The sequence below is a fragment of the Urtica dioica genome, chromosome 8 (assembly GCF_054948205.1).
Source record: "Urtica dioica subsp. dioica isolate 48M chromosome 8, U.dioica_male_clone48M_v1_H2, whole genome shotgun sequence".
Taxonomy (NCBI): domain Eukaryota; kingdom Viridiplantae; phylum Streptophyta; class Magnoliopsida; order Rosales; family Urticaceae; genus Urtica; species Urtica dioica.
The window spans coordinates 33,859,588-33,931,676 of NC_142763.1; the positions used below are offsets into that span (position 1 = coordinate 33,859,588).

At 37.9% G+C, this 72,089-nt stretch overlaps 4 protein-coding genes and 1 non-coding gene across 6 annotated transcripts; 3 read left to right on the plus strand and 2 right to left on the minus strand.

Moving 5' to 3' along the window:
* Positions 1-9,296: 9,296 nt before the first annotated feature.
* On the plus strand, positions 9,297-10,563 carry LOC149389402 (uncharacterized). The gene is made up of 3 exons (XM_089622616.1): positions 9,297-9,386; positions 9,469-9,849; positions 10,057-10,563. The coding sequence occupies exons 1-3, from the start codon at positions 9,297-9,299 to the stop codon at positions 10,561-10,563; spliced, it is 978 nt and encodes a 325-aa protein (XP_089478742.1).
* A 1,541-nt stretch (positions 10,564-12,104) lies between these two features.
* CGL1 (alpha-1,3-mannosyl-glycoprotein beta-1,2-N-acetylglucosaminyltransferase) lies at positions 12,105-17,980 on the minus strand. Of its 2 annotated transcripts, none has more exons than XM_089623571.1 (19): positions 17,748-17,980; positions 17,571-17,621; positions 16,964-17,051; positions 16,602-16,664; positions 16,272-16,306; positions 16,104-16,180; positions 15,958-16,003; positions 15,784-15,846; positions 15,355-15,421; positions 15,226-15,294; positions 15,035-15,104; positions 14,881-14,942; positions 14,310-14,400; positions 14,113-14,206; positions 13,874-13,936; positions 13,694-13,732; positions 13,429-13,599; positions 13,195-13,322; positions 12,105-12,552 (listed from the first exon to the last, which is right to left on the minus strand). In XM_089623571.1, exons 1-18 carry the CDS (start codon positions 17,814-17,816, stop codon positions 13,206-13,208), a joined length of 1,335 nt encoding a protein of 444 aa, XP_089479697.1. In that variant the 5' UTR covers positions 17,817-17,980; the 3' UTR covers positions 12,105-12,552; positions 13,195-13,205. The 2 variants fall into 2 exon arrangements, with proteins under 2 accessions (XP_089479697.1, XP_089479698.1); XM_089623572.1 differs by having other exon boundaries at positions 12,105-12,535; positions 17,748-17,979.
* Positions 17,981-27,013: 9,033 nt separating this feature from the next.
* LOC149389404 (amino acid transporter AVT3C-like) lies at positions 27,014-28,824 on the plus strand. The gene has a single exon (XM_089624052.1). It carries the CDS (start codon positions 27,336-27,338, stop codon positions 28,596-28,598), a length of 1,263 nt encoding a protein of 420 aa, XP_089480178.1. The 5' UTR covers positions 27,014-27,335; the 3' UTR covers positions 28,599-28,824.
* Positions 28,825-29,732: 908 nt separating this feature from the next.
* Positions 29,733-29,895, plus strand: LOC149389405 (U1 spliceosomal RNA). The gene has a single exon (XR_016301111.1). It is a non-coding gene; the product is annotated as a U1 spliceosomal RNA (small nuclear RNA).
* Positions 29,896-30,334: 439 nt separating this feature from the next.
* Positions 30,335-38,369, minus strand: LOC149389406 (uncharacterized). The gene is made up of 13 exons (XM_089621996.1): positions 37,979-38,369; positions 36,097-37,162; positions 35,463-35,669; positions 35,036-35,367; positions 34,642-34,716; positions 33,951-34,022; positions 33,762-33,860; positions 33,143-33,208; positions 32,953-33,067; positions 32,601-32,669; positions 31,978-32,374; positions 31,256-31,352; positions 30,335-31,112 (listed from the first exon to the last, which is right to left on the minus strand). The coding sequence occupies exons 1-13, from the start codon at positions 38,126-38,128 to the stop codon at positions 30,684-30,686; spliced, it is 3,174 nt and encodes a 1,057-aa protein (XP_089478122.1). The 5' UTR covers positions 38,129-38,369; the 3' UTR covers positions 30,335-30,683.
* Between the last annotated feature and the right edge of the window lie 33,720 nt (positions 38,370-72,089).

Genomic DNA, 72,089 nt, shown 5'->3' on the forward strand with positions numbered 1-72,089 from the left:
TTTTAGAGTATAATTTACTGTACATATATGACACTCTTAAAAAGAGAAAAATATAAAAGAGGTATAAAAACTTACCATTTTCAAAATGAAAGCAAATGATGTCATTTTAACAAAAAAAAAAGGCATTAATTGCTCTTATTTTTATTTTTAGAAGGGAAAATGGCGGCAAAAAGACTCAATATTTTCGGATTATTACACTTATGTACCCAATGTTTAAAATTGGTGGGTAAAGTACCCAAACCCAAGAAGTTACTACTCCGTTGGTACCTTGGACGTTAAAAATGAACGGAGTGTACGGAACTTGACGGTGGTAGTCGTCGTGGTCTCTGCACTTGACGGTGAAGTTCCCTCGGCTCTTGGAGTGTACGGAACATCCATGGGCGACCATTCCCGTGTGGATCGAGACCGCCATTTGAGCCAGCCACGTCCCCTGCCAATCCGTGTGGATCGAGGACCAGCCCCGCCGCGCGGCCGAGCCTCGGGACGCCGGGGGATGAGATTGGTTGTGGGGTGATCGGCTGCCTTGGAGCGTCGTACAATGGAGTTGCGGCGATGAATGTGTCCGTGGCTCTGTTCGCTCTTGTGGCCATCGAGAGCAGCAGCCAGAGGCTTGGCAGGATCTACGCCCTTCTCCTCCTCGCCGCCATCCTCATCGACCTCATCTGGTTCATCCTCTTCGCGCACCCAATCTGGTTCATCCTCATCGCCTGAGGTCGCCGGACTCCGGCGTCCTGAGGCTCGGCCGTGCGGCGGGGCTGGTCCTCCAGGGGACGTGGCTGGCTCATGGCGGTCTCGATCCACACGGGAATGGTCGCCCATGGATGTTCCGTACACTCCAAGAGCCGAGGGAACTTCACCGTCAAGTGCAGAGGCCACGGCGACTACCACCGTCAAGTTCCGTACACTCCGTTCATTTTTAACGTCCAAGGTACCAACGGAGTAGTAACTTCTTGGGTTTGGGTACTTTACCCAACAATTTTAAACGTTGAGTACATAAGTGTAATAACCCGAAAATATTAGGTATTTTTGCCGCCATTTCCCTTTTTTAGAATGATAGACATCTTTTTTCATATTTTTTCTCATAATAATGTCTCGCTTATATGTCCATCGACTAGTACTACGCCTTTTGGCATTATTCTCACATAAATGAGACAAACGAGTCTAAATCGCCAATTTTCTTACAAGAATATGCTTCTATGCATTTTTCATATTACTACCCTATATTTATATATAAACTGACACTAAAAAATATTGGTTTAGAATAAACTTGAAAAGCGGCATAAAATCTACGTTAATAAGAAACGTGACAAATGTGTCCAAATTTCTCTTACATGTGTGAAATAGCACGTTCTTCTGCATTTGATATCATAAGAAATAGGCTTGGACATACTTGCCCTTTTTAATAGGCAGTGTGATTTTATGCCGCATATTGATTTTGTTATCCAAACAATCCAAATTCAGGGTTAAATTATATACAATTTAAATTCGGTGATAAATTATATATAAATGTGGAGTATAAATAAGAGATACAGAAAAGGGCATAAAAGTCTATCATTACAAAAAGAGAGAAACTTCATACCATTTTACACTTATAAATAGAAACTAGAAATTGAAATATATATATATATATATATATATATATATATATATATTACTAATAACACATGTGATTTGGTTTCTGGTAAATGGGTTATATACACTTATCATGGATCTCTTAAGCTTGAATGAAAGCAAGTCCTTAAAAGTGTTTCTAATATTTTCTTGTAGTTTTCTTAGTTTATGCCAGGTGTTTAGTAAGATTTTATCCTTTGGAGCATAACGGAATAAAACCGGAGGAATTTCGTTGTGATTTGAAAACTTTTTGGATGAGTTAGAGCTAATCAATAAATATGGCGTCTTCTTCTGTATGATTATAAATTATAAAGTGACGATTTTGGATGAATTATTTTCACCATTGAATACAGGTTTCTCTTAACTGTGCAACGCATATTTATTTATATATTTATTTATTTTTGTTTGACTTATTGGAGAGCTTTAGAGCTTGTTCTTCATCTTCAACCAGTTTCTTCTCTTCTCCTTCCCTTAACTCTTTTATTATGTCTTTGTTTATTGCTTTAGCTTTCATGTTTTTAATTATGCACTAGATTTTTATGGGGCTACGATATAGGCCGGACCGATGTTTACGTGATGAATCTCTAGTTTTTATCTATTGCCCATTCTCATACATGTTTGCTTGATTATTAGCAGTGCATATTGTCATGTTCAGTGATTAGCTACCTTTGAATTGTTATCTAGGATTGTTTTCTTTTCGATAGAGAGTAAATTATTGTTTATGCTATAATCCTCATTGTCGACCTAGATTAGTAGAAAACTCGGCGAGAGTGCAATTGTTTGAATTCTCGTTCTTTATGCGTGTGATTGTTTTAATAGGATTAGAAGCCGATAAAATAATAATTCGTCAATTACATAGGTTTACTAGAGCACTCGGGAAAGGATAATGAATATTGTTGTTACGTGTGGTGCTGGCTTATTTTTTACTGCTAGTTTATTCGGCAAGATGTCTTGCAACATGCTCCAATATATGTTGACACATCTTGGCCGTTGTACGCAGAACTGTAATTTCGGCAAGTTTCATGTTTCGCGAAAATAGATAGAAGAAGACTTTCTGCATTTATTTTCTCTGCGTACCCCTATTCCCGACTTCCAGAGATGTAGACCACTGTAAAATAAAGTCTCTGACCTTAGTGGTCCTTTGACGTATTCATTCACAAAATTAGGGTTCTTAGACGTGCAAGACCGGCAGACTGGGAAACTAATTGTGTTGTGGTTGTGGTGTAATACTCTGAACGTTATTCATATTCTTATTAAGCGTGAAGAGTTTCTTTTGAGCTTGGTGATTTCGTGATTGAAGATTCATGAGCGTTGACATCGAAGATTACCAAACACTTGGGGAGTATTTGAGAGTGGAATTGAAGGGAGCTCATATTTAGGGGGAGCCTGATTAGGAATTCGCGGTTAGTAATAGAAAAGGGACCTTGGAGTGGGGATCGTTCATGTAAGTTCGTTGTTGTACTATTGACTACTTATTGATTAGTGAATTTCCTTTCCACTTGGCACACTGCCCTCCAGAGTAAGTAACGTTGCACCGAATTGTGTTTCCATTATTTGTGTCATTTATTTTTATATGCTCTGTTATTTTAATCTAGCCATTGCATCAAGTCAGAATGTCGCACACATTGAATCTACATTGTGTGCGACATCTTGTCTCTGACTAAACAGAATTTCAAATATGTTAGAAAAAATGAGATTGGTAACACAGGAACGAGGCAACAATAGATAATAGTCATCGTGGTCGGTTTATGCTGAAGTCGTGACCCTGGTTTTTTCGTTGTTTAAAATAGTTTTATTAATTATCTTCTTGTCTTTTATTTGATTTTAGTTTTATCAAAATACTTACTCATCATATTTTGGAATCAATTCTCGTCAAGCTAATTTAATCGTTAAAAATTTAAAATTACTAATCTCCGTGGGATCTATACTCATACTTGTGCACACTGTATTACTTGGGTGACACACGCGCTTGCGTTTGTGAGTTTATCGCAACAATTTCTACCCAAAAGTGTCAAAAATTTGTAAAAGACTTGTTTAAGCAAAATGACCTTAAGAATTACTTTGACCCTTAACCTTATTTGCCCTCGTGTGGAGTCAGAAGACAACTCTGCTGACGTCAGCCCAAGCTCTCCTTATTGGGCCTCGAATTTTAAAACCAGGCCTAACTCGCCTCAATTAGGCGTCATGCCCAAAGGCCTCACTTGCTTATTGAGCTCTCCTGGAATTGGAATGGATAATGTGCGGCCCAATTCTAAAGAAATCACCTTCGTCTCCGTGGCCCTACAACTCTCTTTCTCTGGCGTTATCTCCTCTCTTTCAACATCGAGGAAACAAAGAGCTGGTTCCAAGCCAAGTCAAGCAGGTTCACGAAAACATCAGTCTTCCCCCCGGAAGCGACGCCGCACCACCTCGCCCATTGTTCCCCAAATTTGGAATGAGGCTTCCACTATTTCTACAGTCGACTCACCTTCGGTTCCGGCCATTTCTCTCGCTACAGATTTGGCCGAGCCATCACAGAATATCATATCGGCGTCCCCCATGAACTGGGGCGATCGATCCAAATGATCGGCTTATTCAACGGTACAGTACCGACTTCGTCTTTTTATTGGAAACTAAATTTTTGAAACAACATATAGATAGTCTCATATTCAAGCTTGGTTTCGGTTCTTGCCTTAGAGTGGGGAGTGAGGGTAAAAGTGGTGGCATAGTCTGATTTTGGAAAGATGATATTAATTTACGTATTGGCTCTTATTCAAAACCACACATTGAAGCCTCGATCACCGTGGGAGATGGTACTACTTGGCGTATTATGGGCATCTACGGCAATCCTAAACCGACTCTTAGGAAATTCACTTGGGAACTCCTCTCCCGAGTCCATAAGCTTGCTTGCGGCCCGTGGGTGTGCGAGGGCGACTTTAATGACCTCTTATACAATTTCAAAAAGAAAGGCGGTGGTAGGAAATATGCCCAGGTCATATTGTTGGAATAGATTTAGGATTAAGAATAATTTATCGCTTCAAGTAAGCGGCAGAATATAAAAAGTTCTTTAAAACGTATAAAACGATTTTACTACCTAGACAAAGTGCATGAACATATAATGTAAAATAAAAGGGTCAAGCGGCTATATAGCCAAATAGAACTTAATTTTTTGCAAAATAGTCATAGTTTGTCAACTATATGCAAACTAGCCAAAGTAAGATTAATCTAGGCTAGATTAAATTTAATCCCAACGAACTATAAAGACATAATGTAATTTTTATGAAGGCTGGATAAAATTAATCGAGACAGGATTAAAAGTCGTAGTACTCTCAATTGGCTATTTTGCTATACCTAATGAAACTATGGCTATTTTGCAAAAGTCATAGTTTGAATTGGCTATTTCATACCATTTTTCCAAAATAAAACTATAATGAGTTTTCACTCGGTATCAACCTTGCTTGAAGCTTGAGCGTTGAGAAGCTTTTGGATTGGTTTAATCGCTCGTCTCCCCACTTAGCTTGTCTTCTTCGTGTCTTCTTGAATCCGAGTAATCACGATAGTTTCTACCACTAGATTCTTCGAGTTTGGAAAGGATTTAGTGTGTGGCATTATTAAACACAATGACTCAAGAACTAGTCTTAGATCCAAAGAGCTAATACAAAACACTAGGTCTAATGAGGACATAGGTGCCAAAACAAAAGAACAAGAAGAAGAGAGGGAGAAAGAGATGGGACAGCCAACTAGAGAGAGAAGGTCTCACCAAAATTTGTTTCAATATTGTGAATGTGGTGTGGTATTTATAAGAGAAAGATTGCCTTGAAGAGGCAATTTCCTCTTTTCGATTATGGTTGAATATCACATATTCATGAGCACAATATTTGTTTCCCATTCCTATCATAAATATACCAAGGCTGGAAATAGGGGTGAAACTGGATCGGTTCGGTTCGGTTTTTGACATTTTTAGTATCCGAATCCAAATTATCGGTTTTTAAAAACTCGGTCCAGTATCCGGTCCAATTTAGTCTAAAACCGAAATTCGGTTATCCGAATATTCGGTTATTTGGTTTCTTAAATCCAATATCCAGTCCAGTATCCAATTTTTAAAATTCGGTTATCCAATTTGTAAAATTTCAGATCCAGTTTAATATCCAGTTTTATAAAATAGATATCCAGTTTCTAAAATCCAAATCCGGTTTGTAAAAATTCAAAAAACGAGTACAAACGACTCTTATAAAGCTCCAAAATGACAATACATAACCTAAAACTGAGTAAAAAAATAAAATTCAAAAGGACACTCGCCTCCAACTACATGTACATGTAAATATCATAATATAAAATTAAAATTACAACCCTAATGATCATAATAAACCATACAACAATTGAATTTGTATGTTACCTTTATAGATCACATAATCAAGTGGTAGTAACAGTAAGAGTTGATATATGAGAAGTTTGTTCTTCTATGACAACTTGACCATCATATGTTAATAATAATGACATAAATTTAAAATAAATTTGTTGTAATAAACAAACAACAAATGAATATGTCAAATAAAATATCAAATTAATTATCTTACCCGAAACAACTTGCTTAGAATCATTTAGTGTTTCCACTTCATCCATGTATTCTCGCAATACAACAGGATCAAGTCTTTTTTTTTTTATAAAATATATTTATTTTTAATTGAAAAAATCGGTTAAATAACCGATATCCAGATTTTCCCAAAATCAAATCCGATATCCGGTCCAGTTTTGTAAACCGGATCGGTTATCCGAATCCAAATTTCGGTTAGCTGACGTGGCTCCAAATTTCGGTTTTGGTTCGGTTTGGATATCGGTTTTATACGATTTTCGGTTTGGTTTTGTACAGCCCTAGCTGGAAATTTGTTTCCTTTTTTCTTCTCATTGGCCGTCCAACATCAATAGCCATGTCTATTAATTTGTTTCCTCTTTTTCTTTTTGGCAAGTATCTTCATACATCAATGCACAAAATAATTTCCCTCTTTCTTTTGATGGAGGCCACGAAAATATCATCTAGAACATGCTTCTAGATGTTTCTTTATTTGTTCAAGACAATACAAGAAAAGCCCATGTAGAATTTTCACATAAAATTCCATAAAATGAAATTCAATCCTCAAGGCCCAAATCCTATTCATGGCCGTGTGGATTAATTTATATTATCATCATATGATAATGTCCAAAATCTTATTTTGACATTTATACCATCTTATGTCCTTATGGACAAAATTACCTTTTAGACAATTTTCGTAAAATTCGTCTAGTTCAATACTTGAACTTGTTTTGACTTAGCTAATCCTACTCTAATGATTTGTGGTAGTGACCTCATAGATCCAAATGAACAAAGCTTGAGCTGGCATGCTTGGACACAAAAGTTTCACAAACATTTTCCAAGTTCTAGCTTAATATCAACTGACTCCATAAAGAGTTGACACTGAAAATCTCTCGGTTCAAATGAATATGTTTTCTACTCAAAATTCTACTTAACTGTGATGGGTGGATCCATTGAATATTATCTATGTTTACCCTTCATGAATATCATCAACTAGATGAGATTTATAAAATTACCATTTTACTCTTCTAGTTGTTATTTCCTCAACTATTTTGTCACTTGTGAATAAGTTAGAAACAATGTATTGAAAAAGAGCTAACAAGTCGCATTGATTCATCCAAAAGAGTCATGACTCAATTTGGACACTGGCCAGTTCATTTATTCACATTCCAAGGAACAAAGCATGAGGTAATATACATTGCATTTCATCAATCTTGTACATGAATTCCATATCTATGAGATCTTCACAAAGTTGTTCATGACATCTTAATAACTTAGTATTTCATCAATAGGTCTTGTCTATATCACTTAGTGAATCTAGAACTCCGACTTTCTCAAATGAGAGTATGTAAGCTATGAAGTGACATGTCTCATTTCAGGATTGAGGTAAGCATGATGCAATTCATACATAGTGACTTTGAGACAGAAGAAGTTAAATAGTTTGTTCTTACATTGTCTCTATGAAGAACTATAGAGTCTCCAACTCTCTATGTTTCATAATCAGACATCATAGATTCTCCTAACAACCATACTGAGATCAATAGCCCTTTGATCCTTAGATTGTAAATATATTGTTTTAAGCAAACCATGAAAAGTTTGTTCATGCAAATCTGCATTTGACTCTTCATTTGTTGTTAGGTTTGTTTAAGGAGTACTAAAGACTAAGGTTTATCATAAAGTTTCAAACAAACATGGAAGAATGAATGAAAGTTTCAACTCTTTATTAATTATGCAGCAGTTACAACCAAGAGTCTTTGTGAGACTTTATTACATCAAATGCATATAAGTAATAACTACTACTCTTCTTGTGGGCATCAAAGCCAACACATATGGCTACGTTCTGTGACGCCCTCGACGAGTGTCATCTAGAGGATTTGGGTTATATCGGAGACCCCTTCACTTGGCGGCATGAAAACCCCGGAAGAGATACTACTCTTGAGCGCCTCGACCGTTGTGTGGCCATCGAGGAATTACGAACCTTGTTTCCTCGAGCCTCTGTCACTCACCTCGACCTTTGGGCTTCCGATCACCGACCTTTCCTTTTCTCCACGGAAGGCCCCTCTACCCGAAACCCCCGTATTTCCCGCCGCTTTGTGTTTGAAAAAGCGTGGTGTGATGAAGAAGCGTGCAAAGCTATTGTCACTCAACATTGGCAATCCTCGCTAGACTCATCACTTTCTCAATGCGCCACCGCCTTATCCACGTAGGGGAGGAAGCGATTCCAGGAGATCTTCTCCAGAATTGAAAAACACAAGCAATCTCTTAACCACTTGAACGCCTCCTCCACTCATTTCGACTCCATGACTATCCGACGAGAAGAGAGAGCTCTTAATGCTCTCCTTGCAAAGGAGGAGGTGTATTGGCGGCAACGAAGTAGGGTGGCTTGGCTCCGAGAAGGTGACCGTAACACAAAGTTCTTCCACCGGAAAGCCTCGCATAGACGCAAAAAGAACAAAATTGAAGGATTCTACGACGAGGCTAATCGGTGGACCGAAGACCCTATCAGTGTGGAAGGTATTATCTCAGCTACTTTGTCAATATTTTCTCGTCGACTAACCCTTCCTCGAGAAATATTGCTTGTGTTACTCATTCCATAGACATTAGCATTTCAGAGGAGACGAATCGTTGGTTGACTTCGGAGTTCACAAGAGAAGAAGTCCGAGCGGCCTTCTTCAACATCGATCCCAATAAGGCGCCCGGGAAAGACGGGTTCTCCGGTCTTTTCTTCCACAAGTTTTGGGATATCGTGGGAGAGAGCGTCACCGACATTTGCCTAGAAGTCCTCAACCACAAGAAGGATATCGGCTCCCTCAACGAGACTCTCATCGCTTTGATTCCAAAGACCAAGCACCCAATGAAAATGCAAGACTTTAGACCCATAAGTCTTTGCAATGTGGTCTATACGGCCATCTCCAAGTGCATCATTTCCCGCCTAAAATGCACTATGGAGGGAGTCATTTCCGAGAATCAAAGCGCTTTCGTGGAAGGCCGTCAAATTTTCTACAACGTCATCACTGGTGTTGAAGGCACTCACACTATAAAGCGAGGAAGGTTTGGCAACATGAAGTGTGGGAGCCTTAAACTCGATATGTCTAAGGCCTTTGATCGCGTGGAGTGAGATTTCCTTGAAGCGGTCATGCGGTGGCTCGGTTACGCTATGGATTGGGTGGAATTAGATATGAGATGCGTGCGTTCTGTTCACTTCTCCTTTATCCTCAATGGAGAAGTGAAATGCAACGTCACACCTCAATGATGACTTCGACAAGGAGACCTCATCTCCCAGTTCCTCTTCCTTCTTTGCTCTGAAGGTCTCTCCGCCTTGTTTCGCTGCGCCGAATCGATGGGGACTATTCAAGGCCTCCGCTTTGGGTACCACGGCCTCCAAGTCTCTAATCTTTTTTTTTGCGGACGATAACTTGATCCTTTTCCGAGCCACAGAAGGAGAAGGGCGGGAAGTCAGGGCTTGTCTCGATGCCTATGCTCGTGCCTCCGATCAACTCATCAACTACGAGAAGTCCGAGATTAACTTCGGGAAGTCGGTGAAAACAAACCGTGGTAACATGATGGGTAGAGCTATTGGAGTCAACATCACCGAGGGCCATGACAAATATCTTGGTCTCCCACTCTCCTATGGGCGGAGTAAGGTGGAAGTTTTTAGCTTCATTCGAGAGCAAGGAACAAGGTCAAAGGTTGGAAATGCAATTTATTCTCCGCGGCCGGGAAAGAAATTATCATCAAGGCTATAGACAAGCCATTCCAAGCTACGTGATCCATTGTTTCAAGCTCCCGAAGCGCCTCATCAACGATCTTCACAAGCTCTCGGCAAACTTTTGATGGGGCACTGACAAAGAAAAGAAACGGACCATTGGGGTCGGTGGGATAAAATTTGTGCGCAGAAATATCACAGAGGCATCGGCTTTCGAAACTTGGAATGGACCAACAAATCCCTTCTCGCCAAGACAGGGTGGAGAACCCTCAGAAACCCCTCCTCGCTTGCCTCCCGGGTGTCAAAAGAGAGCTACTTCCCCAACTCCACGTTCCTTGAAGCCTCGAACACCCACGACTCCGGGCTTTGGAGAAGGCTGATTTGGGGTAAAGAAATTATCGATCAAGGCTCTCGGTGGAGGATCAGAAATGGTCTCGATGTGGCCGTGTACCGAGACTGCTGGCTTCCCAGAGCAAGGAACTTCTGGATCCGTCGGAGCAGTACTTCCCCGACCGATACAAATGGAATGTCCCACTTCTCTGACCCCTCTTCTGCGACGACAACGTCGAAGCAATTCTCCACATTTCGGGCATCATCGACTCTGCCCCAGACGCTCCTTGCTGGCACCATACTAAAGACGGCGAATACACCGCCAAAAGCGGGTACTGGTTGTTGCGGATTCTCAACAAACAGTTGAAGCTTCCTCGAATCTCTCTACTAGGCGATGGTGGAACGCACTCTGGCAGTTTCGAGTTCCTCCTAAGGTACGCTCCTTCCTTTGGAAAACGTGTAGGAACTGGATCCCCACAGGCCGGAACCTCGCTGCCCGAGGAATGAAGATCGATCCGAGATGTTTTTGTTGCGCGTGCGAGATCGAGACCTCCTTTCACGCCTTATGGGCTTGCCCGGCGAGCAAGCGACTGTGGAAATCTACGGGATGGTGGCCCTCGATCAAGACTAGCTACCGTGGAGACATGATAGAGTTCCAGGTTCGAATCAAAGATCTCCTTAGCAGCAACGACTTTGATATGTTCGTTATGTTGGCCTGGTCGTCTTGGAATCGCCAAAATGCCGCAGCTCACGACAAAAGGGTTAGCACACTGGAAGACTCCATCAACAATGCCCTCAGTCTCCTAGAAGAGCACCGTGAATGCGCCAACGCTGGCCCTCCCCGACAGACTCCTCGTCACCCTCAGCCTACTCGATGGCCCTCGCCAGGTCCTAATATTACGGCGCTATCTATCGACGCCGCCTTCTTCTCCGACAGAAGTCATTGTGGTCTCAGCGGAATCTTCCGCTCCTCCGACGGGACTGTTCGCGGCTCGTTCATCGCTCCGAGCAACGCTGCTTTCAGCCCTACTCTAGCGGAAGCTCTAGCCATCAAATCCGGCGTCTTAGCAACCCACTCCTCAGACCGACTGCGAGACCCTCCCGAAGCTTCTCCATTCTAGCCCCCTGCCGATGACCAAGGTCGGCCGAGTCCTCGACGACATTATTGCAGTGGCTTCCATTTTTAGCTCGTTTTCTGTTATTCATATTCCCAGAACCTGTAACTTGGCAGCCCACCTTTTAGCCAAATATGCTTTAGACTTTAATGCCCATTCTATGTAGATTGACTCTGTTCTTTCCTTTCTGTGGGAAACAATTTTAGTTGATATCCCCTCTATGAATTAGTCACAGTGACTTTCTTTAAAAAAAATAAAAATTACTGTGTCTGACCGTATAGCGTCGAAGCCAGGCGCATAAAAAAAAGGTGCTTGATTGCGGCCGTATGCGACAATAGAGTGTATAGCCAATAGTTTTTTTTCAGTCATCTTGGTCTTTAGGAGTATTTTAATTTAACGAGCCATAATTTTCCAATCTTTTATACCGTTGGGTTAAAAACTGAATTTCATGTGTTATTAGTCTCTTTTTTTTCTCTCTATATCTAAATAAGAACCTCGGGTTGAGAAAGTTGATTTTTTACACAATAACATTTCTCAATATCATTTCATTTACTCCTTACATTTTTTTTTTTTTTTTTTACATTTCATGTGTCTAAATAACTACTTCAAAGTTAATTTCATAGGGATCCCGATTTCATACACGAAGATCATAAGACGAGTAACATAAGGGAAAATTGATTAATGATGATTGATAATATATTTGTTCATGTATGACTTAGGCTGCTGATTAATATGGAAAGACGGTTTTTATATGAAATTTTGCAGGAAATCCGAAAAATTGGAATCACCACTCTTGATAACAACAAATCTACATCCCGCGCTTGACTAGTTTTTCATTCATTTAAAAGATAACAGCTGACATAAACTACACTATTTGGCGTATGGATACCAAAATGTCATGCAACAGATATTCAATATCTCTTGAAGACCTACTTAAACAATCCCTTTTAAGAACAACTTATTCGTGTTACAGCCATACTTCATAGAAAACAATTGAACTAGTTTTTTGTATACAAACTGTTCAAACATCAGTTTGTTCCGCTATAACTTAATTTTCTAAGAAAAATACAATTTGAAACAAGTACATAAATAGGTCACGCTAGCCAGCCAGATCTCATTAACTAGGTCCTCGGCGTTGGCTGTTTCAGAACTCAACCCACAAAAAGCAGTCAGTGTAGAAAGTTAGCCAAGGCATATGTAGGTAAGAGACAACAAACTCGTCATCTTTCGGTTCATGAATTCCGTCCCGCAACATGTGGCAAAAAATAAGAGAAACCAAGTTTTTAGCGTAACTAGTCCTTAAACTATTATGGAAGTGGTATTTTGAACTAAATTTATGGGTAAAATGATCATCAAACTATTAAGTTTAACATCCTATTCTTTTTCATTAATATATTAAAAACAATTATGAAATCCGACAGCTAAACAATTTGCAATATATTTACAAGCTTTAAGAGCTTGTTTATGTTTTGTTCATACTTTTAAAATAAATACAGATCTTACTCTAACAATCCAAATTTGTTCCACTTATTTAGCCATTTTAAGGTGAGATAATAATTTGTTTAGTTTCGCATATATAATTCACAAGTTCTTTAACCCGGAATATGAGTTCCAAATTCCGCAGATGATCAATTTCATTAAGAAAAAAGTTTAATATAGTTATGGAAATGACTAAAATGCTACCAACTGTTTTAGTACGATTTTTCTTATCAGATTAGTTTAGGGGCCAATATGACACACCCGTAACAGTTCAGACACTATTCGCACTAAAAGACAATATATTAGTAATCCTTACAGGTCTCGTAGCTAAAATTGGTGGACTTCAAACTGACTATCGAAAGAAACATTGGTTTCATCAAAATGTTCAATTTGTTATAACTAACCTCGTATTGTATTACGAATCTTTGATCCCAAGAGCTTCAAGAGATTCTGGGCCGACGAGGAATATGCGTTTCGACGATCTGTAACGGAAAGCAACTACTCCTTTATATGCTGTTCGTGGTACACCGTCCTGTGAGATTATGGGGAAAAAGACAGTAAGAAAACCGATACTTCATTTAGAAATTGACATTACACAATTGGTTCTGATCAAAGAAATAAGCAGAGTAATAAATTACCTTCCACTCCTGAAAAACACCAAATTGACTAGCAATACGCTCAAAGTCCGATTGATCTATATAATTTACTCGGACATCACCGTCAACATTGGAAGCCTTCAACGCAACGTCCCATCCTTGGACAAGTTTAGCCTTTTTAACCATTTCAGCAAAGTGCTTCACATAATTTTCCTACGTAGAGTTGAAGAAAAAAAAAAAGTATTATTACATCGACCAGTAATTATAATTCAAGCAACACAGTCTCATATGATGAATATCCAAGTACCTCCATCAGGTAGCTCAGGTCCCTTGATTTCCAGTCAATCTTTCAGAAGAGAAATTAACATTTAGTGTGAAACATGGTTTATATATATATATATAAATATATATATATATATATATAAATATATATATATATATATATATATATTATATTAGTAAGCACAAACCTGGTTTTAGTACTAACCTCAACATCATTTAGCTTGATTGGCCTGAGATATTGATCAAAGAATTGCCCCATACTTGATCCCTGCAGAAATTTCAAAGAAGATAAGTAGGTGCAAATGTTCAATCAGTTCATATCAACCTTAACTTCTTAATAAATAAATACATAACAAAAGGCAAAAAAAAAAAAATACATAACAAAAGAAAAACGTTTTGAGTTTATTAAATAATGAACAGTGAAAAAAAGAGCCATTCACATACATGCTCGCCAAAGTTATATGTTCTGCAGACTTCAGGACGAATAAATTGTCGACCTTTGTGATTTTCCTTCAACCTCAACCAGTCATCCCAGTAAGTAAAGTGTTGTCAAAGAAAACATTTTAAAAGATGTACGACTGACAAGTATTCATGAGATTATAACCTAGACACGCCATAGACTACTAAAATAACAAGGATATGCCTTTGGCCACTTAGGTGACAGCTCATCCCATGTAGATTTAGTCAGCATCCATCCCAGTCCGGGGAAGAAATCTGAGCGGTAAAGTGTGTCTGCAGATTATTTCAATACCGGAACAGACAACACCAAAATATAGATCAGTTTTCTTTGGTGAAGTGTGAGATTGTAAGCAAGCTGACTGACTATAGAAGTTGGACATAAACAAAATTTGATAATAAAAACGAGACAGAGAAAGTTGAACTGGATGTAACTGATGAATTCAAACCAAGATGGTGATGTGAAGACTGATATGTCATGGATCTAGTATAATTTATGCTATAAAAACTCTGGATGAAAGAGATTATCCTAGAAAGGTGACTTTAAGACAAATTTCTCATGGACCTAGTATGAGGCTAGTGTTCCGAACTATTGATGAGGGACTCGGAAACTTATTTTGACTGAGCTACTAGTCAGTCTACCTTGTTCATAATTACTCCATACTAGACTAGTACGGTATGTGAATGAAAGTGAAACTGGGTTTGATCTACAACCCAGATGGTAAAATAAACAGAAAATTCATAAAAGAAACTCACAAGGATCATGCACAAACTGTTTTTGCCCATTGTCGTTCCATGAGGAAACAGCCATGATAGACCTTCAAAGATAAGGATGAAAAGAAAACTTTTAAGACAAAATTATTGGTTAAAAAAAACTATACACAGAGTTTGATTTCATCATAAGACGTACTTATCTTTATCAAGGAGATCTGCGGCAGCCTCAAAGTAGCTAAAAAAATCAGGTGCTATTTCCATGTCATCTGTGTTTTGAAGAAGAAGAAAAAAAAAGTTATATTCCAACGCATTTCCTCCTAACTCTGGAGTCAAACATAAAGAAGAAACGAATACCAACTCAGAAACAACGAATAGAAAAACAATTACCTTCAAGTATAATAACTCGGTTAAAATTGTGCTTGTAGAACAGTTGATCCAATGCCCATTTATAATGACCTATAAATGGCGCAAATAAGCATCGAGTATGTACAACAATAGTAATAATAAAAATCTTACGGGAAATCTTGTAATATGCAATCAGTTCGCCTGGATGCTCAGGGTGTACTGGTTCATTATCCAAATGCTGCAATTTATCGAATTCAAGGTAACACGGATTAGATCTGGCAAGGCCAATCAGTATAAAAAAAATTTAACAATTTATTCATACATTAGCTTAACTATTCAACTTTGTATCAGTACGACTGTTCAACTTTCAAATCCTTCAGTTGATCCATCTTATTTAAAATGAAAGTTAGAGAGAAAATATTGTCTACTGCAGTAACCAAAAGCCCCATTAGTAATGGGATGAAAAAAAAATACCATTAACATAATAAAGAGAAGGAAAAAAATATAACTTGACAGACAACTTCTTTAGTATATCAACTCATATAAAAAGCATTCTTGTAATTCCTAAGAAACCATCATGTACACAAATTTATATATAACCTGCATATATGTGAGTTCATCATAGCTAAGAGCCTTGCTTTTGACTTTTGCATCAGATCCGTCCTGAGAGAAAAATAAATCAAAAAACTTTTTCAGCCATTTACCAATTGAGTGATATATGGGCGGAGAAACTACAATAGTAATACTGTTTACAAAAAATAAGGTAGGAATAACCTGAGAGACAAACAGTGGATACTTTGACGCAACAGACGTTTGATACCTAAAGAATTAGCGAGTTATGTAATTAGGTTAACCATCAATTTAAATGAGTACTATGCTTTCCTGTCAGACTATAAACACACTGCTAACATAAAATTTACTTTAAGATGGACTGAACGGTCCTCTCAAGATAATCAGCACGATTGCATGCCATAATCACGACTGCTGCTACTGGCACCTAACAGATTAAGCAAATAAACATTAACATGCTATAAGGTAAAAAAAATTCCAGATGATCGACACACAAGAAAATTTATCTTCATTTTCACCTGTTGTTTGTCAGTCAGTCTTTCAACGCCCTTCCCTACAAGAATCACATAAGAAAAATTACTAAGCACCATGAGACAATTGATAACAACTCTTTATTAATCACCCCAGTCTGACCAATTATGATTACAATTACCCCCAAGTCTGGCTGGTTTAACCTTTGAGATAAATATGTCTTATCTCCCTTATTATATATATATATATATATATATATATATATATATATATATATATATAACACTAAAAGAGGCAGATTATAGGACTCTGACAAGAGAAAGATAGATATACTAAGAGAGTAAAGCATAGCGAGAAAATTCACGAAGAGCACATACTTTCAAGATCTTGAACAAGGGCCCTCAACTGCGCACATTCATCTTCTTGGCGCTTTCTTGCTTCTGAAATTGAAATATTTCGGACAGAGACTGAGCACAGTTATATACTTTCCTGAATTTCTTTCCGCCTCTTAGAAAATAGAAAACAGAAAGAATTTTTTTAAATTGCTCCTATATGACCACCTATGCATTTAGCATACATATGCTCTGCTGAGAAAAATAAAAGGAAAAATGGAATCTGAGTTTTACGAATAAGGCCAGGTCTTAAACTACTTAAATGCCACAGGAAAGTATTCAACTGTTTCTATGGCAATAGATTTATCCTTTTAAAGAAAACACGGTATACACGGGAAGTTTTTCACCTTCTAGGGCCACAATGCGCCCTTGTTGCATGCTTATCTGATCGATCAGTGATCGTAACTGTCTACTACACTGGCTCTCGGACTCAATCTGTAAGGGGAAACACATACATGGGAGTTTTCATATGATGTTGCAAGAAACTAGCAACCTGTAACCATAGTATTTTATATAAAGGCAAAGCCAAGTTGGTTAAAAAAAGTAAATCAAAACATCACACGTAGAATTATACATCAGAAAATATTTGCAATCTGTACGGTCACAAGAACATTTTTAACTTGACAAGGGACTAACAGAGCAATTTAGAGGTAGAAACCTTTTTCTTTTTTTTTTTTTTTTTCTTTTTTTGCTCGTAAGATAAAAACCAATTACAACAACAAGGAAATGTGTCAAATGCAAGACCTATCATGCTATTCAATTCATTCCAATCAAGGTTTCTGAATTTTTTTTTTTACTTCCTTGTTTTTCATGTCAGCTTTCTTGGAGCTCCAAAACTGAAATTAGCTTGTTGAATTCCAGATCAAAGTGACAATTACCATCGTCACATGAGATGCACCAAAAAAAAAACCTAATCATTAGCGTTTTCCAAAACAGACACAGACTAGGACATACCGCGGCGGAAAGGCGATCGGAGTACTCCGACTGAGTCATGAAGATCCTCATCTTCAAAAGAGAAACAGAAAAGTCCAACCAATTTGATATAAATGTGAGTGTCGCAAATCTTTTGAAGCACTCGCTTTGATGTGGAATCAATGAATCGTTAACGGAGAAGATGAGACTGATCGGTACCTGAATGTAGAAGAAAGCCGCGGCGGCGAGTAACAGAAGGAATCGGAAATCGCAGAAAATCTTAGCCATGGTTTATATCGGAGGAAAATCAATCTTCTTCACCCGCGAGAAATGTTTTAAATAAAGTTTCTCTTGTATTCAAGTTCTACTGCTCGGCTACCGGGAATTTTTTTTCCTCGCCTTTGACATTTCACACCATTTTTTCTTTGAGAATTTCAGTAATTCGGCAGTAAATGGATTAATAAAAGCTTAGGCATCAGAATTTGTCCAAATAGACTATAATATTTTTAAGAAAAATTAAACGAACTAAGCCAAATATTAAAATTATAAAATAGTCAATATTTTAAAATTTTATTAAAAAATTAATTTGAATGACACGAAAATCATTTCTGACTTGGAAAGATAGAAAAATTATGGCATAACCCTTTGATCGTGATGTCTGAAACTCGAATTCCTGGCATCTCTGATGGAGGTGCACACTCCTGCACCAAAATCTCCAAATATAATCTCTGCCGACTGGCTCAAAAAAATCAAGACTTACCTCTAAAGGAGATCGCAGCTACGATCCTAGAGCATGACCCGTGAGACTTTCACATCATTGAGCTCGAGGAAAGCGCACCTCGTGAGACAAGGAAACGACAGTCACCATCAAGAACATTCTCGGCCCGGCAGGGCAGACTCGTAGTTTCACCCACTCAAGGGGCTCCAAGGAAGAACGTCACTACGCTCACACAAACGAGGATGAAGGTGATCACACTCACTCTCACACGAACGAGAGCGACGACATTGTCGACCCCAAAATAAGGATCTCATTCACGATATCCCCGTCATTAGGTGATGCGCCGACAAGCGCGTTGTTCGGCATGAGTCCCAAAGCCCCGCAACTTCATCACAAACATCTCGCTCCCGCTCAGGAACACATATGAACTAGGCCCGAACCGCGGCCCGTGGACGCACGGGCGCCACAATTTTGCAACAGTGAAAACAAAAACCGTAAACTATCTCCTTGCCACACATACGACTTGAGGCAGCACCTTGACACTTGTCGAAGAAGCTCGGGAAACCAGATTCCCCCTGAAAACAGGGCAGAGCGGACGGCAATCGGACTCGGGCAAAACGACGTTGCTCCGTCCCATACAACCCACATTGACCAAGCCTCCAATGAGAGATGGAAGAGTGCCCCACTCGCCCTGGCCGGTGCCTCTGCAATACACGCAGACGTGGCTAGCATAGTTCACGACTTCATGAACGAGGTCTGCAACCTCGTGGCCGTTCAAAACATGACTCAAGAGGTCTGGGGAATAATAGAATAGACAACTTCCCCATATATGGTTGACATCTTTGCGGAGGAGTTCCCAGCCGACTTCCGTCTGTCGAATCTCGCGCTACAAAGGAAAAGGAGACCCCATTCACCACATACAACAGTATTTCATGTGAATGGTCGTGAATAGGCATTTACTGACAATCTCTCAACTCTGGAAGAAAAATACATGTCCCTAAATGACTTCATTCATAGCTAAAAGTCTCATGACAACCGTCGTAGGGAGGAAGACGAATCTATTGTGCACGACTCACGAAGAAAAAGATCGAGGCCTGATGATAGCTCGTGCCCTCATGCGGAATCAAAGCGTCAGCTAGCGGATAAGTTTTGCCACTACACGAACTTCGCACCGTTGAACACACGGCCTGAAACGATTCTCACTCTAAGGTGTGAAAAGTTTCGCGAGCCTGCACCCTTGAGACTTGGCACACATCGTGATATGACAAAGTATTGTGCGTTCCATAAGGACCATAGTTACTTGATATCCGACTGCAAACACCTAAGGAGGCAAATCGAAGACCTCATCCAAGCAAGTGAGCTAAAATAGTTTGTCCTCAAAATAATCAAAAATTTCGACGCCCTCGCAGGCCGATTGGCCACTGCGGCTCGCCAAGAAAATAACGGCAACCACGCGCCGCCCCTCAATATCGTCACTTAAATCTCTAGGGATATATTCTATTTTTTTGCTTTCAATAAATCCATGGCCTGGGAAGATATAGTTATGATTCCCTCGTGGAAGTTACGTTAAGATCTGAACGAATAAATAAAAATTAGTTCACTTTTTTAAGAATAAAGGTCTACAATATTTTGCTCGGTAGCTTGTACGGCTTGCGTCTTGGGCCAGAGTGCCTAAGCGGTTGTGGTTCTTGGCCCACAGTATCTAAGCGATTTCGTCTGTAGCTTGTACGTCTTGCATTACTCTGCTTTGAGATGACACTTTTTGGCCCAGAGTGCCTAAGCGATTGTGCTTCTTAGCCCGAAGTGCCAAAGCGATCTCATCCGGTAGCTTGTATGCCTTGCACTGCTCTGCTTCGCGATGACGCTTCTTGGCCTAAAGTGCCTAAGCGGCTGCTTCTTGGCCCACAGTGCCTAAGCGATCCCATCCAGTTTCTTGTACGCCGTACACTACTCTGTCTCGCGATGACGCTTCTTGGCCCAAAGTGCCTAAGCGATTACACTTCTTGACCCACAATGCCTAAGCGATCCCGTCTGATAGCTTGTATGTCTTGCGCTACCCTGCCTCGCAATGACGCTTCTTGGCCCATAGTGCCTAAGAGATTGCGCTTCTTGGCCCAAAATGCCTAAGCGATCCCGTCCGGTAGCTTGTATGCTTTTCATTACTATGCCGCACGATGACGCTTCTTGACCCACAGTGCCTAAGAGATTGCACTTCTTTGCCCACAATGCCTAACTGATCATGTCTGGTACCTTATATGCTTTGTGCTACTCTGTCTCGTGATGACGCTCCTTGGCCCAGAATACCTAAGCGATTAAGCTTCTTGGCCCACAGTGTCTAAGCGATCCCATCTAGTAGCTTGTATGCCTTGCGCTACTCTGTCTCGCGATGACACTTCTTGGCCCAACGTGCCTAAGCGATTGCTTCTTGGCCCACAGTGCCTACACGATCACGTCCAATAGCTTGTACACATTTTGCTACTCTGTCGCGCAATGACGCTCCTTGGCGTAGAGTGCCTAAGCGATTGCCACTTCTTGATCCCCCGAGCCTAAGCGATCCCGTTCGGTAGCTCGTACACTTTGCGCTACTCTTCCCAACATGAAAATCTTTGTTTGGCGCTCACGGCCTTTATTCGATGTCGCGCATACAACCACGCGCATTGCGCCCCTGCTTGGCGAAACACATATGACCGAAAATACGCACGCACGGCCACTTGTAGCTCCCTGCGCGCGTGAGACTCCTCGTGTGCGCCTAGCCTCCCCCAAATCCAAATTTGTGGGATTTCTTCAGCCCTCCAACTCCTATAAATAGACCTCACACCTAGAGGGAAAAGTTAATCAATTCTAAACACTCTCTACTCGATTACAGAGTTCTGAAACGCTACTGAGGACCCTCTGCACATAGTTTCCTCTGATCGAGCACAAATCTTCTCAATATTCTCAAAGAATAACGGTGCCCATACATCACTCATAGCAAGCAGACTAATGTCGAGCGTCGGAGCGCGCGCCGCCTTTCTAGCTTATTTTCTTCTTGTTCTTATTCTCAGGTCTATGCGACGAACGAAGAACGTTCTTGAGCTAGTGGAGTAACACTTGTGACTTTTGAGTTCCGTACACTCGGCTCGGACGCAGTCACTTGGTCTGGTCTTGGATCGACTCGCCCGAAGTCTTCAATCATTGTTCAAATTTCAGCGACAACGGATAACATAACTTGAAAGTAAAAATAGAATTGAGAATTAAAAAAAAATTAAGTTTTATAAGATAATGGTATTTTGTTTCAAAAATAGATCAAAACTCAATTTATGTAGTTTTTTAAATACAAATTTTTTAAAAGAAATTTAAGGTGTTAATCGGTCTAATCACATTAATTTCTTTCATTTTCCTCCAGTTTATATTTTATATTTAATTTTATTTATTTATTTACCGCTAGATATTAAAATATGAATATTGTATCTTTTTTTTGTTTAAGGGAAGGGCATTAATTACCATCTGTAAATCCTTTCTCTATTGTTGTTGATAAACATTATCAATATATATATATATATATATATATATATATATATATATATATATATATGTAACCTTTTCTACGGGCAAGTTATCTATTAAATGGGACTAATGTAATTGATGTTTTCGGAGGAGAAGATACAAGTTAAGCGTACGAGCCCAAAATTTAGAGCAAAAGACGAGGAATACACCCGCCCTACAAGAGCACGGTAGGGATATTTAAGGAAGCATCAGCTAGATCGGACTAAGAGGAGCTCGAGCCAAGAAGCAATAAGAGATTAAGATCTCAAGCAAAACAAGAGAATGTCATACTTACAATTATGATAAAACGAGAGTTTGTTCCTGTATATAACTATTATACAACGAATGATTGACAAGATGAAAATTCTTGGGGAATGGTGAGTTGGTTGTACGAAGCATTGTTTTAAAGACCTTGTCTTAGATTGGTGGAAATGGTAAATAGTGACTATTAAGGCCAAGAACCAACATGTGATGAGTTTGTGTAATTAATTGATTTGCCAAACTTGTGTTGTAGAGTGCCACCGATTGACAATGATGATTGTATTCGAATAGTTGGATCAAAGAAACCCAATAATATGACCTAACAGTCTAAGACCACGTAAGATTAAGACTAATTCCAATATGTTTAGCATACTAATTTTGATATGTGCAAAACCCTCTACCAGCCTTTACACGTGCAACACAGCTCCTTCACACGCCCGCCCAATCGCACCAACTCTCCCATGCGCGTGACGAATACGTGTCAACAGCTTCTCGCCTGAATGGTCCTCCCACCTGCCTGCATGGCCCAACAACCCTTCTCCTCACATGTGGGCTTGGGTTCCCGCCCTTTTGAAGCTTCTTCTTGCCCAGAAGGCTCGGGTTCTCGCCCAGGCTCGTTTTCTCCTCGTCCAACTCTGTTTTGCTCACCCAAGAGCACAAAATACCATTTTTTTAGCTAATCTTGGATAGGACCCCCCTAAAACTCATATCACACTCAACCCAACCTCAAAACTCTATAAATACACCCTCTCCATCACCATTTCTCTCTAAGAAATTCTCACCCAAGGCAAACCTAAGCCAAATCTCTCCTTAGAACCGTGGATTGAGGGACGTTTCGAATTTAGACCCCAAAGTGCTCTCTCTTTCTTGGCTTCAAAAGGAGTTGATTCCTACCCCTTTACCACAATTCGAAGACTATCTGAGACTCTCAGATATCTGAGTTCTTACCCCGATTTTCTTTGAGCCTCTCGAGGTCTAGAAAAGTGACTTTGTGCCCTCCAAGACAAGACACGTGACCAAGTCCACCCACGCAACATACGTGTCCTTTAGTGTTATTGAAAAAATGTATCAACAATGTGTGCCGTAACAGTTACTTAAATGACACATTTTAAATAAGTTTATCATGCCATATACATACTATATATGATTTGGAGTTTCTTATTTATATAATCGAGACTAATTTTGAGCCTAATTTGTGTAATCAATGGTAAATGGTCAGGCACTAACAAATGAAAAAGTCGATGCTCTGCCGATTTTTAACTTGGAACAATTGATGACTGCATTATAGCCTCACACAAAAGTAAGCAGCAAAAAACTTAGCCTCGATATTAGACACTACTCTTGGATTTCTAAAATGAGAATTATCAGAGTTTCATGGTCTATCCTGCCCGATTGTCATTTAGAGGTGGTTGAAGATTACGAAACAAAAGCTTGACAAGATGGAATCTATGAAAGTACTAGATTAGCTTTGAGACGTATTATTTTGAAGACTTGGCCTTAGAGCGTAGAAAATAGTAAATGATGGCGATGGAGGCCAAAATCTAACATGGGAGGAGTTCGAGGAATTATTTCATTAGGCTTGTGTTATAGAGCGCAATCAATCGACAATGATGATTGGCTTCAAACAATTAAAGTAGGGGAAATAGTTGTGGTGGATTATCCCCATTAGGTAATCTTTGTTGATTAATTGAGAAAACACACTACAATATGATTTTCATTCCAGCCCTAAGCTCCTTAAAGTTTTGAGACAATTTAAAGTGCAATATCATGAATCATCTTGTTGCATCACCACTCATCAATTTCTCTTAGTTTGTAAATGTCGCAATCTAAGTTTAGTATGAACTTAACATGACCTATAAAGAGTAAAAAAGGTTAGCAATCTCCCATGAAAAGATGGACAAGAACGAAAAATTCTCAAGATTAGAGTTCTCGAGGTAGTAGTATGTATGAGGGTACCGAGTCTCTGGGACATGTCGGTACCAGTCGTATGCATATTGTATTTATGGGCAACCATGAGACCTAAAGAAAGACTATTACACGAGAGAGGTCACATAAATTGTCGCTTATTTAAGAGCATATTAAACTCACGGTGTGTTTCAGTTTCTTAGGGAATGAACTGAGCACCAACTCAAATATTCAGAGCGTTTATAACTTGTTTTCTAATGGATTATGTTGGATTGAAGCCCAACAGTTTTTGTCGAAGCCTAAGCCCATTAGACGAGGGAACAACTTGGAGGCGTCGTCTGTTGAGGTAAAACGACACTGGACTTGAGACATTAAGTCCTGGTGTATTTGACTTAGACACGACTGTCACCGCTGGATACTCGGCTAATCCAATGATCAGGATTGCTTCTGCAGAGACATATAAAAGGACTGAAGACTCGTCGTTTCAATTCATTCGATTCTCATTCTGTCATTTTGTACTCGTCGCTAGGGTTTGTTTGGCCTTGAGCGATTCTCTCATCTTGTTCTTCTCTGAGTGATATTGTGAGTCTGGTTCGATCATCTTGATCGTGAGTTCTTTGTGAGAACTGTGTAATTGATTCTGATATACTATGAGTGTGGTTGTGAACCTTGAGAGAAGAAAGTGATCTGTGAGGTGGTGTGATCGATTCGAAGATTAGTACACGAGCTTTTCCGGTTGGAGCTCAACGAGGATTAGGGTTCAAGCCATTGTTTTGGTTTGGATCTGAACCTCGGTAAAAATCTGTATGTCTCTTTACTTTTCTTTATAGCTTTCTGTTGTTTGTGTGTGTGTGTGATTCGCAAGTTCGATAAGTGTAGAATTGATCTTTAGGGCTAAAGTTTCTACAGATTAGAACATTAGTATTACATTTTATGACATAAAAAACTTGATAACCTCATGTTAGGACTTTAATGGTTGACAGTAGGATACTCATATTTCAACGTTGAGGTCATTTACAATTTGATACTAGAGATAGATACCCAGTCTTTCATATTACTACTCTTGAACTTGAATGTGCATACACATGCATCTCCTTTTACTTTATCCACTCGTGGTTTGACTACGTTATCTATGTTTTACTAATTACATTCATAAACTAACAATCTTTTCGAGTTAAGAAATGCTATGACATTATTGGCACCGCTACAAGTTCAAACCAGGGTATGTTGGCGATTAAGGCTGTCATGTCAAGGATGATCTAAAGGTTTTCATGTCAAGGATGATCTAAAAGCAAGAAACCACCGATTAACTTGTTGCGGACTACACTTCAAGAAAGACTAATAAAAAAAAAAGGCTCAAGATCAATATAAATGACCGACACCACCGAAGAAGACTTTGTCTCTTTTGATGTATATAGGCATTATATACTGTACTAAAGAAGAGTTCACCAAAGTTGAAATACCATTTTGCCCTTAATTGTGTTACATACCTCTCTTTGCTAGAGGTTCTTTTTGTCTATTCATAATTTCATATTATACACACACATGTGTACGTGTAAATCCATGCGGCTGTATATGTCAGCTTATAAACTCATCCAAGCAAATAAAAAATAAAGTAAAAAGTCATGGGCAAAAATTAAACACCTATTTTTCCCTTTTATTATTATTATTATTACAAGCAACTGACACTTTCTTAATTTCTTTGAAGCATTTTGTTTTTCTTTTAGTATGTTTACAGCCTTTCTTTCAATTATTTTTATGCCTAGCCGAATTTCATTTATGTCGCATAAGAATGCTACATAAAGATCGTATCAATTACTTAAGGTTCTATTGTATTGTATCTGAATACATATGTTTTATTTTTTTAATTTTTAAATGGTAAAATTATTTCTATTTTTGTAAGTCATAAAAAGAACTATTTTGTCCTCTATATAACATGGTAAGTTCATTAAAAAAATTATATTGTTATTATATATTTATGTATTTAAGCCAGTAGTAACGCAGTTTTATTAATATTTAACCATTTTTAGATGAACTTATAATATGCCAATGATTACAAAATGGCTCATTAATAATAATAATTAATGATCATATATCATAAACTAACATTTGTATCAAAATTATAGATGTTACTTTTCGTTTATAATATTCTTAAATCTTTTATATGCACGTATGTAAATTTATATATATTTCTTTTATATGTGTGCGCGCGTGTTCATAAAATTTACACATACATATATAAAATTTACTCACTAAAGAGATAAAATTTAATTCAACCAAATATATGTACATAATTTATATTAAATATGACAAATTAGACTTACCTTTTTATATCTACATGAAAAGTAAAATAAAATGATTAATTTATGTCTGTATGAAAAATTAAATAAAAATTCATTTTCTTTGCGGCAACGCGCGGGCCGCTTTCTCGTAACCTCTAAGAGTCTAAGTCCAAAGTTAATCAGTTCATTTTTAGGCCAATAAAATTGACATTAATGACGAAAAAATGAATTGAAAGATTAGTCCTTAAAAAAAATCGGCTTCCAATCATAAAAAAGGGAAAAGGCTACCGAAAAAAGTAGTAAATAAGATTTTCTTGGAGGAGGAACAAAATTCTTAGTAATTGTTTATGAAAAAAAATGTAGAATAAGTTTATCTTTTATTGGCTTTTAACTACATTTTGTTAATAATTTTACTCAGCATGTAATAATTTACGATTCTACTAATTTCAAAACACCTTTTTCAAATACAATTCGAAATATTCAATTTGGACACTCTATACAATTATTAGGCGTTTCTTGCGTTTTCTAGTAGGCAATTGATAATGGGACATTTATCTATTTCTTCCATACACTTGTGACAACTACCGTTGGTTGGTCTTCATTACACACACTTTAATTGACCACGACACACACCAAAAAAAAAAATATAATAATACTAAAAAAAAAAAAAAAAAAAGACGTCTCTAGAGTCTAGACTACAAGACAAGAGGACTTCTCAATTCACAACCCACTCTTTGTCATTTTTCACTAAAAAATAAAATGAAAATATCATAAAATATCAATAAAGTAAAAAGAACCATAAAATATCAATCAAAATACAAATAATGAAAACCCAATTTCCCCAATCTTCAAAATCACAACGACAAATAGAGTTCATTCATTAATCATTATTATCCTTCCAAATACACAAAACCTTTTCTTCACTTCAGAAATTCAATCCATCGTTTCCCAATTTGATTTTTTATTCCGCTCGTTCGTTCATGCACAAAAAGTTTAAATCTTTCTATAAATCCTCCCGATTCTGAATCTCCTCCAAAAAAATCCCTAGAAATCCTCCTTTTGTGATTCCGAATTTTTTCCCAGAATTTCTCTCTCTCTCTCTCTCTTTGATTGGCCATGGGGTTTGAGAACGAGGCGAGCTCGTCGTCGCGGTCTCTCAAAGCGCCGTCGCCGCCGGCGCGAGAGGACACGCCTCTGATCGGAGACGCCACGAAGAAGCCGCTCTCGTCCAACGCCAAATCATTCGCGAACGTGATGATCGCCATCGTCGGCGCCGGAGTTCTCGGCCTCCCGTACACTTTCCGGCGGACGGGTTGGGCGACGAGCCTCGCGATGATCTTCTCCGTCGCGGCGCTGACTTACCACTGCATGATGCTCCTCGTCCGCACTCGCCGGAAACTGGATTCCCTCTCCTCCGCCTACGAGTCCAGCACCCTCGCCTCCTTCGGCGACCTAGGGTTCGCCGTCTGCGGAAACGCCGGGAAGTTCGTGGTGGACCTCCTCATAATCCTCGCCCAGGCCGGCTTCTGCGTGGGCTACCTGATCTTCATCGGAAACACCATGGCCGAGATGATGAGCTCCTCCAAGAGCCTCTACATCCTGGCGTGCCTCCCAATCCAGCTCGCCCTGAACTCGATCAAAACCCTAACCACGCTCGCTCCTCTCAGCATCTTCGCCGACGTAGTCGACCTCGGCGCCATGGGAGTGGTGATGGGCCAGGAGTGCCTCATCGTCTCCGATCACACGCCTGTCGTGAAGGCCTTTAGCGGATTCTCCGAGTTCTTCTACGGCCTCGGCGTGGCCGTGTACGCCTTCGAGGGGATCGGAATGGTTCTGCCTCTGGAGTCGGAGATCAAGGACAAGAGCAAGTTCGGAACCATCTTAGCCATGACCATGGCGTTCATCGCCGTAATGTACGGCGGCTTCGGGCTCCTGGGCTACTTCGCCTTCGGGGAAGAGACTCAAGACATTATAACTGCGAATTTGGGCCCCGGATTGGTGAGCACTCTGGTGAAGCTGGGTCTGTGCGTGAACCTGTTCTTCACTCTGCCTCTGATGATGAATCCGGTGTACGAGATCGCCGAGAGGCGGCTCTGGCGCGGGAGATTCTGCCTCTGGATGAGGTGGCTTCTGGTTGTGGCCGTGAGCGTCGTGGCTCTGACAGTGCCGAATTTCGGGGACTTCTTGTCTCTCGTCGGAAGCGGGGTTTGCTGTGCCCTTGGCTTCGTTTTGCCTTCTCTCTTTCACTTTCTCGTGTTCAGGGACGAGATGGGGAAGATGGCTATGATCTCCGACGTCGCAATCTTCGTGGTCGGGATATTCCTCGGAGTCTCCGGGACTTGGTACGCTCTGCAAGAGATGTTCGCCGTCAAAAGCTAGAGAGAGGACTTCGGACTGTGAAGCTCTTCTTTTTCGTCATTTGTTTGTTATTATTGTGTTTGCCCACACCGGAACCAGAACAACATTTATTATTAATGCCTTTTTTTTTTTGTTCTTTCTTTCTGAGCGGATTATGAACGTATACGATTTGTTAAATGCTTATGAAGTGTTATAGTAATAAATTTTATGTATCAAATCAATGTGTATAAGCTTTTATTTCTTTGTTTCTGTGTCTGTGTTTGTTGTGTTAGTGTCAAGAGAGAAAAGATTGTTGACAGACCATTTGGCTGGGGAGCCAGAAAACTGCAAGGCTTTCCTCTCGCCACACGTTCTTTCTTCAATGAGAATTGAATACTAATAATAATAATAATAAATGAACAAAATTAGACTCCGCCTTCTCTTCCTCTCTCTTCTCTGTGGCTGGTTCCGGCGGTGAAGAGGACCGTCGTTGCATTGAGTGTCCTCGTCTTTCGTAGTAGCTAAAATTATCGCCTTTTATATTCTCGATGCAAGGTTGTTAGAGAGACACCATGTCGATATCAAATTATGTTTTGGTGATTTATTTTTGTGGTTAGGAAATGGATTAGCCGTTTTCCACTACCATGTTTAGAGAGTCTTGTTAGAATTTTATTTGTTCAGCTTGAAGAATCATCTTCCTTGATGGCGATAGACAGTGGTTCCTCGTGTCAACAAGATCTTGCATATTTTGAAAGGGTTTGGATAAGTGCTCGAATACTAATGTGAGTTATGCATTATGTCATACTTTAATAGAATGCTCTGTTCAATTAAATAAATAAATAAATAAAAGAAGAGAAAACAGAATGGATGTTTGTAGATTAAGCCCGGATAAGAAAAAAAAGTATTTTCTATCTATAAGCCATTAGTGAGAAAAAGAGTCATTCTGTTAGTTTATACTTTATAGTGCTATCACTGCTATGACACATTGGTGTTTTGTGCGTAACATGTATTATAAATGGTATTTTTCAAACTATTTTTCTCCTCTTCTTTTTTTTTTGGGCAAGAAATGTTAGTGAATCCTTGTTCGATCGAAAGAGAGAAGTCCCACATGGGTAAAGAAGAGGAGATGAGTAGAGAAAAGAGGGTATAAAAAGGAACGAAGGAGGACGGTGAAAGATACTTACCTGGACGGGGTCAATGGGCGATCAAGAAGGCTCATGGTCTAGGCTTGTGACCTCCATTGCACACTAAGGAGGTGTGCTCGCCTATGGTCTCCCCACGTGGGAGAGCCAACGTCATTATTTCTTCCTATGGGGGCCTGCGTTCGCGCGGCCCCTGCCCAACCCTCAAGTTTAATCTTTTTATTCAGTTTATTTGATATTAATATTTTAATGACACTCTTGGTAAAATATATTTGGTAACTAACATACATATTTGCATGAAAAATAATTTTCAACAAGTTACTATTGTTTTGAACGAAGATCACAAAAATAAAAGAAATCAAGCTATGGTATTACGTTTTTTTTTTTTTAATGAAAATGACTAATATACTAATCAATAATATAATATTTGGCTCTTATTATTAACACGAGGAAAAATAGCTCCACTTATTAACGAAAAAAACAAATCACTTTCTTGCGTTTAATTTTAGTACTCATTCCTGCCTAGTTATCCTTTCCAAAAAAAAAAAAAAAATTCCTGCCTAACTGTGTGCAACGAAGTAGAATGAAAGTATGGAGCAAACATCAGTACAGGATGAAATGACATATACATTCATATAGCAAACTAGCGACCGAGTGTTTTTATTCACCGAAAAAAGGAAAGATGCACAACTCAAATAGAAATATATTCATCGAATGTGTGGAGGAAAAGAATGCTCAGAATTCAATATGGAATTCCTTCTCAACAAAGCTGGCTAACAAAAAAGAATTGAAAAAAAAAAATTACACAAAAAAAAAAAAAAAACAAAACAAAATTACATCGCAAATCATATTATAACAAAAAATTAATAAAAAAGTTTTCATATCACGCAAAAACCGCAAATGAAAATAAAAGAGTAAATGACGGCACTGGCATCATCTATATATACGATTATAGTCCCGCTAGCAAAATACAAATTGGAGAAAACTAAAACGCGTTCCAACTATCGGAGCTCTTCCTCGGAGTTTGGGCGTCAAAGGAGATCTTGAATGGGCCCGAAGAGCCGAAGGGGTCGGGTTCGTCGAGGGGCGGGAACCCGCTGTGGCTCTGGTCAAAGTCTCTGCTGCTGCTACGCATCGAGTCGAACCTCGCAAACGAGTTTTCGTTCGGCGGAAATCCGCTGTCGTAAGTGCGGAAAGAATCGAACCTCGAGAAGTTGTCGAAAGACGGGCCGGAGCCACCCGTCGGCGAGTTCCCGGTGTTGTAGAGCGGCGTGCTGGGGACAGAATCGTCAAAGTTGAACGTTCGGTTGTTCTGAGGGAGCGAGCTCGTCTGGGTCGACCCAGTTCTGATTGGGTTCAGACCCAAGTCCCCAGACCCGAAAAAGAAGTCGTTATTTCTCTCATGATCTGTATCCTGGAAAATATAACGAGAGAAAAAAAAAACATTAAGCCAGCAGTATTTAGAATACAATAGAAGATGACATTGGTGGCCAAGTCCAATGTTCTCCCCCAAAACATTGTAAAAGAGATCAACTCTGATTAGCAAGTAATAATTACCTTAATGCTACTAGAAGCATTAAAACCCCAAACCGAGTCTATGTCATCATTCATGTCATAAGCACCCCATGCTGGATCATCAAAGCCCTTGTCATCGCTGGATAACAAGGAACCCACAACAACATGATCAAACCACATGAATTAGCACCGGTCAGTTTTCACAATGAAAAAAAAGCAAATAATAAAAATAAAGAAACTAGAACTAAAAGATAAAACACTCGAACACAGGGCATTGATGAAGAAACTACCTAATTTGTTAAGATAATGGCTGCTAGGTCACTGGAATTGCCAGTTGAGATCTCAATCAAACAATGTGAGATATACGGAAAGATGTGATTGGTCACAAACACACCGATGACAAGAAATTAGCAAAAAGACCGTCCCATTAAGATTTCAGATAGGTCATGTGATCTTTATCATGATTTAGATGTCTTATTAATGAAAGATGTTAGCTTAATGATTAATGAATAGGTCAATTGAAAACAAAAAAGACTTGGAATTATGAATTATGAGCAGAATTTTTATATGGTTAAAACTTTTTATGACGCCATCAAGTGCATTTCGTCATAAAAGAGGAAACACAATGGTTAATGGAAAAACCTATTAATTGAGAAGTTAAGCACAAAGGCTGCATAACGTATTGTATTTGCAATAACTATAAAAGCATCGACCATGATAATTTGTTTCTAAAGGAAACAAAAAGCATGCATTGTCATGTGTACCTTTGAGATTCCCTATCATGAGGTGAAGAGTCTGAACCAAATGCCTTGTCGAAATTTGAATAAGAAAAGTCTCCAGATGGAGATCCGATGTAGCTGCTTGCACCCATTGGACTGTTTGTGCCCATCGGGCTGGTGGGACCCATCGGGCTGGTGGGGCCCATTGGACTGGTCGGATTACTTTTGCCGAAATCTTCACTCTTAGTGTGAGATCCATTTTCAACAACCCGCTCATCCACAATGTCTGGCTTATGCAACTTAACATCCCCATTAGATGAAGAGGTTGCTTTAGGAGATTCCACAAAGGAGGCCTCTTTTTTCTGAGGCAATACACATTTCTCCTTCGGGGGTGCTATGATGTTTTGAACATCAAGAGTGAGCTCTTTGACAAAAGTGAATCCTGAAAAGCAAAGTTTTGCCTAACCATCATTAGTTGTGTAACTACTTGAAGATAACAGCGGAAATAACAGTCCGGGCGTCATATCACAGGGATAAGTCTCTGGAGAAAAATTATATTGCGATGATTATAAAACGGGCATTAGGATTGGCAGAAATCAGTATAGACAGACAACACAAAATTACTGAAATGTCCAACTGAAATGATCATATTCCATCCATAAACGTACCTTCATCTTCAAACTTGTCCCAATCCTCATCCCAGTCAGCAGCTCCATCTTGAATGCCAGGTTGCCAGCCTTTTAAGGTAGGACACAAATGAAAGTGTGTAAGCCAAGAAAGGAATACAAAACAAAAAAGATATTAAAAAAATTCAAATCATTAAGAAACTTGTAATAGATGACCAAATGGTATTGAGCCATGGGTTTAAACAATCGACATAACCCTCATGATCAAAAGACTTTTTTTTTCTAGAAGCTCATAAATGTTCATGAAACTCAATGGTGTAAGTCTGAAAAGTACACACATCAAGTTATTTAGAATATATTTATATTTTGATAAATCATTTACAATATATCTCACCAAATGGAAGTTCCGTCAATGTTAAGGGTTTTCCACGTAATCCATATTTCTTGCAGCGCTCATTAAGAGCTTTCACGAGTTCATCAAGATCCGATTGAACCTTATCAGCACGCTCCTGAAACAAAAAGATCCAGAAATAAGATAGAATTAGGAGAAGAACTTCATCCACTGAGGTTGAGCGTGAATTTACCTGAAGATCTGTACTGCCACCTTGTTCCAGCTTGACAATGGCTCGGTACAACTCCATTTTTTTCTCCTATATTTTCATTTCTCATTATCATTTGGTAGAATGATACTCCATGAACCCATAACTATGTGTACTTATATAAGAAAAACTAAGAGGAACAAGAAAAAACTGTTGGCATGTATTTTAAAAAAAAAAAAAAAACATATATATTAATAAAGGCACTGTTAGAGAGTGTGTGTGTATATATATATATATATACACACACACACACACATATCAAAGGATGGATGATGATAGTATATCAAGAGCAAGAAGAAAACAATTGGCATCAGAACAGCACGAGGTAATCAAATGAAATGAAGGCTGAGAGGAACAAGAAAAAACTGTAGGCATGTATGATATTTAAAAATAATGACTTCAAAGTGAGCTAAAATGGGTCTTTTTTAAAAAAAAGTGTCATAAAATGGGTGGACCAAATGTTGGGCATTGACATATTGAATGAAGACATGAAGGAACAAGCTGTGGACATATATTATCTCCCCAGTCTCTGAAACGTGACAAAAATCAGGGACGTGCAATATATCACTCAGTATCGCTAATTTGCTCCACTTATCATTGATACCTGCATATCACGGAATGTAGCCTCCTCAATAGTTAGCTTGGAAGCAACGTCACCGGTTTGTTTGTATTTCTCTTCGTACTTTTTAGCTAGGGATTCAACCTGCAAAAATATGCAAGTTCATCAAGCACATCATAGATGTTGACTTAGAAAAAAGCATAAAAGCATGCAAATCCAACGCTTCATATATACCTCTCTCTTGTCAGCTGATGTTCTTTCCATGATCTCATTTAGACGATTGTCACATCTACTCTTGTAAAGAACCTTGAAACAGAGAAGGAACAACTAGTCAACACCTAAAAAAGGGCATCGGATCGGAAGCAATTATTGCTAACATGACACATCCATATGAAAGTATCCAAGTGGAGAAACCAAGACAACTTTATCCCAGATAAAATCTTAAGAGTATTTTTTAAAAGCATCAAAGGAGAAACCAGACGTTCTCCTCAAACATTTTCAAAAGTTTGCAACTCAGAAATTCTTTTGAAAACTTGCAATCAGAAAATTTTATGGGAGGCCTATGATAAGACTTTCGGCAGTAAAATAATGGAATTCAAAGGTTCTTAACAAGTTATTGAGTAACGAGTTATATATATATAGCAGCCATAAATTCTCCAATCTATGTAGTTATCACATTCATCGGCCAGAAAAAAAAAAAAAAAAAAAAAAAAAAAAAAAAAAAAAATGAGAATACACTCGGTTCATTTATAACCATCCACTACATGGCATCTCAGCTGACATAATGGCATTCAAATGTAGTGATATGAGCTTGTTCAAACATAGGCAAATCCAGTTGCTCGCGTGCACGCACACAACATACACACACATATGTATGTATGGATCTATGAAAAAGAAAATCTTCAAAAGAAGATTGGATACTCACAAGTTCTTGCATCTTTGCACCGAAATACTCAATTTTCTGTCTTGATTCCAGAATCTCTTTTTCCAGTTCTTCTACCTTCAGAAACAAATAGAGCCAGTGAGTGATATCCATATGATTATAATACTAATTATCTTATAAAGAATAGGTCCAAAGTGAAGATGTAATCACAAATGTGAACATAAGAACATTGAACATCATTCATATACTCGCCCAGCGTACACAATTCTCTCTTTTTATTAAAAGGAGATTAACAACTTACTGATGAAAAAAAATAAAAAGAACTAGAAACTGTAGGGGGCCTATTATTTTCTCTTCCATTATGGCTATGATATAATCGTGAATTCAGACACATAATAAACACTGCACAAAAAAGTAATTGGAGGAACAGTACTACCTTCTTCTCAGCTTCTGTTGCTTCTTTGAACTTTAAATGGAGAGCGTTTTGCTCCTCTGTGCTGAGTTGGTCTATGAGGTGCTTCTCCAACTCTGGAACCCTTGATTTTGGCTGACTGGCCTTTGACTCTTCATCAGCATGGGGAAAATCAACTGGTCTGGGAAGAGGGGGTCGTGGTCCCATTGCAGGCACTGCCTGCCGAGCACCGGGACCAGGGATAGCTTGCTGTTGCTGAAAACCCCCTACATGTTGTTGTTGATGATGTTGTTGTTGTTGATGTTGATTTTGTTGTTGTTGATGATGATGTTGATGTTGTTGTTGTTGTTGTGGAACTTCAGAGAAAATGGGCGCAAGTCAATAAAAAATTGATCTACGCGGACATGGACAGTCTATTCAATAATGTAATATCAGTCAGTTAAGTCATTACCAGATGGTCTCCAAGCTGCATTGCCAGCATTAGTAGTTGGTTGAGCAAAGCTGGAAACATCAAATATGACATTGCTTGGAAGAGTTGTTGGAATAGGACGTCCTTCTCTATATCTCTCCATAAAATATAGAGCAATACAGAACTCTCTAAGGGATAGCATGCTATCATTATCTTGGTCGGATAAATCCCATACTTGTACTAGTACATCTGGTAGACATAAAAAGGCGTAACGGTTAGAATAGTGTGATAATAAAAGAATAATTTTTTATTGAAGCTCTGGAAAACACATAAACCTTAACAGCAGACAGTACAACAGAAATTACAGTTGCTAACGTAAATTAGACTATTGTACAATTAGACCCAGCAACAATGTCAATTGGAAGGCAATATCTAATCATGAAACACAACTTAGATTTAAAATCAAATTATACATTTTTATCGTTGACTTTAATAACACAATTTGAAACTAGAAAAGAGTATCTGTTTTATCGGGGAGATAACATGTACACTTTTACTTTTATAATTACAGAAATGAAAACACAAACACATGAAATGCTACTAAGAAATTTTACTGAATCATAATGTGTCGGCGTAAAGATCATTTAGCTAACTCCACAGTGAAATGAACTTCTACCTCTAGGCAATCGCCAGCTGAGGAACAGATTGCGAGCTTGTTCACCAGTGATCTTCCCATCTTTATCAGTGTCAACTTTAACAAATACTTCCGCATACTTCTGAGCATCAGTTTGGGTCATCTTAGGCCATGAAACTTGGGACTGACCAGTTCCAGGTGCAACTCCAGGTATGGATGGTGGGGCTGGAGCCGGAGCCGGAGCTGGTCTTACGACTGACTGGGCTAGCTGAAACTGACCACCAGGAATCGGAGTCATCGCAGGCCTCGGCACTGAGCTAGGAATGTTTGATCTGACAGAAAGCTGGGGCCCTGAAGAATTCGGAACAAAGGCTGGTGCAGCAGGTAAACCGCGTGCAGACACAGCGTTGGTAGAAGCATCTTGCTTTGGCTGCACTGGAGTTGCAGAAAACACATCAGCCCCAAAGAATGAGTCAGAAGCAAAACCATTCCCAGAAACATTTGTGGTGTTGGTGTCCTTGATTAAAGTTCCCAACGATTTTGACCCTGAATTCGGCTGTGATGTAGATGGAAGTGAAGGTGCTGATCCTGGTGTTGTAAGCCCAAAACCATCAAGGCCCATTGAAGAAGTAACTCCTTTACTTTGAACTTGCATGGATGTTCCCGTTGGAGCACCAACAGTACTTCCAGCGGTCCATTCATTTAACGTGTTTGGGGTTGGAGTCTGAGGGCGAGGCGCAATGTTTGGGGTTGGAGTCTGAGGGCGAGGCATAATGTTTGGGGTTGGAGGGCGAGTCCCAGCAGAAACAACTCCCCTAGGAAATCCTTGTGTGGCGACACTTTGCACCGGCTGAGACGCTGTAGTGGGTGTCGGTAGAGGAGGCCTTGGAGCTGCCGCTGGGGCAGAACCATGTATCGGTTGAGGAGCGGCTGCGACATTTATCTTTGGTGCTGGTATTTTCGCTGCAGCTGGGGTGTATAACGCTGCTTTTACAATGTCTGGGGTCAATTGACGATTGCTTTGGGCCACAGTAACAAGTTTTAGGGCATTATAGAACTCTGCTCGGCCGAGGAAATCAGCTTGTCTCGGGTTAGCAAATGACCATACCTGCCAAAACAACCACCAGTGTAAACCCCAAGGCAGCATATGGAGATTTCAGAAGAATATATACATGTGCTACGAAATGAACATGTACACACGAAGTAGTCAGCGCCTGTAAGTAATAATATAATTTGAATAATATTTGTTCATAAAATCAAAGCCATTGTAATTGATTTCATAACGCTCCCGCTCTAGGGTACATAGAAGACAGTGATATTGCAATCCTGATATGCCCTATATTTGATGGGGGGAAAAAGAAAAAACATGGACGAAGAACACTTACACAAACAAAATTCATCAACTGCTCGAATCTCAGATATTAGACTGTGTCAAAGTCAAACTTACACCGCCCAACTATGTATTACCCTTAAAAACAAAAAGTAGACCCCTAACTTCTCTAGCTTAGTTTAATTTTTTCAATCTAATGAATTAAACTATAGTCAAGCCTGTATTCAGAACTAGACTACTATTTAGAACCAATAAGAGATCATTATTCAATTAGGAATCCTTCGTACAAAATTTCTAATTCACACACGTAAAACTATGTAACAGTCGAGTACAAGAACTGCCCAAATCTTCATTTCGAATCTTACTGATCTGATTAACCTATAAATTTAACTATTAAACTGCTGTAAACGTAAATGATTCTCTGAATTCGGGATGATTAAGTTATGTTTGAGCTGTAATCAATCACTTGAGCCACAAATAGACAAGTAATCCACATAGCACGTGTTAAAAAAAAAACTCATAATCCACATCAAATCACAAGATACTACCACAATTACGAACAATTATATACACATATGACAAACGATGTAGAACCTGTGCGAGGACGGGTTTCGGCAAACCAGAGCCTAGGAAAAAAGTGACTGCCTCGGCGCCGCTGATTCGGCCATCGCGGTCCAAATCGGCTCGTTGGAAGTACAAATCGAACAGATCCACATTCCCCGCATGACTCTGCGAAGACGCCATAGATGTATGGACTTACAGACGGCGATTTTTGGCAGCGCGATTCGCCGATAGATCAGACCATGAATTCAGCCGTGGGGACTAAATCGCCGACGTGGAGCGACGGTGATAAGAAGCCCTAGCTTGTCGGAGACGATAAATCCGAAGGTTTCGAAACTTGTCGCTCTGCTCACTCTCTCGCTCGCTCTGCGATTGAGAGAAATGAACAACGAAGAAGCAAAATCACTGGTGATGGGAGCGAAAGAGAAAAAGAGAGATGATCGATGTTTTTCATTTTTCCATTTTCTGTTTTATTTTAGGACAAAAAAAAATAAGAAGAAAAAATAATTGAAATGTCGTACCGATTGATCGTAATTACGAATGCACTGGGCCAGTATTTACCGGCTTGTGCCCGGCCCGTTAGCCTAGATAAAAAAAAAACGACAATAATAACTTGTCGTACACAAATCAGTACGAACACTACTTGTGCTTTATGGTCCAATCTCTTTTTTTTTTTTTAGTTTTTCAAAATTAAAAAAAAAATGTTCATTGAACAGTATTTTTGTGAGTAGATGAAATTCCTCTACTTTATATATATAACATATATGCATATATATAATCATGAAGGATTTAGTTAAGGGTCAAGACAACAACAATCCCCCCTAAAAATTACACTTTTTTCTATTTTTTTAATTTTTTTTATCTTGAAAATTTATAAAATAACTCTTCATTATTTTATTTTATTTTTGGTATACTAGCTACTCTAATTATTGTCCCTGATAATCACTACCTAAAAATTGATCCTCTAAGTTGGTTTCGAGATTAAAAAAAAAAAAAAAAAAAAAAAAAAAAAGTGTACTTTATTTTCTATATCAAATGAAAGAGAATGAAAAAAAAATAGACAAAAACAAATAATTGAGTATAATTTAAAACTTTAAACTTATAAATGGCTGAGAAATAGAAAGAGAGTGGAATAGAGATAAAAAAAAATAATAATTGGGTATAGTTTAAATGGATTGGTTTGCCTCATCTAAAAAAGGTTTAGAAAAAATGACGTCGGCTTAGGCATTTGAATAATAAATTTGTTATTCTCTCTTTTATTACCAACTAGTTTTTGGGCATGGCCTTATAGATATTTTGTTTCATATATAAAATTTAGGTAGTTGTATGCAAGGAAAAAAAATGTCGTTTTCGTTACCGTTTCGAGCCTCCTGATTTACGGAAAATCGTCATGCCGATGGAAAATCGAACGGAAAAATTGTGAAAAATGGCAAGTGAAATGCCGTTTTCAAATGCCGTTTTCCATGGAAAACCGACGTGCCGACGGAAAACCGAACGGAAATAATGTGGCGAAACAAACACATAAATATATATATTTTTACATGTAGTTCAAATTTAAAACACTTCAAATCATACATATCTAGCATAAATGTTCCATTTGTTCGTGAAATAAATATGTTTTACAAACATATAGTTACAATATAAAATAAAATGTATCAATAGAATCCCGATGGACGTCCCGGTTGGATAAAACTCGGTTGGCTTTCTTGAAGCTCGCAATACTGAGACCAAGTGAAATTCCCCTGGTACGATTTTCGGAAGTTTTGAACATGCCTGTCGTAGTCGACTTGATCGTACCACACAGCTTCACTTATCAGTGGACATCCTTGTGCACATGCTATAATGTCCTCGGCACCGAACCGATCTACGCGTATACCGTACATACGACGTCCACGTCCTTGCGGATTCACCTGTGGTTGTGGCACTTCTATCGGATTAGGATAACGGTAAGAAGGACAAGTATACGAACCGTCACTTTGTGTGTCTGACGTGGTGAATGACATTGTGTCGAACTGAGACATCAAGTGATCGACGTCGTATTCACTGCCAGATGACATGTACGCTCCATATCCTTGTTGGAAGTCACCGCCGTAATCACTACCAGAAGACATGTAATGCGGGGGCGCTCTCTGTGTTCCTCCACCGTAATACGATCCGGTCTCAAAGTCAAAGTACTCTCCGGGTCTGTTAAACATGTAATATATTACTTTCCATATTTATCGTACGTACATTGTTTGTGAACTCCGGCATGAATAAATGCGAATACACTAACCGGTGAGATCTTTGACGTTGTGACCCGTGATCAGAATCTTCTGTGGCTTGATAACCTTGCTCCATAGTCCACGGCTCGTAATGTTGGCTACCACCACCACCACCACTACAACCACCAACGTCTTGACTAGCTGGATAACCGTCAAAGTCACCACCATCTCCACCATCGTCACCGTTGTTAGGACCACGTCCATCGTCTGATGATCCATGCGAAGTATGACCGACGTCTTCGCTCAAGACGGTGTCGACATCAACACCTTCCGCCCGGGCCTGTGAAGCGACGTGTGGGTCGGGGTTCCGGTCTTCATCGTCGAGGTGAACTGGGTGGATCCATTGTAGGAGTTCATCATCGTCGACGTTGTCGCCCATTATCTCCATTGATCTTTGGATCATATCCAACGGATCCTTCCTGTCGACGGCGTCGCATTGGATATCTCGTAATTGCAGCTTCATGTTGTAGCTACAAAAGACGAGAGGACAGCCCCGTGATTGTAGATGAACTTCGTGATTTCTCTATAATTCTTAACAACCTCGGCGACAGTCGCTCGTTTTCTCACGTCCTCGAGCATCAAGTCTATACAATGTGCGGCGCACGGAGTCCAGTACAGATTATATCGATGAGCGAGTTTCAATCCGGCTTTCTTGTAAGCCAAACCATTATCAGTGATAATCTGAACAGCATTGTGTTCTCCGACTTCTTTCACAATGGGCGACAGAATCTTATAGATGTACAATAGTTCTTGATCTCATCTGACGCATCAACTGACTTAAAAAAAAGTCTTACCCGCCGAGTACACCATAACATTTATGATGCTTAAACGCGTAGGTCCCGTCCATCCATCCGACATTATGGTGCAACCATATTCCTTCCACACTTCCTGTTGCTGATCGATGTACTTCTTGACGGATGCAACCTCTGCTTTCAAATACGTGTTATAAATCTCATACGGAGTCGGAAGCGGAATACCTGGACCTGTGAAGTTTGAAATGAAAGTACAGTTGGACACCACAATACTTGTCAAATTAAAACCGGTAGTTCAAAATTCAAATACACGAGACATACCAACTGTCACAGCTTCATTGATCATGTGTCGAAAATGCGGCGACTCCACTTTGGCGACCGGTATGTTCTCGTACATGCCTTCACGTTTTTCTTCGAATCGTTTCCACTTAAGTGTAACTTCATCCGTGTGATTCTCCCCTGGTAACGTGCCCACAATAATTGCACGTGAAGTGGTTCGGGTTTGTTGCACTCTTTTCTTTGATTGATTCACTTGAAGTTCTAATTGGTTTCGGAGTCCTAAAAGCCAACTTCATTCGCTCTATATTGAACAAGAAAGACAGGACTGAAAGTGGGGTGCAATGCTTACGAACTCCTTCCTCGCTCATCTTCGATATACCTGCATATTCAACATTTCAATCAAATTTCAACTTGTCAAAAAATTCTAATCAAACTACTTTCAATTCAATATGTCAACAAATTTATTTCACCATGACATTAAATTCAATTCTAACTAATTTCAAGATGACAAAGAGTACGAAAAAGTAAGAGACACACGAATTGGTTACCCAGTTCGGTGTAACGTCACCTACGTCTGGGGACTCACAGCCAGTGGAAAGGATTTCACTATAATGTAGTCAATAGTACAAATGAGACTTATATGAATACAACAAATATCAACGCTCTAGTAAATATTACCACAAATGATTACCAAGAACAGGGACTCCCCATGAATTTGAGACCCCTCTCAATTCTACTCTTCAAGCACTCGTCTATGCTTGGTTGACTTCAATCTCAATATACATGAAAACTTCAATCACGTAAACACAAAGCCCAAATCTCACAAACATTTAGTCCTCTGGAATAGTGTTTGAAGAATAACACCGCTCTTAATAAAAAAAAAAAAAAACTAGTTTCCCAATCCGCCGATCGTACACGTCTAGGAACACTAATTCTTTTTGTTAAAGCGTCAAGACTGCTAAGGGGGGGAGCGCACAGCTTTTATAGCAGTCATACATCTCTGGAAGCAAATCTAGGGTTTCCTTACCCATACACGCGATAAGATCACCAAGGAAAGTCTTCTGTGAAGCAATCTGGCAAAACAGGAAACTTGCCAGAAAAACAGTCTGCACACAAGAAGAAGAATGTCTCGACAAAAGCTGAAGCATGAAGACCGACATCTTTCCTCAATAACTTGGTACTAAAAAAGAATACCAACTCGAACGTACCAACAAATTGCATGAGCATCCATCCCTTGTTTCGATTGTACTTTTGGGCCTAGCCAGCGAGTAATGCCTCTATAAATTTGTGACAGTTACACACACAAAAATTAATTACTTAAAAATAATTTGAGTAAAAAAAGACGCATTGTTAATATTTTCCTTGATAATAATTTACTTGGAGAGATAAATAAATACTATACTCTCTCCTGTATCCAAATCCATATCTTCACTTTTTTTTTCCATTTCTAAGAAAATGACTTTATTTACTTTCCTCCCCCTTCTTTTCTCTGTTCGATTATAGGTATTCCTTTTATTATGATGTTGTTCTAAAGCCAATCAGAATGTGTCGTTATTTCTCTGTCTACTTTATTTCTTTTAAAAACAAAATGGAAAAAATGTATGCAAAAACTTAATAAAAAACGTAGGCCACGTGGCATTAAAAAACGTAAAAAAAATCGCAAAACGATTCGTGATCCTTTCTTTTAGTATACGTTATAGATAGAAGGATATACAAATTTAATCTCTTTCGACCAAGATTGTTCTTCTTTTAACCTACAAATGATATCCAACAAATATTTTTTAATACATATATATATATATATATATATATATATATATAATATTTTGCTATAAAAAAGACTCCTACTTACCCTTCGATTCTAGTTCGTGGAAATTGAATGTGATAGTATTTTTTTAAAACCAATCATAAAAATAGTGTATTTAAAGTTTATACCATAAAAATAGTATTTTTACCACTTGTAAAAAAAATTATATTATTTTTTATTTTTAAAAATGTGATAAAATAAATTGTTTGTTGTTTCGAGTTCTATTTAACTTTGTTTACTATTTCATTTATAAGTAAAATAATTTCAAATAATTTTTTATAGTTTGAAAAAACACTATTTTTTTAAAGTTTTAAACAATCACTATTTTAAAAATGGGTCCATTAGGAAAATAGTCAATTTAAATATTTGACACTGTTAAATAGCCAACATTTGATAAATCTTATATAAATAGCCACTTTCATATAGCAAACGTTAGCTATTTAAATAAGATTTACGTTTAAAAGTCGATATTTACCTAAAATTTACTAACCGTTGGCTAAAACTTAAATATTGACACATTTAATACAAAATCGGTCACGAACTGCAACCCGTTCATGACCAATGTGTCACGAGATCAACTCAGTTCATAACTAATCTGGTATTTAATGCGTCAATATTTGGGTTTTTGTTTATTTTTTGGTAAGTGACAAATAATTGGTATTATTGTTGTTATTTTTCCCTAAATTTAAGCCCAAATAAAAATAAATGGGAAATCAATCCAAATAACAAATGGGCCTAGGCCGAAATCTGCGCCCGTCGAGTTTTTTTTTTTTTTTTTTTTAATGAAACGGAATTTCCATTAAAAATTGGGTAAAAAAACTCATCAATACAGGAGAATAACACCTTAGTACATGGAACATCAAGACCTAAGCCAAAGTGAATCTAACACTAAGTTCTGGTAATTGTACGTTGTGTGCATGCTTCTGACAACGGGAAGAACGACGAGCACAAATAGAGCACACTTGAGGCTCGTTCAAAAACACAAAGATGGTCGATGGAAAAATCCAACCAACCTCGGTCCGATGACCACGAAGAAGATGACTCTTCAACCTGCATAAATCAAAACCTAACAGATAATCCACTATGGGATAGGGGACGACGGCTAATCCGACTCCAAAAATAACCAAATAAAGCAAAGCGCAACAATAAAATGAGAGGTTCACGACAACACTGAAAATAAATAGTATTATTGTTGTCAATTTTTCCTAAATTTAAGCCCAAATAAAAATAAATGGGAAATCACTCCAAATAAAAAATGGGCCTAGGCTAAAATCTGGGCCCAGTCGAGTTTCTTGAGGTCTTAATTTTGTAATTCACCAATATGTGAATATTAGATTGAGAAAATCACATGTATAGTAATAATATTTATAAAGTATTGATTGTTATAACTATTTAAAAATAATATTTGTTAAAAGATAAACTGTTATTTGAGATTATTTTAACTATAAATAAAACAATAAACATGATATAAATTTAAATAGAGTTTAAATAATTAAACAAATTTTAATAAAAAAATCTATAATAATAAAATAAAATATTAGTTGCAAGTTGCAACTGGATTTTGAGATTAAAACCTTAGACACAATATATTCTTACTACGAATATTTTATTATCAAATACCATTTCAACATTTTTTTTTTTTGGTGTCAACAATTTTTTTTTTTATCAATACAATTTCCACATTAAAGTTTATCTAAATTTCCGCAAAGATATTTACCATGGGACCCACCTATTTGCTAAACTACAAAGTATCAAGTATCAACTAGATGACAGCTCACACGCACTGACTCATCTCCTTCCTAATAATTTTATGTCTTTTTCATTTGTAATTATGAAATGAATAATTGACCTTATATAGTAATACCAAAATTGACACCTCGGCGCCAACATGGCAACAACTTTTTGCACCACCACATAAATTTCCATCTGTGTAACATAACATTCCATTCCAATCTGGGCCCTTTTGCCAGTCACGAGGAAAGGGATGATATAGCAAATGTGATTAAGAATGGGAAATGCTCAAACTATGAGTAAAAAAAAGTGTTTTGACTTTTTTGGACTTTTTTTCAAAAAGGTCACAAATAAGATCTCTGACACTTTTTCCATTTATGTAATTACAATTATATCCTTATTTATTTATTTTAAATATCAATATCTTGTACACCTCTCTCATGTGACTCGTGGCCCACTCAAGTACACTTCTCTCTCTCTCTCTCTCTCTCTCTCTCTTCTTTGTCATTTCTCTCCTACGTACACTGTAGCTTATATTAGTTATATAATATATTTAAGCTGGTAGTTTATATTGTAGCTATTATAAATATTATATTTACATATACATATGACATATATTTTGTTATTACATAATAAAGTACACACATAAATAATTAATAAATTAGACACATTTTTTTATTGTTATGAAATTAGCTTGATTTATTTCCATGAAAATAATAAAGTACACACATGAATAATTAATAAAACAGACACATTTTTTTATTTTTATGACATTAGTTTGATTTAATTTCCATAAAAATCATAAAGTACACACAAAAGTAATTAATAAAATAGACAAGTTTTTTTTATTTTTATGAAATTAGTTTGACTTAATTTCCATGAAATTAATAAAGTATACACATAAATAATTAATAAAATAGATACATTTTTTTTTTAAATTAGTTTGATTTAATTTCCATGAAAATAATGAAGTACACAAACAAATAATTAATAAAATGGACAGATTTTTTTTTAAATTTTATGAAATTAGATTGATTTAATTTCCATGAAAATAATAAAGTACACACATATATAATTAGTAAAATAGACACATTTTTTTATTTTTATGAAATTAGTTTGATTTAATTTCCATGAAAATAATAAAATACACACATAAATAATTAATAAAAATAGGCACATTTTTTATTTTTATGAAATTCGTTTGATTTAATTTCCATGAAAATAATAAAGTACATATATAAATAATTAATAAAATAGACACATTTTTTTATTTTTATGAAATTAGTTTTTGATAAATAATAAAACGAAACAATAAGATTTCGTGACTTTCCTGTCACGAAACAAATGGATTCGTGACTTTCCTGTCTCGAAAAATGAGGATTTCGTGACTTTTCTGTCACGAAAAATAGGGATTTCGTGACGTAACTGTTACGAAAAAAAACTCTTCAAGTCACGAAACAGTACGTTTCTATGACATTTCAGTCATGAAATTAGATATTTTTATGGAATTTAATGATAAATCTCTTGTTTATTTCATTAAATACGTCGTAGGAGACAATTGTTATTATAAATATAAAAATAAAAAAAATTGAAAAAATACATGGTAAGTCAATCTCTACTTACCTGGAAGATCACGAGGAAAGAATGTGTTTTGTATTTTGAAGTGTTGTTGAAACACATTAATTTGTACAATTTCATCATTTCAAATTGAAAAAGAATGTTAAGTAGTCTAAACATATGAACATAGGTTAATGAAGTTTAACGTCATGTCGTCCGGTATGTCGTCAACCCCTCTAACTTATACTTAATGTGGGAATTTATTGATAACTCATGTATTAGCGCTGTTAATCTTCCAAAACAACTCATTTAAGAGTCTAGAAACAAGTTTATGAGGACCAAACGAGATCAAAAGAACGAAAGAGAGCATATTTCATGTAATTCACACGGATATCTAGGAATTCGTGATTTCTATGTCACTTCTATGGAGATTTCGTGATTTTTCTGTCACGAAAATTGGGATTTCGTGACTTTATTGTCACGAAAAATGGAGATTTCGTGACTTTTATGTCACAAAAAATGGGGCTTTCGTGATTTTTCTGTCACGAAAAATGGAGATTTTGTGACTTATCTGTCACGAAACAAAATTCTTCTAGTCACGAAACAGTACGTTTTCGTGACATACCAATCACGAAATGGATATTTGATGGAATTTAATGATAAATATCTTGTTTATTTCATTAAATACGTCGTAGGGGATCAATGATTATTATAAATATATAAAAAAAATTGTTTGAAAAAATACATGGTAAGTCAAGCTATACTTACCTAGGATCTTGAGGAACTAATGTGTCTTGTATTGTGAAGTGTTGTTGACATACATTCATTTGTCCCATTTTATCATTTCAATTTAATGAGAAAAAGTATCACGTAGTCTAAAACAAATGAACATAGGTGAATGAGATTTAATGTCATGTCGTCCGGCATGTCGTTTTCTCTTCTAACTTCTCCTTAATGTGGGAATTTATTGATAACTCATGTATTAAGTTGCTAGTCCTCCCAAATCTACTCATTTAACATTCTAGAAGCAAGTTTATGAGGACCACACAAGATCAAATGAGTGAAAGAGAGCATATTTTACGTAATTGGCTCGGACTTCGTGACTTATTTGCACGAAATTCTGGGAATTCGTGACATCTTTGTCACGAAATTCCGGGAATTCGTGACTTCTTTGTCACGAAATTCCGGGAATTCGTGATTTCTTTGTCACGAAATTCCGGGAATTCGTGACTTCTTTGTCACGAAATTCCGGGAATTCGTGACTTCTTTGTCACGAAATTCCGGAAATTCGTGACGTCTTTGTCACGAAAAAAATGGGAATTCGTGATTTCTATGTCACACAAAATTGGAATTTCGTGACTTCAATGTCACGAAATATTGGGATTTTGTGACTTATTTGTCACAAAAAAATGGAGATTTCGTGACTTATCTGTCACGAAACAAAGCTCTTTAAGTCACGAAACAATTCATTTTCGTGACATATCAGTCAAGAAATGGGATACGTTGATGGAATTTAATAATAAATCTCTCTTTTATTTTATTAAAAACGGCTTAGGTGACCAATGGTTGTTATAAATATAAAAAATAAATAAAAAATGAGAATATACATGGTAAGTCAAGCTCTACTTACCTAGAAGATCTTGAGGAACTAATGTGTCTTGTATTATGAAGTGTTGTTGACATATATTCATTTGTCCCATTTTATCATTTCAAATTAATTTGATAAAGTGTCACGTAGTCTAAAACAAATGAACATAGGTGAATGAGATTTAATGTCATGTCGTCCGGCATGTCGTTTTCCCCTCTAACTTCTCCTTAATGTGGAAATTTATTGATAACTCATGTATTAAGGTTGCTAGTCCTCCCAAATCTACTCATTTAACATTCTAGAACCAAGTTTGAGGATCAAACGAGAACAAAGGAGCGAAAAAGAGCATGTTTTTTGTAATTGGCTCGCACTTCGTGACTTATTTGTCACGAATTCCGGGAATTCGTGACGTCTTTATCACTTAAAAAATGGGAATTCGTGACTTATTTGTCACGAAAAATGAGGATTTCGTTACTTATTTGTCACGAAAAATTGGGATTTCGTGACTTTCCTGTCACGAAAAATGGGGATTTCGTTAATGAACTTTGGCTAATGAACTTTTTTCTTTTTTTTTTTTGTTAATTGCAGCCTATTCTAACCATCGATGTCTCGGAGGTAAATATAGATTAACATAATTAGATAAATTTAAACACTTTTATGTAAGAAATGAAAATTTGCCAATTCCTAACTTTTTGTTTTGCCTCTTTCAACAGCATGCTTACTATCTCGACTTCCAGGTCAGTTTTTGTTATTTTGACTTAGTAATGGAATTCGGTGTTTCCTTATAACTTGTTCTCTTATTCTAAAACCTGAGATATTTGGTTATTTTGCGCAGAATCGGCGAGTTGATTGCATAACTTTGTTTATGGAGAAGCTTGTGTCAAGGGACGCTGTGACAGCCAGGCTTGAAGCTGCCAAGGCAAGCTACTGAACAAGATGAAGCAAGACAACCAGGCGTGACGAGGGAATAATTTCATTTTGCTTTTTCAACGACAACAAAATAAAACTATGAAAGAAGAAGTGTGCTTTTTGTTTGGCTATTGTACTTGTGACTAAGAAAGAGATTGATCTACTCAGCAGGCACTATTAGTATCATCTTATTGGGGAGATTTTCAATGACAGGAAGGTCACGAAATCCCCATTTTTCGTGACAAGTAAGTCACGACATCCCAATATTTCGTGATATAAAAGTCACGAAATTCTAATTTTTCGTGACATAGAAGTCACGAATTTCCATTTCTTCGTGACAAAGACGTCACGAATTCCCAGTCAATTACGTGAAACGTGCTCTCTTTTACTCCTTTGAACTCGTTCGGTCCTCATAAACTTTCTTCAACACTGTTAAATGAGTTGATTTGGAGGACTAACAACGCTAATACATGAATTATCAATAAATTCTCATATTAAAGATAAGTTAGAGGAGAAAACGACATGTCGGATGACATGACGTTAAACCTCATTAACTTATGATCATATGTTTAGACTACTTGACATTCTTTTCCCATTTGAAATGATGAAATTGTACAAATTAATGTATGTCAACAACACTTCACAATGTACAAGATACATTATTTCCTCAAGATCTTATAGGTAAGTAGAGCTTGGCTTACAATGTATTCTTTTCAATTTTTTAATTTTTATATTTATAAGAACCATTGGTCCCGTATTTAATGAAATAAAAGAGAGATTTCTCTTTAAATTCCATAAAAGTATCCAATTTCGTGACTGAAATGTCACGACAACGTACTGTTTCGTGACTTGAAGAGTTTTTTTCGTGACAGCTACGTCATGAAATCCCAATGTTTCGTGACAGGAAAATCATGAAATCTCCATTTTTCGTGACAGAAAAGTCACGAAATCCCCATTTTTCGTGACAGGAAAGTCACTAATCCATTTGTTTAGTGACACGAAAGTCACAAAATTTTATTGTTTCGTGTTATTATTTATTAAAAACTAATTTCATAAAATAAAAAAAATGTGTCTATTTTATTAATTATTTATGTGTGTAATTTATTATTTTCATGGAAATTAACACAAAATTATTTAAAAAAATAAAAAAATTTGTCTATTTTATCAATTATTTATGTGTACTTTATTATTTATCAAAAACTAATTTCATAAAAATAAAAAAATGTATCTATTTTATTAATTATTTATGTGTGTACTTTATTATTTTCAAATTTTTATTTTTATATTTATAATAACCATTGGTCCTCTACGACGTATTTAATGAAATAAACAAGAGTTTTATCATTAAATTCCATCAAAGTGTCATATTTCGTGACTGATATGTCACGAAAACGTATTGTTTCGTGACTTGAAGAGTTTTGTTTCGTGACAGATAAGTCACATTATCCCCATTTTTCGTGACAAGAAAGTCACGAAATCCTAATTTTTCGTGACAGGAAAGTCACGAAATTCCAATGTTTTGTGACATAAAAGTCACAAAATCCCATTTTTTCGTGACAAAGACGTTACGAAATCTCTGAATTTCGTGACAGAGAAGTCACGAAATCCGAACCAATTACGTGAAAATTGCTCTCTTTCGATCATTTGATCTCGTTTGGCCCTCATATACTTGCTTCTAAACTGTTAAATGAGTGGATTTCGAGGGACTAACAATCCTAATACATGCTTTATCAATAAATTCCCACATTAAGGAGAAGTTAGAAGGGAAAACCTGCCAAACGACATGACGTTAAACCTCATTCACATATGTTCATATGTTTAGACTACTTGACATTCTTTTCTCATTTGAAATGATGAAATGGTATAAATTAATGTATGTCAACAACACTTCATAATACAAGACACATTCTTTCCTCAAGATCTTCTAGGTAACTAGAGCTTGTCTTACCGTGTATTTTTTAAATTTTTTTATTTTTATATTTATAACAACCATTGGTCCACTAAGACGTATTTAGTGAAATAAAAGAGAGATTTCTCATTAAATTCCATCAATGTATCCAATTTCGTGACTGAAATGTCACAAAAACGTACTGTTTCGTGACACATACGTCACAAAATTCCAAATTCTCGTGATATATAAGTTATGAAATCCTCATTTTTCGTGACATAGAAGTCACGAATTCCCATTTTTCATGACATATAAGTCACGCTATCCCCATTTTTTGTGACAGATAAGTCACGAAATCCCAATTTTTCGTGACATAGAAGTCACGAAATTCTAATTTTTCATGACATAAAGGTCACGAATTCCCATTTTTCGTGACAAATACGTCACGAATTCTCAATCTTGCTTCTAAACTGTTAAATGAGTGGATTTGGGAGGATTAACAATCATAATACATGCGTTATCAATAAAATCCACACATTAAAGAGAAGTTAGACGGGAAATCGACATAACGGATAACATGACGTTAAACATCATCACCTATGTTCATATGTTTAGACTATTAACATTCTTTTCCCATTTGAAATGATGAAATGGTACAAATTAATGTATGTCAACAACACTTTACAATACATGACACATTCTTTCATCATGATCTTCTAAGTAATTTCATAAAAATAAAAATAAAAATAAAAATGTGTCTAATTTATTAATTATTTTTGTGTGTACATTTTTATTTTCATGGAAGTTAAATCAAACTAATTTCAGAAAAATAAAAAAATGTGTCTAATTTATTAATTATTTATATGTGTACTTTAATATTTTCATGGAATTAAATCAAAATAATTTTATAAAAATAAAAAATGTGTCTTATTTATTAATTATTTATGTGTGTACTTTATTATTTTCATGGAAGTTAATCAAACTAATTTCATAAAAATAAAAAAATATGTCTATTTTATTAATTATTTATGTGTACTTTATTATAACATATAAGGACAAAGAATGGAGAGAGAGAGAGAGAGAGAGAGAGAGAGAGAGAGAGAGAGAGAGAGGTAGGTGAGAGTGGGGTCCATGAGACATTGACATTTACAAAAAATAAATAAATAAGGATATAATGATAATTATATAAATGAAAAAAGTGTCAGGGGTCCTATTTGTGACCTTTTAAAAAAAGTCCAAAAAAATCATTTGCATTTTTTTTACTCCTAGTTTTGGAAAACTCCCATTTAGAATAAGATTTAACGTGATACAAAAAAAAAGTGGAAAAATATAGGGATTAATCTAAAATTATGACTATTTAGAAGGTTTTTTTGACCGAAATTCAATAAATATTTTTTATTCTAAAACTATGACTAAATTTGTCAATAAATATTTATTGACAAAATTATCAATAAATGATCATACCTTTAGAATAAAATATATTTATTGAATTTTGGTAAAAATTTTCTAAATAGTCATAATTTTGAAATAATCCCAACAATATAACGACATGAATGATTTGTAAATAAACAAATAAAATTACAAGTACATTGTGTTAGATTAAAGATATTTTTTTTAAAAGTGAAATAATTATCCTTAGGTTTACGCTTTCTGAAGTTATTTATATATTATATATTGTCAAATTATTTTAAGCAACATGATAAAAGTAGTTTCTAATTGTAAATATTTATCAATCGGGACAATTGTTTTATATGAAACTTTTATGCTATGTTTCTGTAGCAAGCTAGTGAAAATAGATATCTAAACATATAATTAAATTTAAAATAATAAGATATATAACATCTGCGTCGCAATTATGACACTTATAACATATCCTGCGCTTGGAATATATATCATATAATTTTTATAGATAGTGTCACTTCTAAAAATATATATATATATATATATATATATATATATATATATATATATATATATATAAAATAATAAGATATATAACATCTGCGTTGCAATTATGACACTTATAACATATCCTGCGCTTGGAATATATATCATATAATTTTGATAGATAGTGTCACTTCTAAATATATATATATATATATATATATATATATATATTCCGTAATGAAAAGCTAAAATAAACACTATTATTTGAAGGATCAATCGGCTATATAGTAAAATAAAACTTAAGTTTTTGTAAAATAGTCATAGTTTGCCAATTATAAGCAAACTAGTTTAAGTAAAATTAATCTAGACTGGATTAAATTTAATCTCAACGAACTATAAAGACAGAATGTAAGCTTTATGAAGGCTGGATTAAAATTAATCGAGGCAGGATTAAAAGTCGTAGTACTCTCAATTGGCTATTTTGCTATACCTAATGAAACTATGACTATTTTGCAAAAGTCATAGTTTGAATTAGCTACTTCATATTATTTTTCCTTATTTGAATTACTTCAAACTAAATCAAACAATGAATACAAAGTACTATTTTCCTTATTTGTGTGCCGTTGATATGTATAAAAGAATATCCACCCTTATCGTTTACATGTTTGGTCGTTTGTGTCTTATTTCCTACTTACCATGCCATTAGTACTGCTATTAACTGTTTTTAGTATCTTTTGATATTTTCAAAATATGGTGTTTATTTGTATGGTAAAATGTGAATGATATATGGATTTATCCAATGCCCCACCATAAAAAAGGAGAGTGATAACCTGAATATAGCTCGCCTCACTCTCATAAACAGCTAGTGTTAGCAAAAAAGTTGGTTATCATTAATTATGACAATTTATGTTGTTCAAACAAAAATTGAACAACTAGCCTTCTATTAGAAGTACAATAGGTTAAAAATAAACATAAATAGAAGTAACTGTAGTAATTAATACTATATTCCAATAACAAAAAAAAAAAGTAATTAATAGACCATATGAAGAAGTCCTATTACTTGTACTGAATCCCTAGTTAAATTAATCATATTATCTTCTAATATTCACATCCTTTTGAAAAAAAAAATGATTTTGCTGTTGAAAATGTACGTTGGTATATTATCAATAACTGTTTGTGTGCATATTGTCACATTTATAAACATTCATGAACCCAAAATGGTAATTTTCTCTCCCTATGCTCTTTTAACTGTCATGCTTGGTGATTTGCTAAACACTATCTAATGATAAGGTTAATTTATGTAAAAAAATAGTTATTATTAATCCAATTATATTAGATGTTTATAGTTAATAGGCTAAATAAGAAGTCCAAATAGAGTACTAAATAGAGTATGAGTCAAACACGTAGACACTTTTTTTATTAGATTCTTTAGGGTTTTAATAATATATATAAACCATATTTGAGTAAGAACTTGGCTATATATAGTTATGAATTCATTATTTAATTATTTGAGGGCATTCATCGTGCAGTTGTGAATTTTTCAAGTAATACAACAAATTTTCAATAGAATTTTAATGCGCAATCATAGGTCTGCAAATTATTAGCATTCATAGAGTAATTCTATAATCTGCAAGATTAAAATTTGAAGCAAAGAGTCCAAACACTTGACAACGAACTTCAATACCATAATTACCATTGTGTTCATTCAAACACTTACAAAAATTCACAATTCAATTAATTACTTTGATTATTTGCTTTCCAAAACATCGAAGTTAATTATTTTCCCAACTAGTTGTTAACATGATAAATACATGCCTGAGATATAGCGTGTAATGTTACACATCGCATCAAATGCATTGCTAAAAAACAGCTAATATCAATGATAATTCACTCGCTTATAATTAATATAAAACGACATTAAATAATACACTTTTTGTAAGTCAAAATCACATACAATTTTCTTTAAACATACGTATATTTCTCTAAAACTTCCAAAAATAAAATAAAGTATCCTAATGTTTGTGCGAAATGGGTCAACACCTAAAAAGCCAACTGGAAAGCCTCTGCTTGCTGTCAAAAGCGTTGGTCTAGTAATTTTAGGTGGGATGGTTAAGAGTTGAATATGTTACATCTAATTGCACAGAACCTTTAGATAAAAAAAATAAAAAAAAAGTTGCACAGAACCTCGAATTCAATGATATATGCAAATGATTTTGTATAGAAACAAAATTATTGAATCAACTTGGAAGTTCAATTTCTACCTTTTATTCAATAAATATTGGGAAATAAAATATGTTGTTGTCAATGGCTCTTTAATGGCGGCTTTGTTTTTTGTTTTTGTTTTTTTTTTCAATTGCTAATAAATTCATTGTGTATTAAGGTTGTTTTTTTGTTTTTTATTTTATTTAACATACTCGCATCAATTGGAAGAAGAAATCAATCATATACGAGAAATATATAAAAACTTGTAGGATTGCGATATGTCCCTTTAGTTTCATTTCTATTTCTTTGGGTAAAGTTTAGTCTAATTTATTAAAGGAGAGTTTGTCTGTTGTAAATGGAGATGAGTTTTATTTTTATCATATTGAAAAAGGTAGACAAAGTAGAAGGGTGTGTAAAATATATTTTATTTTTTCCGACATTTCGACGTGCATGAAAAAAAATATTACAATATTTAATTTTTTAAGGTTATAAAATAGATTTTTTGTTTTATTTTTATAGACTGGAGCGTCCGATTCCATTTTTTATGGTTAAAAAGAAGCGCGGTACGACTATCTAACCATTTTAAAACTTGAGTTTGACAAAATTGTCCATTTTTTTAAAGTGGAGACAAATAGCCCAAATTTTAAACTACCCCAAAAATACCCTCACATCGCTAAGCACACTAAATTCGGATCTACGCGTCGTCCATCAGATCATGGCAGTCCCGGATTGATGCGTCGCCGACGAGAAGTTCGTGATCTCTCCGCGAGAGATTCTGAGCGCGAGACGGAGGATCGACTCGGGATCGAATCTCGACGGCAGATCGGAGGCTTCTATGGCGGCGATGCACGAGTCAGGACGGCGAGTCACGCTGCAGAAGAGTCGAATCATTGAGTCGACCGAGGAGAGCGATTTAGGTGTGAGTTTCGGGTTAGGGTTCCAATAACTATCGCACTGGCGACGGCCAGGGCGAGGAAGATGCCGGGGAGATGGCGATGAGACGATGTTTCTTCGCCGATGAGGGTTTTTGGAGCGATTGGTCTTCGAGTTGGTCATATCCTTTGAACAAGTTGAGCGATTGGCTCCGGTTGCGGATCGGAATGTGGCTTCGTCGTCGATCTTCATCACCATCACCATCACTATCTTCTTCTTCTTCTTCTTCTTCTTATTCTTCTATGAAGAATGGATTAAAAAGTTTGAAAGCATGATTAAATATTTTGACACTTTGTTGCCTTTTCGTTGGAGATGACTAGACTTCAAACATTTTGTCGCCTGTGTAGACGGGTGATTAAATATTTTGAAGGCGCGATTAAAATTTTTGAAATCATGTACCTTGTTTGTGTGTTTTGAAACTGGATTAACAAAATTGAAGGCATGATTAAATTTTTTTTGAAAATTTGTTGCCTAATTTTGACGATGGAATTAGTTTTGAAACTATTTGGTATATACAAAAGGTGCAGTAAAAAATAAATAATTAGTAAACTAGCCATATTTACACTTTTAGATTATTATATAGCTAACCTTTCATAAATATTTGGTAAATAGTCACAAATGATTATGTGACAGCATGTGGATGATTTAGATTCCAGGTTTGCCCTTCTGATTTCGTATATAACCTTTAGTAAATATTTGGTAAATATCTTATGGCTTACCAAATATTTGCTAAAGGTTGGCTAAAGAGCAAACCATACATATAAATATGACTATATATCTAACGGACCCTTAAAAAAATAGTGGATTAAAATTTTGGACTCCTAGATTAATTATTTTGAAAATCTTGAAAAACCGGGTTCATCAAAACAGGGTATATTAGTATTTTTACAATATAAGTTATTATAATGCACTAACTTATGAAACCTTGGATATTTTGCTAAATACTTGGTTTGAATTGTCTACTTCGTACAAAAAATCTTAATAAGAATAGTCTGATAATCTGAGTTGTTACTAATTAGAAGGTGTAGATGAGGGAAACACTTCAGAGTAGATTGATGTGAGATTCTAAGTCTTAGAATCTCTTTAAGAGATACTTGAGAAATACAAAAGTCTAGTAGTGGAAACTTGTTTGGCTTTTTTGTGATTCAAGTGTGGATGTGACATGGACAAGGTTAAGAGTTCAAAGGATCTTGAGAAGATTGTGGCAGTGACAACTTATTTCTTGACAAGGAATCTGGTTTTGATTGTGCGAATAGTTGGTGACAGTGAAAGGCAAGAAGAAAAACTCGTGCTAGAGAAAATCTTGATCAATATACTTGTGGATACCAAGAGGATCAATCATGAAGGTTGTAAAATGGGTGTTGAAATTCAAGTGGATTTGGTGAGTGAGAGAGATGAAATCTCTAATCCATGTGATTCTACAGCTTACATTCGCACAGAGAGTGACAAATATAAAGTGTTGGCTATGAGACTTCGTACAACAAAGATCGCAGTTGCCCTTGAACCCCCGATCGCCTGTTTTTTTTTCATCGAGAAAATATAATTTGGTATGTCTCATTTTAGGGTTAGAATAAGGGGTTTTCTGTTAGGAATTCTTGCCCACGAGAAGATACTGTTGTAAATTCTGCTGAAATATTAATGAAATAAAGTTTTGACATTTATAAGCTATTGTTGAAATCGAGCTCGTCAGCTTGCCCTTCCGCGTCAAACTCGTCAGCTCGCCCTTCCGCGTCGAGCTCGTCAGCTCGCCCTTCCGCGTCGAGCTTGCCTCGGAAGTCCTCTCCTTGGAACTCATTCCTCATGGGAAATTGTCGCATTTATTTCTCATGTTATTTCCGATGTCTTGCTCTCTGTGTATATTTATTATTCTCTTTTTCCTAGAAGTAGTTTTTACACATGTATTTATTACACTCTCTCTTGTACCCACCTTATGTATAAATAGGTGATACAAATTAATATTAAATACAAGAAATATTCAAAGTCTCGGAACACTTTCTCTCTTCTCCGATTCTCTCTTTCTTTATCTTCTATCTCTAAACTTCAACATGGTATCAGAGCAGGGAAAATTAACCATCATGAACACCACTCAGACCACGCCCACTCAGTCGTAATCTGAATCCTTCTCCCAACATATCACGAGCCACAAACTCAATGGCCACAACTTCCTACAGTGGTCCCAATCTGTGCTCATGTTCATATCGGGACGAGGTAAAGATGACTACCTCACAGGCGTGGCCACATCTCCTGTGATCGAAGATCCGACGTTCAAGAGTTGGAAGGCCGAAAACAGCATGGTGATGTCCTGGCTCATAAACTCTATGCTCCCCGAAATCGGAGAAACCTTCCTCCTTTACCGAACGGCAGCAGAAATCTGGCAAGCAGCTAGAGAAATCTTCTCCAACTCAGAAGATATGTCCGAGCTGTTTGAAACTGAGAACACTCTCCACGACCTACGTCAAGGAGAGATGTCTGTTACTCAGTTCTTCAGCTCGTTCACACATCTATGGCAGAAGATCGACCTCTACGAACAGCACCAGTGGACCAGCTCCGAAGACTAAAAAATCTACCGCAGGATAGTGGAGACCAAACGTGTTTAAACTACTATCCGGCCTCAACCAAGACCTTGATGAGGTCAGAGGTCGGATACTTAGTACAAAGCCACTACCATCTCTCCGTGAAGCCTTCTCCGCGGTCAGACACGAGGAAAGCAGGAGGAAACTCATGCTGGGAGTTATCAAATCGAGCTCACTTCCGGGCTCATCCTCAGACTCGTCCGCCCTCACCACACTAGACTCAGTTGGATATACATGATGAAACAAAAATCTGAAACATCCAATCTATTCAAAACTTTTCACAAAATGATCCAAACACAGTTCGACACATCCGTTCAAATTATCCATACTGACAACGCTCGAGATTACTTTAATTATGAGCTCGGCGATTTCTTCAAAACACATGGCATAATTCACTCCATCTCGTGCGTTTATACCCCGCAACAAAATGGGGTAGCCGAGCGGAAAAATCGACACATTCTCGAGGTCGCCCGAGCCATCATGTTCTCCTCAAACGTCCCATCTCATTTTTTGGGAGAAGTTGTCCTCACAGCCACCTACCTCATAAACAGAATGCCATCTCGTGTCCTTGGCTATAAAATCCAATCTCAAGTCCTTCTAGAGATATACCCTCACTGTCGACTCATCTCAACCCTACCTGCGAAAGTGTTCGGCTGTTCAGTCTTCACCCATTCTTATGGCCAAGGTAAACTTGAACCAAAATCGCTCAAATGCATCTTCCTTGGCTATTCAGCAACCCAAAAAGGCTACAAATGCTATGAACCCCGATCACAAAAATTCATAGTCTCAATGGATGTATCTTTTCATGAGTTCAGTCCTTACTTCGCCAATTCAGCTCGTCAGGGGGAGAATGACGAAAATGACTTCCCAAATTAGCTCATCATAAACCCAGAATTCAGCTCGCCTCAAAATCCGACCTCACCTGTTCCAGAAATTCCCAGCTCGCCTCAAAATCCGACCTCACATGTTCCAGCCTCACCTGTTCAAGAAATTCTATGCTCGCAAACCTCTGAACCCTCTCCATGCGAACTGAATATCACCCAGAGTCCGGTACAAGCTCGCGACCAAGATGTCTCTCCGAACCTGAACCACGACACTATTGAACAAGGTAACATCGAATCTTCAGACTTACCCATTGCATTGAGAAAACCTCCTCGGTCGTGTGCTCAATACAGGATGGCAGATTACGTGTACTATGAGAATTTATCTACGAGCTACCAAGCCTATGTGGCGAAGTTAGATGAAGGAAAAGTGCCGAACTCCATCGAGGAAGCCCTTCAAAGTTCCGAGTGGCGAGACGCAAATCATGCTGAGATTCAAGCCCTCGAAAAAAATGATACGTGGGATATCGTCGAGCTACCACCAGGCAAGCGAACTGTTGGATGTAGATGGCTCTTCACCATCAAACACAATCCAGATGGGACAGTGGAGAGATACAAAGCCCGACTTGTCGCAAAAGGGTACACGCAGACGTATGGCATTGACTATCAAGAAACATTCGCCCCAGTTGCAAAGTTCAATACCATCAGAATCCTCCTTTCACTAGAAGCCAACTTAGATTGGCCTCTCATCCAGCTCGATGTAAAGAATGATTTTCTAAACGGCGAACTGGAAGAGGAAGTCTACATGCAACTCCCACCAGGATTTGACAAAGATCAAGGAGCCAATAAAGTTTGCAAATTCAAGAAGTCACTATATGGACTAAAACAGTCCCCTCGAGCATGGTTCGGAAAATTCACCAACGTGCTCAAACGTTGTGACTACGAGCAGAGTCAAGCTGATCCAACACTCTTCTCAAAAATCTCCACACAAGGCAAGCACACCATTCTTAGTGTGTATGTGGACGATATAGTCATCACCGGAGACAACCTGGAAGAGATCAGGAGGCTGAAGCAAACTTTGTCATCTGAGTTCGAAGTCAAGGACCTCGGCAGCCTACGATACTTCCTCGGCATGAAGGTAGCTCGATCAGAAAAGGGCATCTTCCCATCGCAAGTACACGTTGGATCTCCTCAAAGAAACTGGCATGCTTGGCTGCAAACCAGTTGACACTCCGATGGATGCCAATGTGAAACTTCTAGCTCGCACCAACGAGGCCGCCACCGACAAAGAAAGATTTCAGCAGCTAGTAGGAAAACTCATCTACCTAACTCACACGAGACCAGATATTGGATTCGCAGTGAGTATGGTAAGTCGATTCATGAGTAATCCCTCAGAAACTCACATGGACGCAGTCATGAGGATTCTCCAATACCTCAAATCTGCCCCAGGGACTGGTCTCTCCTTCAAGAAAAGACGAAGTCGAGGTGTCGAAATATTCACAGATGCAGACTGGGCCGGATATGTTCCAGACAGACGATCAACATCAGGCATGTGTACATACGTCTGGGGAAATCTTGTTACCTGGAGAAGCAAAAAGCAGTCCGTTGTCTCAAGAAGTAGTGCTGAAGCCGAGCTCAGGTCCTTAGCAAGTGGAGTATGTGAAGGCATCTGGCTGAAGAGAGTTCTCGACGACCTCAAGATCATCACCGAAGGTCCAATCAAGCTCTTTTGCGATAATCAAGCTGCTCTCAGCATAGCCAAAAATCCAGTCCATCATGATAGAACAAAACATATCGAGATCGACCGATACTTCATCAGTGAAAAGACACTAGGACAAAAGACGTTATCCGGTGCGACGGATGTCGCACCCAATGCCTCAAATGTCGCACCTAAAGGTTTATTAGGTGCGACATTAGGTGCGACAATGTCGCACCTGATAACCCGTCGCAGAAGGTATTGGGTGCGACATGTCGCACCTAATAGGTACCCCATTAGGTGCGACACTTCCAGGTGCGACTTATCGCACCTAATGCCCAAGTTATTTTCCTGCCAAATTTTATAGAATTGGCGGGTAAATGCATATCGGGTGCGACATGTCGCACCTGAAAGTTTTCGCGCCATGGTATTCGGTGCGACAATGTCGCACCGAATATGTTTGTTTAATTAAAAAAAAATACAAAATTAAAAAAAGTAAATTAACAAAATAAAAATGAATTACATAATTCTAAATGAATTAAAAATAAAAATTCAAATAATATTAATTAAACAAAATTCTAAATGAATTAGAAATAATATTCTGAAAATAGAATTCTTAATTAAAAATACAAATTCTTTCAAAAAAACGAAAAAAATGAATTCCTATTTTTTTTTCTTATAAAACTTATCGATAGTAGAATTTCCTCTACCGAATAAGTTGCCAGAACTTCGAGAACCGCTTCCGCGTCCTCGTCCACCGCTGCCTGAAGCGCTGCCGCTCGTTCCGCCGCTTCCGTAAGGACGGTCTCGCAAGTAATCCATAGAACCCGGCGTGGAACCTGGCGTCTGCTGATCCGTCCCACCTGGTTGCGATGCAGGCGGAGGTTGAGGAGTCGTGGGAGGTTGGTTGTGCTGCTGGCTGAGGAAGGCGATCTGTTGCCGCATCAGTTGCAGCTCGGCTTGTTGGGCATCCATCTGAACTCGCATATCGGCAACCAATGGATCGGTCTGAGATGACGAACTTGACGAGCCTCCATCTAGCATTTGGGCAACACCCAACGATGACCTTGGGATCGAAGGCCCTAAACCGACTTCCCAGTCTCTGCGCACTCCCAAAACATCGCGCATCGCGTACATCTCCGCATCTTCTTGGGAGATCACGATGTTTTGCTCCTCCGCTTGCCGCAAAATATCTATCGTCTGGGCGGTGACTTGATCCTTCAAAATAAAACCACAAAAACTTATCAGATAAGAAGAAATAAAGTAATTAAATATATTAAATAAAAAAAATTAACTTACGTATTGCGTCTTCGCGAAGTCCGTCGTCCACGATCCCTTAGCGTCCTGGTGTTTTTCTAACCATATCGCTAAAGCCGAGCCTATACTCCCATCTTCTCTTCGCTGTAATTTTTCAACATTAAAATATGAATCACATATATATTACATATTAATTTTAAGAGACTTACGTTCCTCGAGCGATGACCAAAAAAACTAAGCGAGCCTTGCCTCGCCTTCGTCTTCTTCATCTTCGAATTTTCCCGGTTGCGAAGAGATTTCGCCTGCAAGACATAAATACGTGAAGTTTAATTTTAAGAAATTCGAATAATCATCGGAAGTTCAACTCATACCTTATGCTCTGGCGAGTCGAACGCCTCTATTGCTTTCAACCAGGCTTCCTGGTTGTAGCCATCGGGAGTTTCATTTTTAGCGAAATCCTTACTCCCGCAAAATGTCTTGAAGAAGAGCTGCGACAACCTCGACTTCTGGCCACGACGCATCCTCTTCGCATCGCGAATGATAGCCATATCAATCTCGTTGCGAATAGGATCTGCAGGCACAAGCTCGCCACTCTCGGGATGTGCATAAACGAAGTTATACTCGTTATGAATCGAGTTCATAAGAGCCGCCACACTCTGCGCAGGCACATGATTCCAGTCTGGGAGGTCGACCGGAATGGTACTCTTGATCAGGTTTCCTAATCGGTTTTGGAACGTCCCGATCAACGGATTTTGCTCCCTGACGTCTTGGTAGAACGCCTGCGCATTCTGATCGTAGCGAACTGTGTTCGCTCCAGGGGTCCCAACACGAGCTCTCGCAGAAACGACGCCAGTCGTTGGTCCCCGCTTCTTCCTCGGCATCTGCGGGGGGTCACGCTCTCCTCCTGATGGGTCCTGACCTGAAGTAGACATCCTGCAAAATGAATTGTAGTTAGTATTTTTAATTACTATGTAATTACTATTCGACGACTACGGTTATTACATGGTGTTAGTCATTCATCGTTGTCACTCGATGTAATGTTAGTATCGACATCAACATCGTCTCCCTCAAAAACGGCAAACGCCTCATCTTCTTCATCCACTTCTTCATCATCTTCAACGACATTAACAAGCTCGGCCGTAGCAGTTTCGTGTCGATGATTAAGACGGTCGATATTTGACAATTCTATTGTCAATGGAATCGATGCTGAAGTGGTCGGATCAACTTCAGGAATGTCCCATATCCCACGTTGATTGCATTCCTGAACGATTTCCCATTCGCGACCCTTAACGAGATCTTGGATGTAAAACACTTGTTTCGCTTGAGTCGCGAGTATAAACGGTTCTTCTGTAAACCACTCTTTGGCGGTATACGAACTCGTTGCTCCGGTGGTCTTATCAACGTGCACTATACGTCCTGCATTGTACTTGTCACCATACCATATGCATTTGAACAGTACGACACGACAGTTATGTGTATAGTTCAGCACGATTACGTCTTCCATTCGACCGTAAAAGTTGAAGTCGTTCAGGGGCACACAAACACCGCTATTCTGGGTGATTCGTTGGTTATCACGATGACGAGTGATGAACTTCACGCCATTCACAAAGCAACTCGGATACTGATGAGCAATTTGCATAGATCCCGTAGACAACGCGTAAAGTTCTTCAGACACGTCGGAACCACTAACTTTCATGTCATAATTCTGGAATATACAAATTAAGATGATGTCATTAGCAATTTTAGTAGCAATTTTAGTAGCAATTTTTCGCAAATGAATCCTTTCGGTTTACCTTTTTCGCAAACCAAATTTTGAATTCTTTTCTGTGCATTGCTTCGAGATCAGAATCTGCAGTTCCCGCTTCAGAGTTATTTTGTATAAGTTCCAAATGCTCACTGTTAACATTACGTAATTAGATGTAAATCAATGAGCTATATTATGTACATATTTAAATGAAAGAATCCCTTACATCAAATACGGATCGATTTCTGGACAATTGGTAAAAATGTACCACTCCGCCTTCTCTTTTTGGTCGTCGTCTAAAACTATCGGCTTCATCATCCCGTAAGGCACACAGTTTTCAGATCGAAAAACACTAAGTTCCCGCACTTGAACTTCATCGACAGTTTTCTTATCTTCGAGATACCTTGCAACAAATGTTAATGCCTCTTCTACAACGTACGCTTCCGCAATGGAGCCTTCGGGTCTAGCTCTATTTCTGACAAATTGTTTTAACGTTCCAAGGTATCTCTCAATTGGGTACATCCATCGCATATGCACCGGACCGCCACACAACGCTTCATCTGGTAGATGAATTGTCACGTGAACCATGATCGTGAAAAAAGCTGGCGGAAATATCATCTCAAGCTTACACAATATCTCAATGATTGAATCTTGCGCTTTTTCGAGATCGTCCACTCTCAGGGTTCTAGAACTGATCAACTTGAAAAAGTTGCAGAGCTCTGAGATCGTCTCTTGTATCGGTTTTGGCACAAAAGGGCGAATACCATCAGCCAACAGCCTCTGCATGATCACGTGACAATCGTGCGACTTCAAACCTGTGAGCTTCCCGTCAGCAGTTACATTTTTCTTCAAATTTCCAGCGAGCCCGTCTTGGAATTTAACAGATTGAAGGAACTCGGTAAACCGGTGTCTCTGCTCAAGCGTTAACGTGTACGCTGCTGGCGGTTTGTACCACCCATTCCTTTGTTGTCTCAAGTGCAGAGAAGACTTGATTTTCAAGTCCATCAAGTCAAATCTCGACTTCTCCGTATCGTAGTTCTTCTTTTCCAAGCTGAGCATCGTCCCGAGAAGATTCTCGCACACGTTCTTCTCTATATGCATGACGTCCATGTTGTGCTTCAACTCCAATTCTGACCAGTAAGACAACTTATAAAAGATGCTCTTTTTGGTCCAATTCAATTCGCACTCGGCACGTTTTCGTTTACCGATATTCTTGCCGGTTTTCGTGGAAGACACACTAGTCAACTGATCGAGTATGTCTTGCGCAGTCAACTTGACAGGTTTCCGGCGCTTCTCGTGACGATTTACGTAGTGATCAGTGCTTTTCCTCAATCGGTGAGGCGTAGGCAAGAATCGACGATGGTCATAGTAGACAATCCTGTTTCTAATTTTCATAGATGGCGTCTCAATGTTGCACGTGGGGCAAGCAAGATACCCTTGGCCACTCCATCCCGACAAATACGATCGAGCCGGAAAGTCGTTTATCGTCCATAGAAGCGCGGCACGCAACCGAAACACTTCATCGTTCGCCCCGTCTCGCACTTGGAATCCATTATCCCACAATTCTTTCAGCTCTTCAACTAGTGGTTCTAAAAACACGTCCATGTCTTTTCCAGGTGAGCTCGGTCCAGGTATCAAAAGCGTTAGCATCAAGTACTCTTTTTTCATGCACAACCAAGGTGGCAAGTTGTACGCAGTTAGTACCACGGGCCACATACTATACGCTAGACTCATTTCCCCAAATGGGTTGAACCCATCAGAAGCTAGTCCCAGACGTACGTTACGAGGCTCTGCAGCGAAATTTGGGTGTCTTTCATCTAGATTCTTCCACGTCGAACCATCTGCCGGATGTCGCAAAACGCCTTCTTCTTTGACGCGATCTCGTTCATGCCACTGCATCTCAAGCGACGTGTGTCGAGAAGCGTACAATCGCTTCAATCGATCTTTCAAGGGAAAGTATCGTAATATCTTTTGCGATACATTCTTCCCCGTTGGCTTCCATCTGCTCTCATTGCAAATTGGGCACACTTCAGCTTTCTCGAGATCTTTTCGAAATAACACACAATTGTTGATGCACGCGTCAATCATATCGTATCCCATGCCGAAACGCTTCAGCTTCGCCTTTGCCTCGTAGTGTTTTTCCGGAATTCGATTACCAATTGGGTGAGACTTCCTCAAGAGCTGCAACAATTCTGTAAACGACTTGTTCGTCCAATGGTTCGTGACTTTGATGTGCATCAACGAAACCAAGAACGACAAAGACGAAAACTCTTTGCACCCAGGGTGCAATTCTGCTTCCAACTCAGCGAACAAATCTTCCACTTGCTCATCTGCACGCACTTCACTCGGAGTCGGATCCGTAAAATCGTCGAAGTCCTCGTGATCCATTATATCATGGAGAGCATCGTGCAATCCACCGACTCCTCTTTGGTTAGTCTCGCTGGCATCTTCTACCATTCGACGTTCGCCATGATGATACCATTCGGTGTATCCCGGAGTAAACCCCTTGTTCAAAAGGTGATTCTTTACGACCCCGATGTCCAGACATCTCATGTTATTACAAGACTTACAAGGACAACGATAATGACCGTTTTCGTTCGGGAGTCTGCTTGCAACGCGGATAAACTCGTTAACCCCTGTTTTATATTGCAAACTCAACCGATTGTTCTCGGTAATCCAGTCCCTACTTGGATTTGACATTCTTCTGAATGAGACGGGAAATTGGGGGATAAAACTGAATCGTTAGAATTCATTTTGTAAGAATGAATTATTAGGAAATTGAGAGGTAAAATTGAGAGTGAATCGTTAATATTTGAAATTTAGAGTGAATTATTATGAAATTGAGAGTGATGAATTGTTAGGAAATTGATAGTGGATCGTTAATATTTGAAAGATTCGAGAGCGAATTGGTAAGAATGAAAGAGAAATTGTGATTGACATGTATTAATTTTGAAAAGTGGTTAGAATTCGTTAATATATACAAATTCACTACTGATTTCATTAACGAGTTAACCAATTTCGACAAATTAGTTAATTCGTTAAAATATATTATCAAAAGAGTTAATTTTCTTGAGAAATACGTTTTATTCTACCGAAAATTTGGCAGAGTTTCCACTAAAATATTGACTAACCAAAATCTGCAATTAAAAAAAAACACATATATAACCAACCAAGACTATCTTATTAACATACTAAATACTAAATTGAACCTTCGTAGCTCCATTGCAATAAATTTTCAATAAGTTTAAATTAAATTTAACATGTTACTATACAATCTAAACATATTATTAAATTAATTCAAATTAACATTACTAAAATTAACATAACATTTACAATATATCATTACTAACCAACTAAAATGTGTAAATTAACATTTCAAATTATAATTTACATATAAAACTAACCTAACTAAACTAAACTAGCTATCTAATTAACTTTCTAATTAATTAGACCACATATAAGAATATAAATAAATGAACTAACCTCTTGAAGAGTCGACGAGCAAAGACGGTGGCTTGAGGCTGTGAGCGACGGAGCAACGGACAAAACCTCGGGGTTGTGTTGCGACGTCCTCGGACGAAGGGACTGTCTCGCAGCGAGAGCCTGTTTTGGGCAGCGAGGCTCGCAGAGACAGCGAGAGTGAGATTGAGAGGTACACTGAGAGAGAGAGAGATTACCGGTCGGAGCTGGGTCGTGGAGACTGTGACTCGGTCTCGATCTTCAGCCGGAACGCGTGAATGATGAAGGGTGACGACGACTCGGCTCGTCTCCGGTGAAGCGAGAGAGAGAGAGTTAGAGAGAGAAGAGAGAGTTAGAGAGTGAGAGAGTGAGTTGGTCGGGCCTGGTCGGGTGGGTCGGGCCTGGTCGGAGAGAGACAGAGTGAGATTGACGGAGAGAGAGTGAGACAGAGAGAGAGAGAGAGAGAGAGAGAGAGAGAGTGTGAGGCTTACCTGGAGGACGGCGCCGAGGAATGGAGGCGGGGCTGGTCCGCCGGAGACGAGCGTCGGGCTGGAGGCGGGGCTGGTCGCCCGGGGACGAGCGTCGGGCTGGAGGCGGGGCTGGTCGCGCCGGGGACGAGCGTCGGGCGCTGGAGGCGGGGCTGGTCGCGCCGGGGACGAGCGTCGGGCTGGAGGCGGGGCTGGTGGCGCCGGGGACGAACGTCGGAGAGAGAGAGAGAGAGTTAGAGAGATAAGAGAGAGTTAGAGAGTGAGAGAGTTGGTTTGGGCGAAGAAGAAGAAGCTCGGGTTTTTAAATACCCTAAACCTATTAGGTGCGACAGAGTCGCACCTAATAGTCATAAGTGTCGCACCTAATATGACTATTAGGTGCGACACTGTCGCACCCAATGTGAAATTCCAGAACCCAAAATATTCGGGGGGAATTTCTGACCGTTTTAAATTTTAAAACCCATTAGGTGCGACACAAGTCGCACCCAATGGTATTAGGTGCGACATCTGTCGCACCCAATAGTATCCGGTGCGACAATTGCATATCAGGTGCGACAAAGTCGCACCGGATAGCCATAATCATCAGCGACATTTTTAGGCGCATGGAAGACTATCGGGTGCGACATGTCGCACCTAATATGTTCTTAGGTGCGACATGTCGCACCTAATAGCCTTCCGCACCCAATATGTTAATTTGTAGTAGTGAGATTGAAGAAAAAATAATCGATATGGAATACATTCCGTCAGGTCATCAGCTCGCCGACATTCTCACCAAAGCCCTTCCGCGAGCAACCTTTTCCGAGCTATGTAGCAAGCTTGACCTCCTCAATATATACAGTCAAGCTTGAGGGGGAGTGTTGAAATCGAGCTCGTCAGCTCGCCCTTCCGCGTCGAACTCGTCAGCTCGCCCTTCCGCGTCGAGCTCGTCAGCTCGCCCTTCCGCGTCGAGCTTGCCTCGGATGTCCTCTCCTTGTAACTCATTCCTCATGGGAAATTGTCGCATTTATTTCTCATGTTATTTCCGATGTCTTGCTCTCTGTGTATATTTATTATTCTCTTTTTCCTAGAAGTAGTTTTTACACATGTATTTATTACACTCTCTCTTGTACCCACCTTATGTATAAATAGGTGATACAAATTAATATTAAATACAAGAAATATTCAAAGTCTCGGAACACTCTCTCTCTTCTCCGATTCTCTCTTTCTTTATCTTCTCTCTGTAAACTTCAACAGTTATTTATTTCTTATACATTGAGATTTATCAAACATTCATCAACCTATAGTCTTCGTATCGAACTGAGTCACATGCACGGCATCTGAGCTCGGGCGGTGAACTAAAACTGGTCGATGATTGGTTCATGCCTGGGTAGCTGAATATGAAATCGTATATGTGGAACACAGGTGAAGGTTGATCACTTAGTGGGAGCATTCTACACTTGTGGTAAGTGTACGACCCGGACATATCTTGCTTGTAGATGTGTCGTTTAAGGACCGTTACGACACACTAACCAAGATCACAAATGATGGTCACAATGAGACTTGATCTAAATCTTGAAGTGATCATAAGGACTGGATTATGTTACTGCACTCTTTGACTCATTCGCTAAAATAAGACCACTATCATGCTAATCACAGCTTATGTCTTGGGAGCATTACGAAACATGGTTCGAGTGGGAAGTAGATACGGAATCCAGCCTTCCTGAAAGAAGGTAAATGTTCTTTCACCTAAGCGTTGATTTCAAAACCGATAGATTGCACGGACTTTCGAAGTTTGTATGTTTGGAAGAATCTTTCGCTGTGGAAGCAACAATGCTTAGGGCTTATAGGTGTCAAGAAAAGTATAACGGAATAATTGACATTTCTCGACACGGGATGAACCTGGAGGATCTTGATCACGAACTTACTATATCAGTGGACACTCGTCACGATGAGTAAATATAATTCTTGTACCAAGGAGGATTCAGTCTTGACCTGCAAAGTGGAGTCTGACCAAGATTAGACAAATCGATGTAGAAAAGAGAAATGACTTTTTCGTTTTTTCATCGGATTTATTAAGCTTCTAATACTAGGTTCATAGTCCCCGATTCGGCTATGATAAATGTGGATAAGAACTTTCGAATAATAATGTTTTTATTATTATAATCTCATTGGCTGTAATTGTGATTAACATCATCAATTATGAAATATGAGTATTTACATAATTAAATAATTATTTATGGAAGTATTAATTATTTATTGTTTGATCATGTAAATAATTAATCAATTAGTTATTTGTTTATTGTTGGACCAAGTAAGTAAATAATTAATTGAGATTTAAGCAATTGGGCCTTGCACATATTGAGGTGGACGATTTTTTAGGAGTTTCGGGCATTGGGATTTGCGTCAATCCCTCATTGGCCGTGCGCCAAAATTCGTCCATGCTATTATTGGTACTTACCAATAATTTCTCTATAGTTGTTTGAATAAAGGAGAGAGAAAAATATTTAAAAGGAAATAAGATATTGTCTTTTATTCCCTCTCATGAATATTATGAGAGAATAATATTTAAAAGAAAATAAGATATTTATTTTATTCTCTCATTAATAAATATTCTCTATCTAGACATGAAATGAAATCTCATAGATATTGATCTGATTGTTAAGAGAGAAAGTATGATTCATGAGATGAGATCCAAGGGTCAAACTTTGATTAATTAATGTGAACACAATAAAACGAAGTAATATATTTTGGAAACTACCAAAAATATATCATTTCCACTATGATAAATATGGGTTCATGAGAAAGCAACATACACATTTTTGTGATTCAAAAAATTCGACCAACAGTCTCTCCCTCTCTCTCTTGGCTGACTTCTCCCTCCCCTCTTGGAACTCTGTGATTCCAATCCCATAAACACGGTGCGATCTAACCACCTCGCTGTAGATCGTAGTGAGATAAAGATTGTGCCCACTCATCTTTCTTATTTGTCTCGGAGATTACGTTTTAGAATATTACGGTGTCATCATTGACGAGTTCAAGAGCATCGAGGAGCTAAAGCTTGAAGAATGAGCTAAAAGCTTGAAGATAGTCTTTTAAGACTGAAGACGGAGGAGTCAAAGCTTGAAGATTCAGTAGCTTATCCAAAACATGTAAGTATTACTGAATCTCTGAACCTAGCTCTTATTGGTTGCTTGACATTGCTTTCATGAATAATTAATAAGTAAATCTAGATCTTGTTAGATAACCATAATATTAATTAGCTCTTGTTAGTGTAATTAATCTTTTCCGCACTTAATATGGATATCAAGGTACAATAATCACCAACATTTTCGACTAAAATATCTCAAACTTGCCACTACATAGGGGCTCGCAACTTTTAATGAGAATTCTTGGGCTATGTTGGAGGCACTATTTTTGATATGCGTCTAAGGGTAAATAAATGTTGTTATTTCCCTCCTTGGTGTTATCGGATATGAAGTGGATGAGTGTGCTATTAGAAACTCAGGTTCGGGTAACAACATAACACTCTTTGTAATTGATAATTTGTGATGGATGGATTAAGGACAAATCTATTTTCAAATCATGTTTTAGCAGGCTAGAAGAGTTCATTCAGAATGATAAGAATAATAAAGCTGTCGTGTGGTTGTCCAAGATAGAGAACAAATGATACATTATTGAGAAATGGTTATTTTATTTATCGACTAAAATCTATTCCAATATCGATGAAGAGCTTGGTGATTGAAAGAAGGGGTGAGGGGACCACAACGAAGATTGCACAAAGGTCATTTGCAACGCATTGACGGGCTTGGCAAACCTTTGCTTCTGATGTACTCTAAGACACAGTTGAGGGTGTCACTCGTTTTGCAACAAATCAGTAAATGGTTAATAGTGCCGATGGTGATGAGTGCCACTTGGATCTACGTGACCATAAGTGGTGGAAAAAGAAAAGAGGCGTTAAGCAACGTAGACACGAAGGTTTCATCTAGAGGTAATGGGCTTACTGCATGGCATACTGATGGCAAATTTCCGTTTTAACGAAAACACACACGACGCAAGTGCACGTGTCCTCAAGTAATAGAAGTGTATAAAGGACGAATATCGATCCCATGAGAAAATTGGACAATTTTCAATGCAAACTAACTAGAAAATTTAAATGAGTTATGAAAATGCAAAAGAATAAGTTTTTTTTTTAATGGTTTTACAATTGAAACTAATTAAAAATGCAAAAATGAACAAAAGCAATTAAAGAAAGATTTGGAAAATTATAAGAAAATCGAACGGGCAAGACTTCATCGGATTGATGATTCGATCGGTTGGGTTGAGGATTCTAAGG

Bases quoted from the DNA above. Each gene is read 5' to 3' on its own strand.
- LOC149389402 (XM_089622616.1), top strand. From the start codon at position 9,297: ATGCGGTGGCTCGGTTACGCTATGGATTGGGTGGAATTAGATATGAGA. The intron at 9,387-9,468 runs GTGAAATGCAAC...TTTGCTCTGAAG, and splicing joins CCTTTATCCTCAATGGAGAA to GTCTCTCCGCCTTGTTTCGC. The intron at 9,850-10,056 runs GTTGGAAATGCA...ATTTGTGCGCAG, and splicing joins AGCAAGGAACAAGGTCAAAG to AAATATCACAGAGGCATCGG.
- CGL1 (XM_089623571.1), bottom strand. From the start codon at position 17,816: ATGGCTAAGATTTTCTGCGATTTCCGATTCCTTCTGTTACTCGCCGCC. The intron at 16,004-16,103 runs GTAAATTTTATG...CTAATTCTTTAG, and splicing joins ACCGTTCAGTCCATCTTAAA to GTATCAAACGTCTGTTGCGT. The intron at 15,422-15,783 runs GTTATATATAAA...GATAAATTGCAG, and splicing joins ATGAACTCACATATATGCAG to CATTTGGATAATGAACCAGT.
- LOC149389404 (XM_089624052.1), top strand. From the start codon at position 27,336: ATGGGGTTTGAGAACGAGGCGAGCTCGTCGTCGCGGTCTCTCAAAGCG.
- LOC149389406 (XM_089621996.1), bottom strand. From the start codon at position 38,128: ATGGCGTCTTCGCAGAGTCATGCGGGGAATGTGGATCTGTTCGATTTG. The intron at 35,368-35,462 runs GTAATGACTTAA...TTTTCTCTGAAG, and splicing joins TGCAGCTTGGAGACCATCTG to TTCCACAACAACAACAACAA. The intron at 34,717-35,035 runs GTAGTACTGTTC...TTGTTTCTGAAG, and splicing joins CAACAGAAGCTGAGAAGAAG to GTAGAAGAACTGGAAAAAGA.